The sequence below is a fragment of the Eleutherodactylus coqui genome, chromosome 5, assembly GCF_035609145.1.
Source record: "Eleutherodactylus coqui strain aEleCoq1 chromosome 5, aEleCoq1.hap1, whole genome shotgun sequence".
Lineage (NCBI taxonomy): Eukaryota > Metazoa > Chordata > Amphibia > Anura > Eleutherodactylidae > Eleutherodactylus > Eleutherodactylus coqui.
This window is the reverse complement of record NC_089841.1, coordinates 102621690-102693778: the sequence shown is the minus strand read 5'-3', so window position 1 is coordinate 102693778 and position 72089 is coordinate 102621690. Positions and strand designations below refer to the sequence as shown.

Genomic DNA, 72089 nt, shown 5'->3' with positions numbered 1-72089 from the left:
GTTCCTAGGATCAGCTAGGGCCCAGATTCGAAGACTGCTGGGCTGCCCTTATAAGCCAATGTTCCCAGCTTAGGTAGGGCCATGCCATTCTCCCGCATAGTACAGGGTCAGTTTGCTTGAAACCTGTGTGATATCCCGTGTAAGATCTGTATGTTCCGCCGCCTTTTGGGTACGATCGTGTGGGCTCGCATGCTTAGTCTGCCCACACGATGGTAACACTTGAGTTTTCTCGCTCATTCACACATCCAGGTACGGCATTTATATGCCACAGCCCGGAATTCCTTTAGCCGGCACAAGTACTTCAACTGACTCAATAGTGTGACAAATTTCTTTGCTGGCAGCTTCCATAGAAGCCTATGGGAGCTGCCGGCTGATCGCAGCCAAAAGATAGGGCAAGACCTATCTTTTCCGGCTGTGTCAAAGTATCAGCTGGCGTATTTGCATGCACAGTGTAGGGGTCTGCTACAGAGGATGGCCTGTAGGGGGCAACAGGCAATCAGTCTGGTGCCTGAAGTAAGAGGGAAAACACCCACAGGTGTGGTCAGTGATATAAAAAAGGTTGTTTCTACTGCAGTGGAGGAGTGTCTGGCTGAGAATGTCAGGAAGACAGCTCAGTGGAGCTGCAGGGCTGTTAGCTCAGAGTGTGTGGCTGAGAAGGCCAGAGGTGGACTGGGAGACGCCCCTCACCTTAACACCTAGGAGAGGTGTGTGTCTGGGAGGACCAGACTTCAACTAAGGCTATATTGCAACCAGACTGCTGTTGAAAGAAAACTCCTGTTGTATGCAGTAGAGAGACGTTATGGACCAGGAACTACGTGGTTCCAGCAGGACCCCCAGAGTACGCCTGCCCTTGGACTAAGGGTCTGAAGGCACTACAGACTAAGGACCAGCTGCGATCTGGACATCCACAGGTCTGTGCAAATCAAGTGGACTTGTTGCTGTTGCCTTCAACCCTGTGGAGGATTGCACTGAGGGGACTTTGAAAATGACTGTGAAGGGACGTTTGTAAGAGACTTTGTTGTTGCCAAATGTTTATTATTGCCCTGGAGACCCAGTCATCTATGTTTCGGTTAAAGATTGTATATGAATAAAGTGAACAAGAAGGAAAGTGACCGTTTGGCGTGATATGTAACCCCCATGGTGATATTTAACCCCCGTGTTGTCACAACAGATAAACATTCCCTTCTTTGGACAGAATCGTAAAGGTTATCTGTATATGCGCTGATTCTGCAGGCACAAGATTTCACAGCGAGGCATGGATGACACTTACATTGTCTTCCACTTCAGAAAAGGCTAGCTTTTCAGCTTTACATGCAGCTAGCGGAGATGGCCTGGTCTGCCCATCGAACTGCTCTTCCCGATTTACATACCACGTGGGACTTTTTTCAAATTTCAAATTCTCAGGTATGATTATAGCACTAACATTGTTGGAAATATAGATGTTACATTAATCTACCACAGTTATTGATAAAACTTGCTAACAGGTTCCCTTTAAAGCGACATATCGAGGAAACTTCTTATTATTTCCTCTGTGTAACTGCCATAAAGTACATTCTAAAGAATGTGTCAAAAGAAGACCTGTCCGCCAAAGGACAGAATGGCTGATACTGTCAAAGCTGATACTGGCATGGATATCACACAACTGAAAGGAGTGCGAAACCAAAAAACATGTAGGGAGCTCGCCTTTAGGCTCACTGAGGGTCGTAAACGACTAAATGGCTAATGACAACAATATTCTAATGCTGATGATTTACATTCTGATGGCTTTACTTTGGGCCCCCACTGCCCCATATGGCCGCCTACTCTAACTGGCTGAATCCTATAGCAGCTATAGTGTCCAATGTGGATGAGGAAAGTTAAGAAATTGTAGGAAGATTAGGTCTATTTCTGACTGAGATCAGAGAAGGGACATGGGATTTTCCTACTACTTGCTGATTGAGGAAGATCTGAGTACTGGAACCACTATGGTCACTAAAATGAAGAAGAGTTCTGCAACACCTTTGGATTTTTTACACTTTAACAAGTGCTCCCTAAGCACACACTATGCAGAAAAAAATACTACAGGGGTTTCTTTTGCCACTCTTACTTGGATACAGTAGTAACAGCGGTTGTAGCTTGGTCACAAGCATGGTGCAGTGTCTGGAAGCCACACAGTCAATGGCTCCAACAGTGGAGCATAGTAGAAAGTTAGACAGCACACACGTGGGCTGCATTCCCACGAATGTATATTGGCTCGGTTTTCACGCCGAGCCGATATACGTCGTCCTCATCTGCAGGGGAAGGGGGGGGGGATGGAAGAGCCAGGAGCAGGAACTGAGCTCCCGCCCCCTCTCTGCCTCCTCTCCGCCACTCTGCACTATTTGCAATGGGGAGAGGCGGAACTGGGGCAGGGCTCATTCTCGGCACTTAGCCCCACCCCCATCCCACCTGCATTCCTTGGGAATGCAGCCTAAAGTAGAGTTGCAATAATCTTGAAGGATTTATTAAGACCCTTCTAAATATATTCCAGAGATACACAGCACAGGAGAGAAATGTTTCAGCCTGTGATTGTTCTCAGTGAGAGAAATCACGTAATCATGTAGATATGATACCTTTTAATGGACAACAAAAATACACTATGCTATAGTGAGCTTTCTGACCTCTCAGGATCCTTCCTCTGGCATAATGGAACAAATCTAAAGACGTATTTAACAAATACACATGATCACGTGGGGGAGCACAAACATGGTGAACTTAATTTGCACTAGATAAATACCAGATACAGAGGGTAAGAGGGCACAGACATATTAGAATTAATAGCATTTAGATAAATACCAGGGAGGGATGACCATAACAGTAAATAATTAGTCTAGTGACAAGGAATGTGAAATCTCTCCTTCAGACCTGCAAACAAGGAAGATGTAACAATACCTCTGCAGGGCCACCTATTGAATGGCAGCATTCCTTTAAATCAATGTATGGCTTTTTAACAGTCTGTAAAACAATGATTGGGAATAGCACCCCTTCTGGCTGCTCTCCTTGGGGAGAGAGACGATGTCATCCCCCAACCCACTCACTCCCCCAGGTGTCTCCACACACCTCCTGGACCTTTCATATTCTCAGGATAACATGACCTATGGTCCCAAGTCTCCTGCGCTTTCTGTGTCATAAAGGGCACTAGCCCAAAATGTATATGCCCTGTGCTGTGTATATCTGGAATGGCCCTACTTGGATACCAGAAGGATTTACAACAGCCTGCGTTCTGTGTATAGACCACACCAAGAAGCTCTTCTTAAAGTTCCAATAATCAATAGAATACCGATAGTGAAGTGTAAATGTTCTGCTTATGATATCTATAGGAAAAGCCTGGATATGTGACTTCTCAAATGCTGTTGCACTACATCAAATTTCCTCCCAATAACTCTGCATTAGGTTATTCTTCATAATGAAGTTCCTGAATATAAAATATTAAAATCCACTCTAAACAAAAGCTTCACTTCTTGTCACTGACATTCTGGTATTAATGATGTTGCCGCTTGCTAAATCCAAGAATTAGATTTTGCATTAACAAGAACTGATTTAATGAATAAGCAAACTGTCTTTCATGCAAATATCATCTGACTTGAACAGCAAACGTGCCATGGTAAATGACTCGACACAGTCTTACTGACTCTACTTCGCTTTCTTCTCCAAAAATCAACCACAGTGGTTATCAACAAATTAAACTCGTCTTCAAGTTGCGATAAAGTGTAAGAAAACCTATCATGAAAATTGTAAGACTAATTTATTAGCCACTTTTCTAACAAATGGAGAATGCAGAAGAACATAGAACTGAGAAAAATGAGCTTAATACACACTCGTAATTCAATATAAAAGTAATTACATTATATACAATATATTGAAAAAACATTTGAGTATATTTATTCTGCTTCACTGAGTTGTGGGAAAATGGCAATTTACTTAAAATGAGGCTATAAATAGTGCATTAGTAAATGCAGCCATTAATCTAGCTTTACTAGGAGATACTGTGATCATAAACCTGAAACATGCCCAGAGCCAGCAATTTAAAAGTATTTTCTGTTTAGTATGTTAAGTGTGTGCAGTGGACCAATCTCTGGAGTTTAGTAGCTGCATCATACTTTCACCATGACAGAGGTTAATGGTTCATATCAATAGTCACAGAGATAGTAATCTTTATGCAAAAAGTAGTTGTAATGCTCCCGAATCTGATATCAGGATAGATGAGAGAACACTCTATTTGCAATTTAAAGCAGTGGCATCTGCATTTATTACCAGGCAAAACTGAGTATGTGGTATGCTGTTTCATCTATCCTAATATACAATGAGGAATTGATCAGTGTTTCTGGGTGAGCTTAATCATGCATAGTGGAAACGACTTATTTAGTGCAAGTAGCTGGGTCATAATCCAACTTAATTTTAGATCTTAGATGACACTTAAAGGAGACCGGCAAGAAGAAATTGGAAATAGGCTCTTAGTATATGTTAATGTGAAAAACAGAAATGATGTATAGTGCTGTAGAATAAGAAAGCGCTATACAATGAACGATTACTGCATTAGGAACACCTACTCAAATAAGGAAGATGGAACAATACCTCTGTTGGATGGCAGCATTCCTGCAAATCAATGTCAGACCTTTATAACGGTCTTTATAACAAGGATTGGGAATTGATCAAAAGCCAGAAAACCATACAATTACAGCTGTCTTGGGGGTTTTGCCCCTCAACAGTGTGCCAGTGAGAGATGATACCCTTCCTACACCACGTCATTGGCCTCTCACTATCTAAGTCAGAAACCTACTGCACACCGATGAGAGGCAAAAAAACCCAAAACAAATTCCAAATCATTGTTATAAAGACCTATATAAAGGGTCTGAGAGTGATTTGCAAGAATGCTGTCACCCAATAAGTGGCGCTTCAGGGGTATTGTTCCATCTTGCTTATTTGCATATATTTCCCTGAGGAGCTTGCATGGCCTTATAAGTCTCCTTGCTCCCTTCCTAGGTGTCTCCTCACACACCTTCCAGGTGCTCTCCTTAAGGAGAGATGATACCCATGCCGAACACTTACTCAATAATCCATTTTGGGTGATCAAACCTCTCAGACGTCGGGGAATAGATTTCACAAGGTGGTGAACTTCCTCCATACTGAATTCAACCCATACACGCTAGAGTTCCCATCAGTTGGTGTACATTTTGTGGATAAAGTGGAAGCAGATCTCACAGCACTTTTCAGCATATATCAAACATGTTCAATGTGGTTACAGTCTGGTGCGTTTGGGGGGCAAGGCAGTGTAGAGAATTCATTGTCATATTCCTCCAAAGACTTTCTAGTGATCTGAGCTCGATGACATGGAGCATTGTGCTGTTGAAAGATGGCACTAGGTGTAGATGGTTAGCTAGATAGTCCCTGTAGCATTCATCATTCAAGCGGTTGTGTTATGGTGACCAACAATCCTGAGCCATGCCAGGAAAACACTTCCAAGACTATGACAGCACCACCACGGGTCTGTTGAACCCCAACGGTACACCTATGGCTTCATGTAGTTTACACCAGATGCAAACCTGGGCATGTACATGGATCAAGCAAGAAACTGAACTTGTCACTCCAGACAACCTTCTGTCATGTGTCACAGGTCCATTGACTTCGTTCCTGGGCCCATGCAAGGCATTGTTTGCAATGATGTGGGGTCATCAGGGGAACTCTTGTCAGTCTTCAACTAGGTATGCTGCATGGTCAGAAAGTTGTCTAATTTCCTCAGTGTTGTACTGCTGGGTCAATTAGTCCACTGTGGCACATTGCTGCTGAGATACCAGACATGTCACCCGATACTTGCCAATAGGATCAACCAGGTATGGCCTGCCACTGTGTGATCTTCTGTCTGCTGTCTGTCTATGGTTTAACCAGTCTGGGTACACTCTTAATAACGTGGTTTGGGAATAGCCACCTAGTGTGACTGTTTCAGAAATACTGGCACCACACCTACGGGCACCAACAATCTGTCCTCAGTCAAAGATACCATGTTTACCAATGACTGCCAAATGCTGCCTTCTGCTGTGAACAGGGGAGATCAGCAAATTATCTGAGTAAAGATCATGATGTGGCTATCACGTGGTATTGCATTCCTGCTCAAAAGATGTCACGTGACAGCTGTTACTAATGCAATCATTGTTCGGTGTATAAATGAGTAAAATCAATAAAATTTTGCTCCATTAAAGAAAATGAATGAATCTAAACAACCATAAGGTATGCTCATATGACCTCCTTCAGTCACTGAAGCACATACTGTATGCTGTTATTGGCATATGATGCAGGGGATGTCAGGTGAGGGTGCACTCACTGACTCCTCCGTAACAGCATGTCTAAAACAGAGAGTAATACCAAGCGACAGATACACTGGGTTAGGGCTCATGCACATAATCTTATTGTGGCTGCTCTATAGTTTGTATACAGTCTTAACATGGCTATCATAGAAGTCAATGGGGTTCTACTGTACCTCTGTATGCCTCTGATGTCATATGAGGTGTATGGGGATTTTCCTGCTATATTCTAATGTTCAGCCAGCAACAATGCTGGCTGAACATTAAATGGCCGAACTTGACTTCATCTTTAGCAGTTGTGTTTTTCGGAGTACTGACGGTGCCTCCCAGTGCTCAGATCCCACCAGGACTTACAATAGAGCCAAATTGTGTACCAATCGGATAGTTGCAAGTACAATTATACAAACTAGGGACTCCCCAATAGATCAGTAACAGAATGATAATGGAAATCAAATGATTACAAAGATGATGAAGTCAGATAACAGAGCAGATGGTTGATGAAAATGGAACTAACTTGATAATACTTAACCCTAACTCTCCTTAGTTTATCCCTGACAATGACTCTAACACCATTGTCCACCAGTAACTCTCATATATGCTTAACAGCAGCCGTATCTGAAACACTTTTCCTGCAAAATAATAAGGCGGCTCTTGGACCCAAAGACAATAAAGCCAAAAGAAAAGCAAAGCTGCACTATGAAGCAAGAGTAGGCAGATACAAAGAAGGATGGAGTAGATTAAAAAAAACACTAGCCTAGGAATCAAGAACTGCAGAAGACAATCATAACAGCAAGACTACACTAAAAAGACCAATCTAACCTAGAACAATTTACTAGCAATAAACAAATACTGGATATAAATGCATATAGTTTCCATTATAACTAGTACCAGAAAGGAAAAGAATATTTAACCAATTCTCACAGCAGCCAAATTTCATTTTTTTGTTTTTATTTTTCCATCCGCTGTCAAAAAAACATAACTTAAGTTTTCCGACAACATAGTTACATTAGGGCTTGTTTTTTGCTGAACGAGTTGTATTTTTCAATGGTATCATTTAACTTACCAAGTTACGATATGATTAGAGATGAGCGAGCACCAAAATGCTCGGGTGCTCGTTACTCGGGACGAAAATTTCGCGATGCTCGAGGGTTCTATTCGAATAACGAACCCCATTGAAGTCAATGGGCGACCCGAGCATTTTTGTATATCGCCAATGCTCGCTAAGGTTTTCATTTGTGAAAATCTGGGCAATTCAAGAAAGTGATGGGAACGACACAGCAACGGATAGGGCAGGCGAGGGGCTACATGTTGGGCTGCATCTCAAGTTCCCAGGTCCCACTATTAAGCCACAATAGCGGCAAGAGTGCCCCCCCCCTCCCAACAATTTATACTTCTGAAAAGCCCTCATTAGCAATGCATACCTTAGCTAAGCACCACACTACCTCCAACAAAGCACAATCACTTCCTGCATGACACTCCGCTGCCACTTCCCTGGGTTACATGCTGCCCAACCCCCCCCCCCCCCCCGCACGACCCAGTGTCCACAGCACACACCAAAGTGTCCCTGCGCAGCCTTCAGCTGCCCTCATGCCACGCCACCCTCATGTCTATTTATAAGTGCATCTGCCATGAGGAGGAACCGCAGGCACACACTGCAGAGGGTTGGCACGGCTAGGCAGCGACCCTCTTTAAAAGGGGCAGGACGATAGCCCACAATGCTGTACAGAAGCAATGAGAAATATAATCCTGTGCCACCACCATCAGGAGCTGCAGACGTGGGCATAGCAATGGGGAACCTATATGCCACACACTATTCATTCTGTCAAGGTGTCTGCATGCCCCAGTCAGACCGGGGTTTTTTATAAATAGTCACAGGTAGGTACAACTCCGCAATGGGAATTCCGTGTGCACCCACAGCATGGGTGGCTCCCTGGAACCCACCGGCTGTACATAAATGTATCCCACTGCAGTGCCCTGGACAGCAGAGCTAACGTCAGATTAAATGCAGGTGGGCTTCGGCCCACACTGCATGCCCCAGTCAGACTGGGGTTTTTTATAAGTAGGTATAGGCAGGTACAACTCCCTATTGTGAAGTCCCAGTGGACGAACAGCATGGGTGGCTCCCTGGAACCCACCGGCGGTACATGAATATATCCCATTGCATTGCCCATCACAGCTGAGGTAATGTCATGTTTAATGCAGGTGGGCTTGGGCCCACACTGCATGCCCCAGTCAGACTAGGGTTCTTTAGAAGTGGACACATGCAGTTACAACTCCGTGTGGACCGACAGCATGGGTGGCTCCCTGGAACCCACCGGCGGTACATAAATATATCCCATTGCAGTGCCCAGCACAGCTGATGTAACGTCAGCTTTACTGCAGGTGGGCAAAAAATTAATTGGATTACACTGTAGGCGAGGGCCAAAAAAAATTGGTGTACCAACAGTACTAATGTACCTCAGAAAAATTGCCCATGCCCAACCAAGAGGGCAGGTGAAACCCATTAATCGCTTTGGTTAATGTGGCTTAATTTTTAACTAGGCCTGGAGGCAGCCCAGTTAAAATAAAAATTGGTTTCAGGTGCAAGTTTCAACGCTTTAATGAGCATTGAAACGTATAAAAATTGTTTACAAAAATTATATGACTGAGCCTTGTGGGCCTAAGAAAAATTGCCCGTTCGGCGTGATTACGTCAGGTTTCAGGAGGAGGAGCAGGAGGAGGAGGATGAATGGAATACACAGATTGATGAACCAAAAAGGTCCCCGTTTTTGATGGGGATAGAGAACGATGCTTCCATCCGCGGGTGCAGCCTACGTATTGCTTAGGTATCGCTGCTGTCCGCTGGTGGAGAAGAGAAGTCTGGGGAAATCCAGGCTTTGTTCATCTTGATGAGTGTAAGCCTGTCGGCACTGTCGGTTGACAGGTGGGTATGCTTATCCGTGATGATCCTCTCTGACAAGACGCTAGCCGCAGGACAAGCAAGCATCTCCAGGGCATACAGCGCGAGTTCAGGCCACGTGTCCAGCTTCGACACCCAGTAGTTGAAGGGGCAGAGGCGTCACGGAGGACGGCCGTGCGATCAGCTACGTACTCCCTCACCATCCTTTTACAGTGCTCCTGCCGACTCAGCCTTGACTGGGGAGCGGTGACACAGTCTTGCTGGGGAGCCAGAAAGCTGTCAAAGACCTTAGAGAGTGTTCCCCTGCCTGTGCTGTACATGCTGCCTGATCTCCGCGCCTCCCCTGCTACCTGGCCCTCGGAACTGCGCCTTCTGCCACTAGCGCTGTCGGATGGGAATTTTACCATCAGCTTGTCCGCCAGGGTCCTGTGGTATAGCATCACTCTCGAACCCCTTTCCTCTTCGGGTATGAGAGTGCAAAGGTTCTCCTTATACCGTGGGTCGAGCAGTGTGTACACCCAGTAATCCGTAGTGGCCAGAATGCGTGTAACGCGAGGGTCATGAGAAAGGCATCCTAACATGAAGTCAGCCATGTGTGCCAGGGTACCTGTATGCAACACATGGCTGTCCTCACTAGGAAGATCACTTTCAGGATCCTCCTCCTCCTTCTCCTCCTCAGGCCATATACGCTGAAAGGATGACAGGCAAGCAGCATGGGTACCCTCAGCAGTGGGCCAAGCTGTCTCTTCCCCCTCCTCCTCATGCTCCTCCACCTTCTCCTCCTCCTCCTCAACACGCTGAGATATAGACAGGAGGGTGCTCTGACTATCCAGCGACATACTGTCTTCGCCCGCCTCCGTTTCCGAGCGCAAAGCGTCTGCCTTTATGCTTTGCAGGGAACTTCTCAAGAGGCATAGCAGAGGAATGGTGACGCTAATGATTGCAGCATCCCCGCTTACCATCTGGGTAGACTCCTCAAAGTTTACAAGGACCTGGCAGATGTCTGCCAACCAGGCACACTCTTCTGAAAAGAATTGAGGAGGCTGACTCCCACTGCGCCGCCCATGTTGGAGTTGGTATTCCACTGTAGCTCTACGCTGATCATAGAGCCTGGCCAACATGTGGAGCGTAGAGTTCCACCGTGTGGGCACGTCGCACAGCAGTCGGTGCACTGGCAGATTAAACCGATGTTGCAGGGTGCGCAGGGTGGCAGCGTCCGTGTGGGACTGGCGGAAATGTGCGCAGAGCCGGTGCACCTTTCCGAGCAGGTCTGACAAGCGTGCGTAGCTTTTCAGAAAGCACTGAACCACCAAATTAAAGACGTGGGCCAGGCATGGCACGTGCGTGAGGCTGCTGAGCTGCAGAGCCGCCACCAGGTTACGGCCGTTGTCACACACGACCATGCCCGGTTGGAGGCTCAGCGGCGCAAGCCAGCGGTCGGTCTGCTCTGTCAGACCCTGCAGCAGTTCGTGGGCCATGTGCCTCTTCTTTCCTAAGCTGAGTAGTTTCAGCACGGCCCGCTGACGCTTGCCCACCGCTGTGCTGCCATGCCGCGCGACACCGACTGCTGGCGACGTGCTGCTGCTGACACATCTTGATTGCGAGACAGAGGTTGTGGAGGAGGAGGAGGAGGAGGAGGGTGGTTTAGTGGAGGAAGCATACACCGCCGCAGATACCACCACCGAGCTGGGGCCCGCAATACTGGGGGTGGGTAGGACGTGAGTGGTCCCAGGCTCTGACTCTGTCCCAGCCTCCACTAAATTCACCCAATGTGCCGTCAGGGAGATATAGTGGTCCTGCCCGCCTGTGCTTGTCCACGTGTCCGTTGTTAAGTGGACCTTGGCAGTAACCGCGTTGGTGAGGGCGCGTACAATGTTGCGGGAGACGTGGTCGTGCAGGGCTGGGACGGCACATCGGGAAAAGTAGTGGCGACTGGGAACTGAGTAGCGCGGGGCCGCCGCCGCCATCATACCTTTGAAAGCCTCCGTTTCCACAACCCTATACGGCAGCATCTCCAGGCTGATAAATTTGGCTATGTGCACGTTTAACACTTGAGCGTGCGGGTGCGTGGCGGCGTACTTGCGCTTGCGCTCCGACACTTGCGCTAGCGACGGCTGGACGGTGCGCTGAGAGACATTGGTGGATGGGGCCGAGGACAGCGGAGTTGAGGGTGTGGGTGCAGGCCAGGAGACGGTAGTGCCTGTGTCCTGAGAGGGGGGTTGGATCTCAGTGGCAGGTTGGGGCACAGGGGGAGAGGCAGCGGTGCAAACCGGAGGCGGTGAACGGCCTTCGTCCCACCTTGTGGGGTGCTTGGCCATCATATGTCTGCGCATGCTGGTGGTGGTGAGGCTGGTGGTGGTGGCTCCCCAGCTGATCTTGGCGCGACAAAGGTTGCACACTACTGTTCGTCGGTCGTCTGCACTCTCAGTGAAAAACTGCCAGACCTTTGAGCACCTCGGCCTTTGCAGGGTGGCATGGCGCGAGGGGGCGCTTTGGGAAACAGTTGGTGGATAATTCGGTCTGGCCCTGCCTCTACCCCTGGCCACCGCACTGCCTCTTCCAACCTGCCCTGCTGCTGCACTTGCCTCCCCCTCTGAAGACCTGTCCTCAGTAGGCGTAGCAAACCAGGTGGGGTCAGTCACCTCATCATCCTGCTGCTCTTCCTCCGAATCCTCTGTGCGCTCCTCCCTCGGACTTACTCCAATTACTACTACCTGAGTGATAGACAACTGTGTGTCATCATCCTCCTCGCCCACTGAAAGGTCTTGAGACAGTTGCCGGAAGTCCCCAGCCTCATCCCCCGGACCCCGGGAACTTTGCAAAGGTTGGGCATCTGTCACGACAAACTCCTCCAGTGGGAGAGGATTCGGAACCATTGCTGCCCATTCTGGGCAGGGGCCCGAGAACAGTTCCTGGGAGTCTGCCTGCTCCTCAGAATGTGTCATTGTAATGGAGTGAGGAGGCTGGGAGGAAGGAGGAGCAGCAGCCAGAGGATTCAGAGTTGCAGCAGTGGACGGCGCAGAATTCTGGGTGGTCGATAGATTGCTGGATGCACTTTCTGCCATCCACGACAGGACCTGCTGACACTGCTCATTTTCTAATAAATGTCTACCGCGTGTACCCATTAATTGTGAGATGAATGTGAGGACTCCAGAAACGTGCCTCTCTCCTAATCCCGCAGCAGTCGGCTGCGATACACCTGGATCAGGAGCTCGGCCTGTGCCCACACCCTGACTTGGGCCTCCGCGTCCTCGTCCACGTCCACGTCCTCTAGGCCTACCCCTACCCCTCAGCATGGTGTATTACCAGTAGTGCAGAAACAGAACGCTGTAATTAAATGTGCCGCTTATTGGCCTGTGGTTGGAGGCTGACTTCGCTTACGGAACGCACAGCAGAGCCAGGAAAGAATTTTGCGCAAGCCTGCTGTAACACTTAGCTGGCTGCGTATTAATTAGAACTACTACCCCTAGCAGAGACGCAGTACACTCAGAACGGTCACAGGCAGCCCAAATAGAATGTTTTTTCCCACATTTTTTTGGAAAAGCCCACTGCCTATATACACAGTATATCTCTTTCACTGTCCCTGACTCACCACTACTGGCCCTGGACTATGTAAAATTACTGCAGACTGTTTCCCTCTGGACAGGATGACAGCGGTGATGTGTAACGCACAGCAGAGCCAGGAAAGAATTTTGCGCAAGCCTGCTGTAACACTTAGCTGGCTGCGTATTAATTAGGACTACTACCCCCAGCAGAGACGCAGTACACTCAGGACGGTCACAGGCAGCCCAAATAGAATGTTTTTTCCCAAATTTTTTGGGAAAAGCCCACTGCCTATATACACAGTATATCTCTTTCACTGTCCCTGCCTCACCACTACTGGCCCTGGACTATGTAAAATTACTGCAGACTGGGGGCGCAATGCTCTGCACGGCCGATATACAAAAAAAAAAAAAAAAGTGCAACACTGCAAAAAGCAGCCTCAACAGTACTGCACACAGTCAGATGTGGCCCTAAGAAGGACTGTTGGGTTCTTGAAGCCTAAAATCACTCCTAACACTCTCCCTATAGCAGCTCCACCATCAGCAGCACTTTCCCTGAGCTATGTCAGAATGCATCTGTGGCGAGCCGCGGGAGGGGCCGATTTATATACTCGGGTGACACCTGATCTCGCCAGCCACTCACTGCAGGGGGGTGGTATAGGGCTTGAACGTCGCAGGGGGAAGTTGTAATGCCTTCCCTGTCTTTCTATTGGCCAGAAAAGCGCGCTAACGTCTCAGAGATGAAAGTGAAAGTAACTCGAACATCGCGTGGTGCTCGCCTCTAGTAACGAGCATCTCGAACACGCTAATACTCGAACGAGTATCAAGCTCGGACGAGTACGTTCGCTTATCTCTAGATATGATATATTGGAAAGCCTAAAAAAAATTCTAAGTGGGGTGAAATAAAAAAAAATCCGTTTTATGGCAATACCAAACTTTTTTTTATATTGTAACAGTTAAAAAAGACAATATTTCTTCAAATTGCTTTCTGTTGCCATCTTCTGACTTACATAACTTTTTATTTTTCCATCGATGCATTGCTGTGAGGGCTTGTTTGTCACAGAGCAAATTGTAGTTTTTATTGGCAACCTTTTTAGTTACATACAAAGTTTGGCTTACTTTTTGTTCTATTTTTTTTTTCTCGGAGTCGGGTTGACAAAAAGAAGAGCAATTTTGGCATTGCGTTTTTTTTTCTGAAAGTTTAAAATCACTGAGGTGTGAGAAAAAACACAAAGACATTACTCACTGAAAAATGAGCCAATAATGCACCACCTGGTAGATTGCAGGGCAGGCTCAATTGCCATAAACCCTAGTAGAATGCAGGGAGCCAGACTTCAACATGGAGGAGCCACTTGTTTTGTGCAGTCATTCAACTCTACCCAACCCAGATTGGGGGAGAAGTGACTGCAAACAAATACAGGCTGCACATGTGAACTGATACCAAGGATGCCAGCCACACATAGGTGCACCACACCCTACAGGGTTGCAACCCTACTGGCAAAGCAGTGGATCACTATGTATCAACACAGTGGGTCACACAGGCTGACATCATGGGCTCCCCCAAAATCTATAGCAAATTGCATGCAAAAAATATTGATAAAAGCCTGCATAGGAGTGCATTACAATACGCACTCCTATGCAGACGGCCGCGGTTTGGCCGCGCGAAATCTAGCGCGGCAAACAAACTGCGGCATGTCCTATTTCTGTGCGGGGCTCGCAGAGCCCCACACAGAAATGTCACTCACCCGGCCGCTGGCTCCGATCTGCGCATGCGCCGGCTGCCCGGCAGCCGGCATATGAAAGAGCCGGGGCCGCCGGGCGCGGGTAAGTACGCGCTCCTCCCTGCAGGCGCTGGGGTCGGGTCCCGCGGCGAGAATCCTCGCCGCCGGATCCGACCCGCTCGTCTGCAGGCGGCCTTATACCTCTGTATTGTAATGGATTTTATTTTTGCAGGCATTCTATTAAGTTCTGCCACAGAAAGGGCTAAATAGGCAAAAATCCTTGGCAGCCCTGGGGACATTCAGACGGCCGAAATTCTGCCATGGCAAATGAACAGCACCTCATAATCTCATTGCTGAGGGGCTTTTTGGGAGAGAGAATGTGCCCCTCCCTCTGTAAGAGGACTTAAATGGCACAGTCAGTATTGACAGTGGCATCTAAAGAGTAAACAGCTGGGGTTGGAGTTATCATTCATCCTGACTGCTGTGGCCAGTTGTCAGCTCTTGAAGACAGCCAATACCCACCGAATATGCAGCAGGTTCACCTACTGAGCATGCGACATATACGGATTCCTGGCAAGTGGTTAAAAAGAGATTAGCTGATGAGGAATCCCTCTCCAAATAATGCAAGGCTGACAAGTGTGGTCAACGGATGCACTCTAATTGATCAACTGCGGGTCAGATACATAGCAATTGCCCCTAGTAGCAGCTGGAAGACAAGAGATGACGATACAGCAAGAGCATTCAAGCGGTTTGTAATAGCCGTAATTGGTATTCTAAAAGCCATGCTTCTAGGGAGGAATACTTCCATAATATAGTATTGTCCAGAAGCACCATATAACAGCACATGGACAGCCTATAGATACCTAGTATGAGAGTCTGGTGCATTATAGAGAGACTTTGAAGACATCTTGTCCCTCTCTTTATTTCTGATCAGTCCAGTGCTGTCAGATTTTTGTGTGGTTTAGAAATTTTAATGACATCACTGCTCCAGATAGAAATTAGAAGGCCATATGTTGCCATAAAATTCTCTCAGTAATGCAGCAATATATGTTACAAGGTGTCTTTGACTTGATTTAGTGTTAACTAAAAGGTTCTTTCTCTAATATTTTCAGTACTCCGTGAAAATTCTACGAATTGCAACAGTTTTATTAAAACACAAGCTCTCATTACATGATAAATTTTGTGCACCATGCTAAATATATTAGACATGTTTTTCTTCTTTTTGCACTTTCATGGCTTGTCTACATAAACACTGATACTTTGTACCAAAAGACATATCTAATAAATTTAGGAAATTTTATGATATTTTCTTAGTCATGCTTTTTTCTAGCTGCTTTTTAGAGGTATGTTGGCATAACTTGCAACAGAATTCTAGTTCATGTTGTTTAGTAGAAGTTTAATAGCAAACTGTGATAAATCATGCCCTGCCATTTGTTTTTGCTTTAAAAAAAAAAGGTTTTTAGGCCATTGCTGGAGTTAAAGGGGTTGTCCCGCGAAAGCAAGTGGGGTTAAGCACTTCTGTATGGCCATATTAATGCACTTTGTAATATACATCATGTATTTAATATTGGCCATGCAGAAGTTATACACTTACCCCCTCCGGTGTTGGCGTCCCCGTCTCCATGGCTCCGACCAAAGCCTTCTTCTCCCTGGATTAGACGCGCTTGCGCTGAAGGAGCCGCTCCGGCGTGCTCGCGCCGCACAGGTCTTCTGCGCATGCGCAGAAGACCTCTGCGGCGCGAGCACACCGGAGCCGGACAGAAGAGGGCAGACTGCGCAAGCGCGTCTAATCGAGGGAGAAGATGGCTTCGGTTGAAGCCATGGAGACGGGGACGCCAACACCGGAGGGGGTAAGTGTATAACTACTGTATGGCCAATATTTAATGCACGATGTATATTACAAAGTGCATTAATATGGCCATACAGAAGTGCTTAACCCCACTTGCTTTCACGGGACAACCCCTAAGGTCAAAAGTGGAGTCAAAAGATATGGGAAATATAAAACAAAAAAACTTATATTTCACCTTCGTGCTGGATCCACGTTGGTTAAAAAAAATACTGCATTAAAAAATTCCACTAAGTAACCTAAATACTCCAAAAGTGGAGCTGTACTTCAACAGAAATCTCTAGGTGTGTACTGAAGTTTTTCTTTTTTTTTTACACTTATTTTTATTTTAATTTTGCATTTTACAATAAAAGTAGTAAATAGTCAGTGAAGTACAACATAAAAACTTTGATCATCAAGGACAATATATGACGTAACAAAACAGCGAACAAGTGACCCATGGATAAAGGTACAGGAAAAATCTGAAGTAACTGAATTGTACCACTGATCTAAGTAATGTACTCGTTAAAACATAACACAACCTTTTGCACTAGCATAATGAGCTTATACTCACCAACCTCAAAGGCCGCTCTCACACAGCCCGCTTTTTATGGCGACTGAACTGCTGCGCTAATTGCAGTACAATGCCTAAATTGATTTCAATAGCACTCGAAAGCTGCTTTTCTAATGCCTTCACAATGATGGGTGCATTAAAAAATGCTGTCAAATGCTGTAGCATGTGCTTGAAAATGCGATGTTTTGTCAACGCATGTGAGAGCAACCTAAGTGAACCAAATAATCATGCTGCTCTCCATTTCTCTGCAGGAGAAATCAAATTTGTTCATCCAAATATTCTAAGGCTCTTTTCACACCTACATAAAGCAGCATTGTCTGGCACTATTGGGGTTTCTGTCACTTTTTATGGCAAGAATAATGTAGCATACATTGCTTTTATTGCTATAAAACAAGAGAAAACTCAACAAACTTCTAATGGAACCCAATATACATTAGTGGACTCTATTGAGCACTATTTGTATCAATTGTATGACAAATTCAGTACACAGTTATTCAGTTCCATTCTGTACAGAAAGCATAGAACGTATGTGAGCAGGGCCTTATGGTGGCAGAAACAAAAAATTGATGGCCGGAAAAGAGCACATGGTTCATCTAGTCTGCCTAAAAGATCTATCCTAAGGAAAGTTTCACACAGCCAAGAAACTTGCGCGATAAAAAATTGTGACGTGTCTTATCTTTTTGCGTTCCTTGAAATTGTTTTCATTCGGTCAGTAAAACACATCGTACGTCATGCCATGTGCCCCATTGAGCGCGTATATAGAACACAAAGAATCGCAGAACACAGTTCTGCGAATCACTGTGTCCTATAATTTATCGCACATCCGCATAAAAATACCATTGCAAAGAATTGGGTGTATATATGAGCGGATCGCATGCGCATGTGCAAATCACGCGAAAAAACGCCCGTCTGACCGAAGCCTTAAGTTGTATTTTGCAGATGTGAAAAATGGATAAGCTATTAAGGTAAACAAATGGACACATGGACTGCATATGGATGTCTTAAGGAACTGCACTCAGATGAAAAAACTGCCATTTTTTGTCATGAGTGGGTGTACTGCCCACCAACAAGAGTTTTAGGTCATCTTAAAAGATGCAATCACTGATAATAATCAGGCAAATTATCACAGATCATTTGCGAGGTGGTCATGTTGATGCAGATCAATGATGGGCAATAATTGTTCAGATGATTATGAGCCCATGTAAAATTACCTTAAACCCAGCCACAAGACAAAAGTGCATAATTGCATGCAAGGGCCAAGAACCAACCTAGAAGTCATCTCTGTAACAAAGGCATATTAAACAGTAAGATAGAGTTTAGCCGTTGTGCCATAATGCATATATGGACTATTGTTCTGTAACAAGACAGGCAAGTTCTGAGAATAATTTCAATTATTTTAGTATGCAGAAAGACAAGATAGCAGCACTAATTGCAGACATCGCTATTCTTGGTAACAATTCACAGGGGAAATGCAGATTTTTATATAATTGACCTTAAAATTCCCTAGGCATCTATTGGTTAGCAGTGCGGAATATTCCTGATAAACTCGAAAGTATGTTATCTGATATTGCTTTTCCTCTGTAAGAGTGTATCAATTTTTTCCTTTTCCAACAGAAACAAGTCACCAAAACTAGATATTCATTGTCAGTTTGTAGCAGTTTTATAATAATCTATAATCCTGTACTAAGCCACTTTAATGCGGTTTGATCATAAGCTTCACCTTACAACTTTTCTATCATCTCTGCAAAAGCTGAAGGGAACCTTATGGCTACTCTTTGAAGCAATAACAAGGTTAATCATGCAGTCAAGATAATTTAAATGCACATTTCTAAAAGATGAAACCGCATAAGGATTATGTAGGGGGATATTCAGTCAGAAGTATAATATTTCTGGATAAATGCATATTTCAATCTGTTTTGCATCCAGTACTTTTTGGAGTGCGAAAAAAACAAAATATGCTAAAAGATCAAATCAAAACCCACACAAACATGTTAAGTAAATTGGGAAATTTAGCTCAACTCGACAAGTATAAAAACAACAGTGCTTTTAGGTATACTATACATGTAAAAAGTGTTGTCTAGGGGAAGGAAATACTGATCGGGTCCAGCGGTGTCAGAACTGGGTCGTAAGTAAAAGTTCTGACACCAGTTCAGGTGGCATGGCCCTTCCATTGGCTGTGACGTCATCTCAGGCGGCCTGACTTATTTTACTAACTAGGCCAGCTGCCTTTTTTGTCACAGTTGATATAAAGACGGAGTAAGTGGTCTGGCTTAGTTACATCACAGGCAGCAGAAGCGCCATACCATGTAACCTGTTGTTGGAACTGGGTTGGAAGTGGACATTTCAACACCACTGAATCAGGTATCTTTCCTCCATGGACAACCCCTTTAAGACTATCTGTTTCACCCCCACTGTATAAAAGTAGATTCAATTGGACGTTTTTTAGGCCTCATAGACTTTACCATACTATGTGTTCTGAATTGTACAGAGACATAACATGGCAACCACAGAAATCTTTGTATTTACATTTGCCTCCGATTTTAGACGGACACATAGTTACACAGTTTTTTTTAACTACTTCTAGCTGGGAACACTTTCATAAAACTGCCATATAAAAGCATAATACAATACCTACATCTCCATAATACAGAACCTTGGGGGACCCCAGTAAATGGTTGTAAAGAAGGCTTTACCATGTGAGTGGGTCCTTACAGTAATGATACACAATTGGCGGCTTGTGATATGCCACCATCAGCTTTTATGGGCCTGATGCATGGCCCCTATGGGGAGGCAAATTTATATGATGTAGTGGTCTTCATCAAGATAATGATCAGGCATGAGAATTCCTCTAAGCTTAGCGCTTAAATGGGTTGTCTCGCGGCAGCAAGTGGGGTTATATAGTTCTGTATGGCCATATTAATGCACTTTGTAATGTACATCGTGCATTAAATATGAGCCATACAGAAGTTATTCACTTACCTGCTCCGTTGCTGGCGTCCCCGTCTCCATGGATCCGTCTAATTCTGATGTCTTCTTGCTTTTTTAGACGCGCTTGCGCTGTGCGGTCTTCTCCCCTTCTCCTAGGTCCAGGCACGAGCGGCGTTCTGGCTCCGCCCCCTTCTACGTGTCATCGCGTAGCTCCGCCCCATCACGTGTGCCGATTCCAGCCAATCAGGAGGCTGGAATCGGCAATGGACCGCACAGAGCCCACGGTGCACCATGGGAAAGGACCCGTGGTGCATCGTGGGTGAAGATCCTGGCGGCCATCTTGGTGAAGGAAGAAGAAGGAAGAAGGAAGACGTCGCAGAGCGGGGATTCGGGTAAGTAATATGTTTTTTTTTTTTTAACACATCCCTTGTGGTTGTCCTGCGCCGAACGGGGGGCCTATGGAAAAAAAAAACCCGTTTCGGCACGAGACAACCCCTTTAAGAACAGGTGAGCTACTTCATATTCTCCCATTATAGAGGCAATGCGTGTGTCTTCTCCCTTTCATTTTCATGTCATTGCTTCTAGTTAGAGTTGAGCAAACGTACTCTGCTGAGCTTGATGCTCGTTCGAGTATTAGCGTACTCGATGGTGCTCGTTAATCTCGAACGAGCATCACGCCGTGTTCGACCCCGCCCCGCCGCAGCGTGTGCGTCAATGAGAAAGAGAGAGAAAGAACACGAGCTAAGAAAGAAAAAAAAAAAAAGCTCGGGACCCAGCGTCCCACATACAAAAATGCTCGAGTCTCCCATTGTAGTCAATGGGGTTTGTTACGCGAGTAGAGCTCTCGAATTTTACGAAAAGCTCGACTCGAATAATGTGGACCTGAGCATTTGAGTGCTCGCTCATCTCTACTTCTAGTCTTTCCTTGTGCAAATGAGAATAGGGCTGATCCCTCTGCACTGTGACAGCCCTTCAGATATTTGTAGACAGCTATTAAGTCTCCTCTCAGCCTTCTTTTTTGCAAGCTAAACATTCCCAGATCCTTTAACTGTTCCTCATAGGACATGAATTGCAGACCACTCCAGTTTGTCGGTCTTCTTTAAATTCAGCGTGTATTCCAGTGACCGGATGTGGAACTGTCAGAAATGTGTGTAACGTACCAATTTAAAAAGTAGTTAAAATCTAGAAATATGTGATCATGCCAGAATATCAAAACTGAAAATGAATATAAAGGAAATTACACATGCGCATATAAAATTGAAGATTATGCATAAAAATAGGAATAAAGGATCATAGCAATAGAGAGAAGGGATGATTTGTGGTTCTGTATTAAAATTAGGGAAGTAATTTGATAACAATATGAAAAATAGCAATAAAAAGGAAGCAATAATAATAAAAATAAGATGCCATCATAGATAAAAATGAGAATGGTAGCTGTTATTAACTGTTAGAACATAATCTGGCATGTATCTCTTAAGGTGCAAATTTCTCAATCTGCATCGGAGACCCTTCTGTAAAGAGAGTTTGTTTCCTTTTTTATATGGCTGTAACCTTTGGAGTAGCTGGTTCTATTTATCTATTTCAATCCTAGTATCACAATATAAAGCACAATTAAGGCATATTTCTGCCCGATATCAAACATGTTTCCTCTTTTAATAGATGGGCCTAGAGTATGTACTGTGTTTCCCCGAATATAAGACACGGTCATATTAATTTTTGTCCCAAAAAAGGCTCAGTGTCTTATTTTTGGGGGATGTCTTAATACTCACCTCGCAGGCGGCGTCCCCCTCCCTCTCAGTGCTCTCCAGGTGCGCCGGCAGTCTTCAGTGTCGTCTTCATGGCTGAAAGAGCATTCTCCTCCTGGTAACGTGGGCTCAATACCCCGCCTCCAGCAAGAGAATGCTGTGATTGGCTATCAATCACAGATGGTGCTTGATGAGCCAATCACAGCCATTCAATGATGTCATTTATTAAATGGCTGTAATTGGCTCATCAAGCCTGCCGCCTGTGATTGGCTCAGGCTACGGTCCTGAGCCAATCACAGCATTCTCTTGCTGGAGGCGGGGTATTTAACCCACGTTACCAGGAAGAGAATGCTCTTTCAGCCGTGAGGACGACATTGAAGACTGCCGGCATGCCTGGGAGGCACCAAGAAGGACCGGAATGCCGTCTGCGAATAATTTTTTTTTATGTAGTGCAGCTAAAGCTTATTTTCAGGGGAGGGCTTATATTTCCAGCCCCTCCATCCCCCTGAAAATCAGGGTAGGTCTTATTATCAGGGAAACACGATATGTTACAGGGAACTATTGAAGGACAGAGTCACTTTTAAACCAAATGGTGCTGCGGATTTGATTTGAAATATCAATTCAGCCTTTTTGCAGAGTATGTGTCTATTCCAATCTCTTTGTGGAGATTTCCTAATCACTTCTAAAATGGTGAATTTCATGATGCCTGGAACATCTCCATGTTTAGCCAGCACGTGTTGCAATTGGAGTGTCTCTCCTATGGCGGATATCCTCCGAATCATCACCAATCCTCCACCTAAATAGCCTACAGGTTTTTAACTGCACGATCCAGGGAGCAGGGACGTCTGAAATGATAAACGACACCCCCTGTCTCACAATTACAAAAATCTCATATATAGTAAACCTGATTGGTGGAGTAATTGACAATTTACTTTGTAAAATAAAGGGACATGCAATACACCTACCACACTTAAACATGCCAAAGGGTTTTCAATCCAACTACCTACTTGCTGGCCGGCGTCTTTGACTATGGTCGTGACTATGCACCAATCGGTTCCCTAGCGACCTCCCTTTACGGAAGGTGCACTTGTCTTCTTTTGTAGATAATTTCCCTAAGATCTTGATCCAGTCAGAATCTTCCAGTATCTATTAATGGTAGCCAGGGCTTGTTTAGTTCTGTCATGATAGGTTGCAATTAGTCTCAAAGTTTTTCAACTTTACTTATCTTTGTGGGTCAGAAGAGTAGAATAATCCAATATTAATGCATTATCAAAGGCAGAATGAAGAAATCTGTTATGGGCAGTACCTACAGAGAAAATGACTTCTCAAGTCATGGGCCTGCTCTCTAAATATATTAATTGCAGAGCAGTTTCGCCAGATATGCAAATACTGTACCTTTAGAATACTCTTTCGACCATGAATGATGACTATTCCATCTGAGAAGTGTATTAGAGGAGGTGAGTTTCTGTAAGGTTCTAGTAATCAAACCCCCATGACCATCTTTCTGAATACCCAGATCTAAAACGTCAATCTAGCAGGGTGATCTCACTAGCCTATATCATAATGATTAAAATATGACAGGAGCGCTTCAAAGGACTCCACTGTCCTAGCCGAAAGGAAAAATCATCAATAACATGTCCCCAATAGATGATATGTTGTATCCACTCGACATTATCCCCTAAAACTCAAGTATCCTCCTACCAGCCCAGGAACAAACTAGCATACGTGGGTGTACATTGGCTCCCCATTGCAATGCCGCTGAGCTGGTGGAAGAGGGTGATGCCAAACAGACATTATTTTCCGCTCACAGAGGAGAAATCGCAACAGGTTTCTGCGATGACATTGCGGAAAGGTTGTGGAGATTTCTAAAAAAAAATAAAAATCTGTACTGCGCATGTCCGACAGCTGGCCATGCAGACCATTTGCAGTACAGATTCAGAGTATGTGTGGATGCCGGCTGGGCACAGGGCCCGTGTGCAGCCGGCCTTAAGGAGTACATTGGGTTATCACATAATTAGAAGGGCAAAGCCTGGACAAAATTACAGAGGATCTTGTCATCATAAATACTGATATTCTGGGTGATTGAGTTCACATCTGACAGTAATGGTTTCCTTTTGTGCACTTTAGGCAATGCATAGAAGGTGGGCAGCTGCGAGCAATTGGATAGCAAAAAATCTAATTCTTTCTTGTTGATCAAGTGTGACTCCAATGCTGTCAAAAGTATATTTCTCAAAACTACGATATGTTCCTCAATGAGATTTTTTCCGGAGAATCTTACAGCAATATTATCCTTAAAGGGGTCTTGTCATTAAAAAAAAAAAATTCTATACTTCCCTATTCCTCCCCAGGCAGACTCCTTACCGCATCTCCTCCTCGCTGATCTCCTCCAGTTAGAGCAATATTAGAGCAATACCCACTGGCGTTTTTTTTTCCCTGCGAAATTCGCAGCATTTTTTTTCTGCAGGGGTCTATGGGACTTGTAATGTTAAAATCGCGATCGCGCAAAATCGCAATTTACCGCGAATTGCGCGATCGCGATTTTAACATTACAAGTCCCATAGACCCCAGGAGAAAAAAAATGCTGCGAATTTCGCAGGGAAAAAAAACGCCAGTGGGTGGGCGCCCTTAGGGTGCGTTCACACGAACGTATATCGGCTCGGTTTTCATGCCGAGCCGATATACGTTGTCCTCATGTGCAGCGGGGGGAGGCTGGAAGAGCCCAGGAGCAGGAACTGAGCTCCCGCCCCCTCTCTGCCTCCTCTCCACCCCTCTGCACTATTTGCAGAGGGGAGAGGCGGAACGGGGGCGGGGCTAATTCCCGGAACTTAGCCCCGCCCCCGTTCCGCTTCCTCTCATTGCAAATAGTGCAGAGGGGCGGAGAGGAGGCAGAGAGGGGGCGGGAGCTCAGTTCCTGCTCCTGGGCTCTTCCAGCCTCCCCCCCCTGCACATGAGGACAACGTATATCGGCTCGGCATGAAAACCGAGCCGATATACGTTCGTGTGAACGCACCCTTAGTCAAATTATTTCTAAATGTACAAATCCATTGTCCCACGGTCTTCAAATCAGTACTAACAATCTGAAGAAATATAGCAATCTCTAGGGCATCCCCACTTTTTCTACATAAAAGCATTGAAAGGACCACATCCCTCTATTTTATCATCCTCCTTCAGAAGCTCCATGACATCTCTACAACCACTCAAATCATTAACTTCAATACCCAATCGCGTTGCATTCCTGTTCATTAGGTTTCTTAGGATCTTTTAGACGAGCCTATTCTGGCTTGAACAAGTGAGTGATGTCACGGCTACCTCGTTTACACTAGTCCAGCCTGTTTAAACAAATGTATTGTCTCCTTCAAACGAGAATCATTCAGTCCCTGTATAAAAGAGAATACTGAACTATTGCTGTTTTAACTGAATGATAAGCAAATGAGCCAACAATTTTTTATGCCTGCATAAAATGAACGACGGACAAAAAGGGAACGATTCTCGTTCGTCATTCGCTCAAGTTTAGACTGAATGATTACCTTTCACCCAAACAATTTTTTTGAATGATAAACTTTAGGTCTAAAAATACCTTTAAAAAACTTCCATTTAAGACGTTTAACAAATAAAATGAGATCTTAAACCGTGAAAAAGCACTAAATCTCATTTTTGGAACAATTGTCAATCCCTTCGATAATATCTCCAATTCAATTTCTGAGAGTACTCGCTGAGATAGATTTATAATCTGAAGACAATCATTGCTATTCATTCATTCTTGGGTTGGCGGGTTCAGAGATATGGCGCCGCTCCTCCTGACTGTAAAAAAAAAAAAATCATACTTTAGGCTTGTCTATTAGAAGAGGAAGTATTTTGGATATTGGGCAGAAATATGCCTTAACTGTGCTTTATCAAAATACTAATGAACACTTGTTCGTCCGTGCAAGTTACATGCTCCGCCCCTGATCACATGACGGTGATGTCATCACGTCTTTCATTCCTATGCAGATTATGGCCGCCTGCAGACGAGCGGAAATCCCGCCGCGGGATTTCCCGCGGGATTTCCGCCGCTGAAAGTCTGCATAGGAGTGCATTACAATACGCACTCCTATGCAGTCGGCCGCGGTTTGGCCGCGCGAAATCTCACGCGGCAAACAAACCGCGGCATGTTCTAATTATCTGCGGGGCACGCACTCACCCGGCCGCCGGCTCCGGTCTGCGCATGCACCGGCTGCGCGGCAGCCGGCACATCAAAGAGCCGGGGCCGCCAGGCGCGGGTGAGTACGCGCTCGCCCCTGCAGGCTCTGGGGTCGGATCGCGCGGCGAGATTTCTCGCTGCCGGATCCGACCTGCTCATCTGCAGGCGGCCTATAGCCGGACTACATCCCCTACAAACCACTGCAGCCTCAGTTGCTATGGAACACTAACGACCACCCAGCAGGACAGCAGCTGTGTGCTTACAGGACCTGTGATGTCACTGTCATGCGATCAGTCACCTGTGCGGGAGGAGTCTGAGATCACATGACCAGGGAGTGCTGAGTGTGCGGGAGTGGGCTGCTGGTGATTCCTGTTGTATGGGGGTGAAGAATGTATGTAGCAGAGCTGTATGTGATGTACACGTAGCAGAGCTGTGTGTGTGTGCCCCCAGAAACACTGGTATTATAATTTCCTACTAATCACCAGTCAAAATACTAACGGCCACCTGTCCATGCGTGAGTTACAAGTAGGGGACATCATCAAAGGTCATAAAATATGCAGATCCTGACAGCACCCATGTGCTTACAGGATGTGTGATGATTAGAGATGAGCGAACACCAAAATGTTCGGGTGTTCGTTATTCGGAACGAACTTCCCGCGATGTTCGAGGGTTCGTTTCGAACAACGAACCCCATTGAAGTCAATGGGCGACCAGAGCATTTTTGTATTTCGCCGATGCTCGCTAAGGTTTTCATGTGTGAAAATCTGGGCAATTCAAGAAAGTGATGGGAATGACACAGAAACGGATAGGGCAGGCGAGGGGCTACATGTTGGGCTGCATCTCAAGTTCACAGGTCCCACTATTAAGCCACAATACCGGCAAGAGTGGGCCCCCCCCCTCCCAACAACTTTTACTTCTGAAAAGCCCTCATTAGCATGGCATACCTTTGCTAAGCACCACACTAGCTACAACAAAGCACAATCACTGCCTGGATGACACTCCGCTGCCACTTCTCCTGGGTTATATGCTGACCAACCGGCCCCCCTCCCCCCCCACAGCGCACACCAAAGTGTCCCTGCGCAGCCTTCAGCTGCCCTCATGCCACGCCACACTCATGTCTATTTAGAAGTGCGTCTGCCATGAGGAGGAACCGCAGGCACACACTGCAGAGGGTTGGCATGGCTAGGCAGCGACCCTCTTTAAAAGGCGCGGGGCGATAGCCCACAATGCTGTACAGAAGCAATGAGAAATAGAATCCTGTGCCACCGCCATCAGGAGCTGCACACGTAGGCATAGCAATGGGGAACCTATGTGCCACACACTATTCATTCTGTCAAGGTGTCTGCATGCCCCAGTCAGACTGGTAATATGCACCTTAACAGTAACCACGTTGGTGGTAATGTGGTGGTGACTGCGGACCTAGTAGCACTGTTGTATTTTGTTGGTTTTCGGAATGCGGCCAGGATTAAGTGGGCCGTGGCGGGGGGATGGTGTGGGGGCTCTCTTGTTGTGTCGGTAAAGGTGAAATTCTTGGACTGCCACCAGACGAACCAATGCAAAGGCATTTGCCAAGAATGTTTTCCCTGTTGGAGGAGGAGGGGGATGTTTTTGAGGCACTACGTGTCCTCTCCACGTGTCCGTGGTTATATGCACCTTTACAGTAACCGCGTTGGTGGGAAATGGCCTCGTCGCCATCATGTCTTTGGGAAGCCTCTGTTTCCACACCCCAGAGACATACCATTAGCAGCGGTATAGGCAGAGCCCAGAATTCGTAACATTTCAGCCGTAGCATTAGGACAGGCCCCACTAACATATCACTAGCAGCATTATAGGAGGAGCGCAGTCTTCGTTCCATGTCAGCAATAGTAGCACTCAAGACAGGCCCCAGTAACAATTCCGAAGCAGCAGTATAGCGGGAGCGCAGTCTTCGTTCCATGTCAGCAATAGTAGCACTCAAGACAGGCCCCAGTAACAATTCCGAAGCAGCAGTATAGCGGGAGCGCAGTCTTCGTTCCATTTCAGTAGCCTTAGTATAGCCAAGGCCCAAGTTACATTTATGTAGCTAAAGTGTACGCCAACCCCACACACCTTTCTGTACCATGAGTGCAGGCGAAGAACATACAAATTGCTATGATTACACTGTAGGTGAGGGCCCCAAAAATTTGGTGTACCAACAGTACTAATGTACCTCAGTAAAAATTGGCCATGCCCAACCAAGATGGCAGGTGAATCGCTTTGGTTAATGTGGCTTAAGTGGTAACTAGGCCTGGAGGCAGCCCAGTGTAACGAAAAATTGGTTCAAGTTAAAGTTCCAACGCTTTTAAGCGCATTGAAACTTATAAAAATTGTTCAGAAAAATTATTTGAGTGAGCCTTGTGGCCCTAAGAAAAATTGCCCGTTCAGCGTGATTACGTGAGGTTTCAGGAGGAGGAGCAGGAGGAGAAGGAGGAATATTAGACACAGATTGATGAAGCAGAAATGTCCCCGTTTTGGATGGTGAGAGAGAACGTAGCTTCCATCCGCGGGTGCAGCCTACGTATTGCTTACGTATCGCTGCTGTCCGCTGGTGGAGAACAGAAGTCTGGGGAAATCCAGCCTTTGTTCATCTTGATGAGTGTTAGCCTGTCGGCACTGTCGGTTGACAAGCGGCTACGCTTATCTGTGATTATTCCCCCAGCCGCACTAAACACCCTCTCCGACAAGACGCTAGCCGCAGGACAAGCAAGCACCTCCAGGGCATACAGCGCGAGTTCAGGCCACGTGTCCAGCTTCGACACCCAGTAGTTGTAGGGGGCAGAGGCGTCACCAAGGATGGTCGTGCGATCGGCTACGTACTCCCTCACCATCCTTTTACAGTGCTCCCGCCGACTCAGCCGTGACTGGGGAGCCGTGACACAGTCTTGGTGGGGAGCCATAAAGCTGGCCAGGCCCTTAAAGACTGTTGCACTGCCTGGGATGTACATGCTGCTCGATCTACGCACGTCCCCTGCTACCTTGCCCTCGGTACTGCGCCTTCTGCCACTAGCGCTGTCGGCTGGGAATTTTACCATCAGCTTGTCCGCCAGGGTCCTGTGGTATAGCAACACTCTCGAACCCCTTTCCTCTTCGGGAATGAGACTGGGAAGGTTCTCCTTATAGCGTGGGTCGAGCAGTGTGTACACCCAGTAATCCGTAGTGGCCAGAATGCGTGCAACGCGAGGGTCACGAGAAAGGCATCCTAACATGAAGTCAGCCATGTGTGCCAGGGTACCCGTACGCAACACATGGCTGTCTTCACTAGGAAGATCACTTTCAGGATCCTCCTCCTCCTCCTCCTCCTCAGGCCATACACGCTGAAAGGATGACAGGCAATCAGCCGGTGTACCGTCAGCAGCGGGCCAAGCTGTCTCTTCCCCCTCCTCCTCATCCTCCTCATGCTCCTCCTCCTCCTCCTGTATGCGCTGAGAAATAGACAGGAGGGTGCCCTGACTATCCAGCGGCATACTGTCTTCCCCCGCCCCCGTTTCCGAGCGCAAAGCAGCTGCCTTTATGGTTTGCAGGGAATTTCTCAAGATGCATAGCAGAGGAATGGTGACGCTAATGATTGTAGCATCACCGCTCACCACCTGGGTAGACTCCTCAAAATTACCAAGCACATGGCAGATGTCTGCCAACCAGGCCCACTCTTCTGAAAGGAATTGAGGAGGCTGACTCCCACTGCGCCGCCCATGTTGGAGTTGGTATTCGACTATAGCTCTACGGTGTTCATAGAGCCTGGCCAACATGTGGAGCGTAGAGTTCCACCGTGTGGGCACGTCGCACAGCAGTCGGTGCACTGGCAGCTTAAAGTGATGTTGCAGGGTGCGCAGGGTGGCAGCGTCCGTGTGGGACTTGCGGAAATGTGCGCAGAGCCGGCGCGCCTTTACGAGCAGGTCTGACAAGCGTGGGTAGCTTTTCAGAAAGCGCTGAACCACCAAATTAAAGACGTGGGCCAGGCATGGCACGTGCATGAGGCTGCCGAGCTGCAGAGCCGCCACCAGGTTACGGCCGTTGTCACACACGACCATGCCCGGTTGGAGGCTCAGCGGCGCAAGCCAGCGGTCGGTCTGCTGTGTCAGACCCTGCAGCAGTTCGTGGGCCGTGTGCCTCTTATCGCCTAAGCTGAGTAGTTTCAGCACGGCCTGCTGACGCTTGCCCACCGCTGTGCTGCCACACCGCGCGACACCGACTGCTGGCGACATGCTGCTGCTAACACATCTTGATTGCGAGACAGAGGAGGAGGAGGAGGAGGGTGCTTTAGTGGAGGAAGCATACACCTCCGCAGATACCACCACCGAGCTGGGGCCCGCAATTCTGGGGGTGGGTAGGACGTGAGCGGTCCCGGGCTCTGACTCTGTCCCAGCCTCCACTAAATTCACCCAATGTGCCGTCAGGGAGATGTAGTGGCCCTGCCCGCCTGTGCTTGTCCACGTGTCCGTAGTTAAGTGGACCGTGGCAGTAACCGCGTTGGTGAGGGCGCGTACAATGTTGCGGGAGACGTGGTCGTGCAGGGCTGGGACGGCACATCGGGAAAAGTAGTGGCGACTGGGAACTGAGTAGCGCGGGGCCGCCGCCTCCATGATACTTTTGAAGGACTCCGTTTCCACAACCCTATACGGCAGCATCTCAAGGCTGATGAATTTTGCTATGCGGACGGTTAACGTTTGAGCGTGCGGGTGCGTGGCGGCGTACTTGCGCTTGCGCTCCAACAGTTGCGCAAGCGACGGCTGGACGGTGCGCTGAACTACACTGCTGGATGGGGCCGAGGACAGCGGAGGTGAGGGTGTGGGTGCAGGCCAGGAGACGGTAGTGCCTGTGTCCTGAGAGGGGGGTTGCATCTCAGTGGCAGGTTGGGGCACAGGGGGAGAGGCAGGGGTGCAAACCGGAGGCGCTGAACGGCCTTCGTTCCACCTTGTGGGGTGCTTGGCCATCATATGTCTGCGCATGGTGGTGGTGGTGAGGCTGTTGGTGTTGGCTCCCCGGCTGAGCTTTGCGCGACAAAGGTTGCACACCACTGTTCGTCGGTCGTCAGGCGTCTCTGTGAAAAACTGCCAGACCTTAGAGCACCTCGGCCTCTGCAGGGTGGCATGGCGCGAGGGGGCGCTTTGGGAAACACTTGGTGGATTATTCGGTCTGGCCCTGCCTCTACCCCTGGCCACCGCACTGCCTCTTGCAACCTGCCCTGCTGATGCCCTTGACTCCCCCTCTGAAGACCTGTCTTCCTGAGTAAGCGTTGCACACCAGGTGGGGTCAGTCACCTCATCGTCCTGCTGCTCTTCCTCCGAATCCTCTGTGCGCTGCTCCCTCGGACTTACTGCCCTTACTACTACCTCACTGCAAGACAACTGTGTCTGATCGTCATCGTCCTCCTCACCCACAGAAAGTTGTTGAGTTGTTGAGTTGTTGGCGGAAGTCCCCAGCCTCTTCCCCCGGACCCCGGGAACTTTCGAATGGTTGGGCATCAGTGACGATAAACTCCTCTGGTGGGAGAGGAACCGCTGCTGCCCAATCTAAGCAGGGGCCCGAGAACAGTTCCTGGAAGTGTTCCCGCTCCTGAGCAGGTGTCATTGTAGTGGAGTGAGGAGGCTGGGAGGAAGGAGGAGCAGCAGACAGAGGATTCGGATTTGCAGCAGTGGACGGCGCAGAACTGCGGGTTGACGATAGGTTGCTCGAAGCACTTTCTGCCATCCAGGACAGGACCTGCTCACACTGCTCATTTTCTAATAACCGTCTCCCGCGTGGACCCATTAATTGGGCGATGAATGTGGGGACGCCAGAAACGTGCCTCTCTCCTAATCGCGCAGCAGTCGGCTGCGACACACCTGGATCAGGAGCTTGGCCTGTGCCCACACCCTGACTTGGCCCTCCGCGTCCTCGGCCGCGTCCACGTCCTCTAGGCCTACCCCTACCCCTCAGCATGCTGTATTACCAGTGATTTGATTTCACAGGCAGCTAATAAATTGGCGCAAGACTGCAGGCCAAATATAATTTTTTCCCTTTTGAAAACGAAAGGCCCCACTGCCTCTAGTGAATGTATAATCTAAGTTTAATAACTGTGCTGTTTTCCTGCTAATGTGTCACAGAACGTGAGGGTAGCAGAGTTATTAACTGTGGCAGAGCAGGTATTTTTTTTCCCAATTAAGGAAAGCAAATGGCGAAGCCAGGAGTAAACCGTAGCTGGGTGCGTCTGATTTTTAAACGTTGCAGACGCAGCCGACACGTGTCCACCGCCCTTAGGACGGACAGAGGCAGGACAAATAGAATTATTTTCCGTTTTTTTGCACCAAAAGGCAGCACTGCGTATATTCTATGAACATGAGAAGTTTAATAACTGTGCTGTTTTCCTGCTAATGTGTCACAGAACGTGAGGGTAGCAGAGTTATTAACTGTGGCAGAGCAGGTATTTTTTTCCCAATTAAGAAAAGCAAATGGCGAAGCCAGGAGTAAAACGTAGCTGGGTGCGTCTGATTTTTAAAGGTTGCAGACGCAGCCGACACGTGTCCACCGCCCTTAGGACGGACAGAGGCAGGACAAATAGAATTATTTTCCGTTTTTTTGCACCAAAAGGCAGCACTGCGTATATTCTATGAACATGAGAAGTTTAATAACTGTGCTGTGTCCCTGCTAATGTGTTACAGAACGTGAGGGTAGCAGAGTTATTAACTGTGGCAGAGCAGGTATTTTTTTTCCCAATTAAGGAAAGCAAATGGCGAAGCCAGGAGTAAACCGTAGCTGGGTGCGTCTGATTTTTAAAGGTTGCACACACAGCCGACACGTGTCCACCGCCCTTAGGACGGACAGAGGCAGGACAAATAGAAATATTTGCCGTTTTTTTGTACCAAAAGGCAGCACTGCGTATATTCAATGAATAATAACTGTGTTGTGGCCCTGCCTATACAATTCTTTCCCTGCAGTATCAATGGAGGGTGCAATGCTCTGCAGAGGCGATTTTGAGAAGTAAAAAAAAATGCAGCACAGCTAACAGCAGCCTGGACAGTACTGCACACGGATAAATATGGCCCTAGAAAGGACCGTTGAGGTTCTTGAAGGCTACACTCACTCCTAACACTCTCCCTGCCTATGCAGCACTTCTGTCCCTAATGCCAGGTGCAACGCTCTGCAGAGCCGATTTTGAGAAAAAAAAAAATGCCACTGCTAACAGCAGCCAACACACAGCTATCAGTGGCCCTTATAAGGACCTTTGGGGGGTCTTGAAGCCTACACTAACTACCAATTCTTTCCCTACAGCAGCTCCGGTACAAACAGCACTGTCCCTCATCTAACTCACACGGCATCTGAGGCGAGCCGCGGGAGGGGCCGACTTTTATATTAGGCGGACACCTGATCTTCCCAGCCACTCACTGCAGGGGGGTGGTATAGGGCTTGAACGACGCAGGGGGAAGTTGTAATGCCTTCCCTGTCTTTCAATTGGCCAGAAAAGCGCGCTAACGTCTCAGGGAAGGAAGTGAAAGTAACCCGAACACCGCATGGTGTTTGTTACGAATAACGAACATCACGAACACGCTAATTTTCGCACGAATATCAAGCTCGGAAGAACACGTTCGCTCATCTCTAGTGATGATGTTAGCATTATGTGATCAGTCACCTGGCTTCTGTGTCTGTGAGTTACATGCTCTACCCCTGATCAAATGTGGTGACATCATCACAGGTCCTTTATCCCTGTGCAGATTATGGGCGAACTACATCCCCTACAAACCTCCGTTGCTAAAGAATACTGACCACCTGTCTGTAAGTGAGTGACTGTGTGAATTACACATGAAGATGCAACCATCTTGGAATCAGTCACCGGGCTCAGAGCTCTGCCCCTGATCACATAACGGTGAGGTCATCACAGGACCTTACTTTATTAAAAACCTGCAAAGTCGGACAGCAGCCATGTTCTTACAAGACCTATGATGATGTCACCGTCATGTGATCAGTCACCTGTGTGGGAAGAGTCTGGGATCACATGGCGAGGGGGTGAACAGTGTGTGCAGGACTCTGCTCTGCTGGTTGTGATCCCTGTTGTATAGGATGAAAAATGTATGTAGCAGAGCTCTGTGTGTGCATGGCAGGCATGTAGCAGAGCTGTGTGGTGCATTACACCACCAGAAACACTGGTGCTATAATTTCCTAATAATTGCTAGTCTTTTGACATAGGATATATACGCTTATGGTTAGTGCCTTTTGACTACCCCTTAATTTTAAGACATTTGCTAGCCTGTCATAGCATTTATTTTTAGATTCAAAATTAAATTTAGCACTGGAACATTATCTTCCCTTATACATCCCCACTAAATATCTGGAACTGGAACTGAATCTAAATTACTAGGTTTCCCTTTAATCTGTTGAGTTTTATGTTGTAGGTGCTATCTGGGGCCATGTTGCCGTGATATGGCTGTTGTTTACATTGCTTTGGTTTTGTTGCCATGGTAAATGTTATCAGGAGGCATGCCAAACATGACCTCATAACGCCCATGTTTGTATTCTATGCTCATGCATGGGTTCTTGCGCATGTGCCAATTCATGCATTAAGGTGAGCAATATGACGTGTATAATCTGCATTGATGTTAGTACTTTCTTAGTGCATGCACAGTGATGTGACGTTAAGTTGGTGAAATGTGGTGAGCATTCCACAGGCATCTTGTGAGGCTTTAATTGCATTAGAAAAGGTATTGAATAAACATGTGCTTGTTGTTTAACATCTGTGATTGGTTTATCTATGTGATGGGTGTAGCTAAGTGCTATAGATTTCCTTGTGCTTCCACATGACAGGTTAGCATCCATTAACATAATATCCATATCAGCTGGGGTTACTGGCTATGTTCTTCATGACCCTCCATAGCACAGACTACCTACATGGGAGAAATGCATTGAGTTTAGGTGTATTGCGCTTTAGGGTTACAGCAGGGTTCACTTCCATGGAGTGCTCTTGTCAGAGAGATGACCGCCCAGGAAGGTACAGCCACCTATACCTTCGCCTATCGCCTAAATCTGCTGCTAGTCGCCCCTGGAAAGTCATCTATATATGCGGTACCATGACTATCAGAGTTTGAATCTTCAAATCATAAGTACTGCAGAAATACCTGCTGTATGAACACAAAGACTACACACATTTTTGTGCATATTATTATGTTTTTAAATATCGCTAAATATCTTTTTTTTGGCTGAGAGTCCTAACAATGTCTGGATAGGTAAAATCTCCCATGATCACTTTGTCATACTTTTGAGAATTTAGCCATGTGATTTAGAAGTTCAGCCATATCCTCTGCTAACCACGCAAGTTACAGATCAGAACGATAGCAAAACAGTTACAGCCATATTGCCTTTGAATAGGGCATCATTTCCATCTACGGTGTTGATTCCACTTTCTTGCTACGTTACGAGAGCAGGAAAATGGAATTCACTGACTGAGCTCAATCGTCTTATGATGGAACCAAACAGCACCAAATGGACCCTATTGACTAAAATGGAGTCTGGTTGGTTTCCATCCAGCAGTCTGACATTGTACAAGATGAAATACTGCAGAATGCAGCGCAATTCCGCCCAGTATTTTAAAGGAATTCTGCAACAGAGGCTCTGAATTGCACCTCTGACACTAATGTGAACAAGCCCAAAACTGTTCAGAAACGGATGGCAAAAGCAATAGGGCTGTACAGTATTATTGTACCTTGACTCCACTGGAAGCTAGGGGTTTGACAGGAGGAACGCCCCTCTCACACCCCCTCCCCCCCTAGCTTGCGATAGGGCCAAGGCCCGAAGATCCTACCAGTTTAAATGAGTAGCTGTAAAGTCAATGAAGCAAAGTAACCTTCACCCTAAGGCTTCTGGGGCTGCAAAAAGCTAAGCAATGCAGGCCTCACTGTGACCACAGCAGCCGTCCCACGTTGCATCTGCAGGTTTGTTCCCGGGCACTGCCCTAGTGCTCAGTGGCGCCCGCCGGCTAGGAGACCGCCGCATCTGGAGCCTCGCCTCAGTTTGAGCGCAGCAGCCGTCCCCCAGTACCATCTTGAGCTTCTGTCCCGGGTGGTGGCTGTGTGGTCCCCCGCTGCCGTAGCATCTGGAGATGCCGTCTCGGACGTGCTCTCAGGTGGTAGCGGTCCACCGTCTTAGTGCTTCCTGACCAACACCCCCCTTCCCCCGCTCACAGCTCCGGCACTCTACAGCACCCAACTTCAGCCATTAAGGAGGAAGGGTGCTTTTATGTCCCTGCTGCCAAGGCAGCCTGGCGCTTCATCAGTCAGTAGGGTTCCTCCTTCAGGGCCACAAGCGGAGAACACCCTTACAGCTGCGGCCACCGCTATATTCCTTCCAAACAAATGTTTTGTGGGCTTCCAGGACCTGCTGGCAGACCCTCTTTGCAGCCAATCAGCTACAGGGGACATCACATCCCTGTCAATCTGGACTGCACCAGGTCTTCCTGGTAACATCAAGATACAATAATACCGGGTTGTACTTATTTTTGCAAAATAGAAGCTGATATTTTATCCACATTTTCTGTACAGTTCAGTGAAATATTTTGCTCGTTTTGTAAAAGACCTTTAATGATCGATAGTAGGATTACTGACAAACAGTGCAAGCTGCAGAAAATGGAAATATAAAATTAGGACATATATTAATGGGAGCAGCTTGTAACAGCATGGTGGGAAATCAACAGTGCTGTGGACATTAAATACGATGTCACAGATATTTCAGACTAGAACAACTTAAATATCATCCACATAACATCCGGCCAGAGACAGTTCTACCATAAAACTGACCTCAATAACAAATGCGGTGATAAAGCTGCAGATGGCTACAATGTAGGGGTGATATAGATATAGATAGCTGGCCGTGTCCCAAAACAACAAGTCTATATTCAACTGTCCCAGTTCCCACAGCTCCAGCAACCCCTTATTCTTCATGTCAGCAATCTACAAGTTTTGCCTTTTAACCCTTTTCCTCCACATGACGTAAGGGTACATCACGGCAGCTGAGTATTTCCTGCAACTGGACGTACCCTTACATCATGTGGATAGCACGAGATCACAAGAGATCTTGCACTATCCGGCAGCAGGCTATCACTAATAGTCAGCCTCCCGCTGCAACAGGAGAGATGCGGACCCCAGCCCCCCCATTAACGCCTTCCCTTCCACAATCAATGTAGATCCCGGCATGGGAAGGGTTCACAGAGGGAGCGCGCTCCCTTTGTGATGGCATCGGGCTCTCGCGTTATCCATGATAACAGGACCCCACCTATAGGGGTCCTATATTACCTTTGCCCATGATCACTGTAATAAGTGATAAAGCATTGCAGGAAAGAAGTCCTGCAATGCCTTATCATAGCGATCATTAGTGCTATGTAAATGTACAAAGATAAATGTAAAAAAAAAAAAGTAAAAACCTTTTTTTGGGCTTTTTCTCATTAGCATAAGGAAAATCCCACATATTTGGTATTGTCATATCCGTAACGACACAGACAATAAGTTGAACGTGCTTTTTATCCTGCACGGCCAAACGCTATTAAAAAACACTAAAAAAACTGAGGCAAAATGCTAATTTTTAGCAATTTGCCTCCCAAAAAACACAATAAAGTGATCAAAAAAGCCATATGCACCCCAAAAAGGTACCAATAAAAACTAAATAAGCCCTCAGAGAGCTCTGTCCATGGAAAAATAAAGTTATAAGACTTTGAATGCAGCGATTTAGAAGAAAAAAATTAAAGTCCAAAAAAAGGTGGGTTTTTTTGGCAGAAAAGTGGTTTTTGACAAATGGGGATTAAAAGCCAACAAAATTCGTTGCATCCTTAAGCCCAAACTAGGCCATGCCCCTAAAGGGTTAATATATGCATTGACCTTTTATTAGGAAACACCATTTGTTTTGCAAGTTTTTCATGGTTAACACTCTGTGATAGCAGATTAATATATATTGAGATTTCCTTAGGAATTGCCATTTTTTGTGGTCCTGGTTGTTATCTGCAGGCCCAGAGTGTTATGCATTGAGCTTTCATTGGGAATTACCATTTTCTTGTATTCCTTGCATGCTTAGCACTCTGGGATAGCAGACTAATAGCAGGTGTTTGTTGCTACGAGTGAACATCTCTCCTCAGCGAGCAGCTGAAGTTCATAAATCACGCGGCTCCTGGCTATACTGCTCTAAAGTTAGTGTGAAGTGTGCTTTTCAGTTCCCATAGGAGTGTATGGAAAGAACGAAACAAAAAGAGAAGAGGTCAGGTCCTATCTTTGTGCGCACCACAGAGCTGCCATGCGAGTTTGCACGCGCCTGTCCTATCTTTGTTAGATGCTATCTCAGCACATCTAACAGACATTCATGTGCCTGGTTCTAATGGAAGCCATTGGTTCCTATAGAAGTGCATCCTGTGAGTTCTTCTGATGTGCACAGATAGCACTCTTCTGAACGAGGCCTCATGTATAGTAACAGTCTGTTTACAAGCTCCAGTCAGCCCCTTGACAGGCTGCTACAGCCAATCACAGATAGCAGCTGTCTACCACTGAGATCGTCATTTTAAAAGTCAGCTATAAGAAGGACGCCCCCCCTTGTTACAGTCACAGTCCTAGATATAAATACTGTGGGAGAAAGCTCAGTATTGTCCCGATATATTTATACATGGTTATTAGGTCGCCCCAAGCCATCTCTTTACTAAAGTAAATAACACCCATTCTCTGGGTAGTGTAGTCCACCCATTCCATTTATTACTTTAGTTGCCAGTTTTCAAAACACAGATCAGATATGCCCCTCTTGAGTGCCGGTGCCTAAAACTATACCCAATATTCCATGTGTGGTCTAACTAGTGATTTGTTCTCAAGTGTCCCTATAACTATTTTGATGCATTCCATTTTCCCCTTTACATTGGTAGCAGGTGCCTGACACTGGTTGTTCCAGTTAACCAACATTCCCCAAATCCTTTTTCTTGTCCGTTTTTACCAAAGCTTTTACCTCTTCAATAAAGATAAAATCCACACCAAAATGTGCCCATTACATGCCGATTTTGACCCAGATGTGCATCAAAATCTAGTGGATCTTCCATTATGGAAAGTCTGGTACATGTGGATGTAGCCTTAGGTATGTGTCACACAGGTGTATTTGTGTGAGAACAGATTTGATTTCAATGGGCTCATTCATATGTGTATTTTGCATGCACATTTCATTCTTGCAAGATGATACAGCATGTTCCGTTTTCCTGCGCCTTTTTGCACAAAAATAAGACATTGAAATTAATTTCATTAAAATATGCACAAAAATGCAATGCACATCGTGCAAAAAGGGCCTTAAAGTGGTTTCACACATTATTTCCACTTATCTTTGAGGCAAGTAGATGTTACCTGTAAGGCAATGGGGAAACAAGAATAGAATTACAGTGCATTGCTCCTGGCATTTTAGGCTTTTTTGCTGTCCTTGCACAAAATGATAAAGTTAAAGAAAGAAAAAAGCGCATGAATTAAGATAATTCAATCCACAGAATGCCTCTAAAAACACCTGTACCAGTAGAATTACAGCTTTTCTACGGCTTACAATTTAAAAAAAAAAAATAACACCCATCAACAAACTGTGAAGCAAGACCTGCACAGCTGTTATGGGTCATTTCCAGGCTCTGTGTAGTCACTGTAAAACCAATCTTCAGCATTATAGGTGGATTCACACCAAGCTCTTTTAGTAATATGTAAAGCTACTCATTGCTGCCAACACCAATTACATGGAGAAGGGCAGTACAATTCATACTGCTCCATGTATAAGAAAAGCACAGGGTTATGTCCTAAATACAAGAGAGCAAACATTTAGTATGTGTTACTAGGGCAGATATACTGCAAGTTTTGTGCCACAGACTTAAGTGGAGAATTAGCATTTACAATAGTAACATAGATTTTACAAAACCCAACCCACACGCTGCATTAAAAAAAAATTAAAAAAAATCTAAAATTAAGGCCTTTGTCACATTAGTTTTAGTCTAGGTCAGTGGTGGTGAATCTATCTGTGTGACGCTGGGAGCCGCTAGTGGTGTTACGCTGGGGTGGGGGAGTCGCTGTTACCTCTGGGCTGTTTACATGTGGCAGAAATGGGCAGGGCCACTCCAAAATAGACAGGGTGCAGATTGACTGCTTTTTAGATGCAGAAATGCTGCAGAATTTTCCGCTGAGGACATTCTGCAGTATTTCCGCACCCAAAAAAACAGTCAAAATCTGCCTGCTATTTTAGAACGACAGGGGTATCCAGCTGTTACTCAAGACGCCTCTGCACTTTGCCATTCGCTGCATTGTCTGCCCAGCCACTGCAGAACTAAATTTAAACTTCTCAACCTCCCCCCACAAAGTTCTACATGGCACCGTGCCCCCATACATCACCTCCCTCCTGTCCGTACACCACCCAGCACGCTCACTCAGACTAAACACCCCTCTCAAACAAAACGTCACATGCCCGCCTCCAGGACTTCACCAGAGCAGCACCCATCCTCTGGAACCCTCTACCCCAAGACATCCAGACAATTCCCAATGCATGAAATTTCAGATGTGCCTTAAAACCGCACCTGCAGGGAGACATACCAAATCCCTTGACCTAGTCCCCTGCCCCTCCCACCCTGCCTATCACATACAATCTCTGCCCCTCCCTACAGCCTCACCTCGCCTTTCTAATAACAGATTTCCACATGAAATCCCATACTGCCTGTATTCCCCCATGCCTTGCTTCCCCTTGTATCTTTTGTACCAGCCCCCACCGCATTTGTTTCAAACTAACTGTACCTCACATTGTAATTGTTGTATTGTTTGCACTTATAGTTGGCGCTATACAAATAAAAGATATATTAAACAGACTACACACAGACCCATATTACTCAATGTGGCAACACTAGCAATTTTTTTTTCATGCAGTCCTAGAGTGCATGAAAAAAAAAAACTTCCTCACTGCATGTACTATTCAGATCTGTTTTACGGACGAGACTTACCCATTCCAAGATGCAGGAAAAAAATTCTAACTTTAGTTATGAAAAATGCATGCCATACAGGAAGGGAAATAAAAAACCTGAGACACGGACCAAATGGAGGCCACATGAAGCTGCACAGCATGCCGTACTATCTTAACTGGGATTTTGTGTAGAAGGTTCAGGTAGATTCTCTAGTACAGATGTGAAATAGTCCTAAAGCAAATATAATAAAAGCAGAAGACGACCCCTACGGAGAATATTTGGGAATCCCATGAGACATGAAACCTTTACGTGCATAGCTAAAATATAATGAGGTATCTACATTGGTCACCGCAGTTTGTTTCAATGGTCAAAAGATAGACATGCTAAGTTTTAAAGTGTCGCCCAATTACCGCACATACCTATAATAGCAAGCACTGAGGTAAAACAAACTGAGCAGTACCCACCCCTTCTATGCTTGCAGGATCCAGTGCTGCAGTCCCGCCATGGCCCTGGTGTCTTGTAACAGCTGACATCACAAGAATGCAGATGACCACTGTAGTGTCACAATTCTGTTCTCCAAACATCATGCTGCCAAGGATGTGAGCATCAATGCCAAAACGAGCGGTGATGCTGCAGCGGTCACCTGACTTCTGGTGACATTAGCTGTGACAGACCAGAACCACAGCATGGCTGCAGCACTGGATCCTAGTGACAGCAGCAGGCAAGCACTGCTCAGGTTATTTTAGTAGAGCGAGCGTTACGGAAGGGTTAATGTTAGAGATGAGCGAACGTACTCGTTTCGAGTAATTACTCGATCGAGCACCACGATTTTCGAGTACTTCCGTACTCGGGTGAAAAGATTGGGGGGGGCCGTGTGGCGGAGCGGGAGTAGCAGCGGGGAACAGGGGGAGCCCTCTCTCCCCACTCACCCACGGGGCCCCCCCTCCCCCAGTACAGAAGTACTCGAAAATCACCGCGCTCGGGCGAAGGGGCGTGGCCAAGTATGCTTTCTCATCTCTAGTTAATGTCCATTAACTGACCAACCCCTTTAACAGGAGTTGAAGCTTTGTGATTAACCCCTCAACTAACCTAGAAGACCAAGAAAGAAGGCGCTACCCTAGACTACCAACGTTAGTAATGTCAAGACCTCTACTTCCTCCTTACATCACTAGGGAATTTTATTCAAATGTTTTCCCATCACCACCAAGTGTGGGTTGTAGAATTCAATGCATTTCATAGCCCAAAATAATTAAAAAGTGAATATAGCAGATTTCATGCATTTACAGTTTTAGGAGCACAAAACCTCAGATACTGGTATGTGGGCATTTAATAAGACATTTTATTTAACAAGTGTGCCTGCAATACTTTACATAACTTTACAATAAAAAAGTTAGCAATTGATGTCAAGCATTTAAAATACTGACAGTGTGATCATTCTGCATAGGCACAGACACTCAACTGTTGGGATTCAAGTGATTCTTTAGCGAAGTAACAAAGGTGAACTTTTTTGGTTGCTTTTCTTAATGATTACGGTGATATGACTTTCGAGCACACCACAGCTAATAGCATGTGCTTCACATGAGCTACATTCTGCAGATACAAGACATTTGGATCACTGTCAAAGTATACACAAGAGGTTAAGCCCGCCATCCTAACTTCATTCAACCACGTAAGTTGATAAATGAAATGAGAGCCAGAGAACGGTGTAATCACTTTTAATTACAAGCCATGGCTGGCATGGTGGGAATATTTAGACTTGCTTCTCATACGGTCCACTGCACCTGGAAAGAAAAAGATTTGGAATGAGCACAAAAAAAAGTTCAGATTTCTATCTAAATAAGTTATATGTGCATCAGAAAGCGTTTACAGTATCATGAATTGTCATACTGTTACTTGTCATCACCTGCACAAGTATTTCCAAGACAACTTCTCATCTTTACATCTGCATTGTAGATTCCATTTTTAACAGAAACCATGACAGATCCCCTACATGAAGCACTGCCATGCAGCTATAGTCTTCCAATAGATATATAAGAGAGGAACCTAGCAGATTTAGAGAGAACCTTATGTTCTGCATGTTTGTTGCAGAGGCAGTTTAATCATTGTAAATTACCAGTTTATGATCCTATTGGAGATGCAAATTGTGGCCTCATGGGGGTTGGTGACAATGCAGAGTCTACAGATGGGATTTTGTCCTTCATGTGAAATTAGTGCCATTATGGTATAATTTACAGCATCAGAAAAACTGTAAGAACTAGGCCAGGCTTAAAGGGAATGTGTCATCAAAAATGCCCTATTATATAAATCACATTGTGTGTTTAAAAAAAAAAATCTGCGAGTGTTTACATTCAGGCACAATAAAAGCAGCCCTAAAACCTTGCAGTACTCACTGACCAGGAAGCCTAATAGTTTGAAAAAGTACAGCTTTCTGTGATAAGTTTTCGACCTCAGGGTACATTCACAAAGAGCGAACCTGCTGTGGGCTTTCTGTAGTGGAAAACCCACAGCAAATACGCACCTAAACAGTGTGGATGTGGTCGCATTTTTAACTGCAGAAATGCTGTACATTTTAACCCTTGTATTTTAAGGGTTGTAATCCAGAGCAGGTTTTAAAGATCTCCTCCATATGACTTGTACTATAAATGCTGTGACATTTCAGCTGCAACTCCAGCAGTGGAAACTCAACAGCATTTCTGCCATGTGTGAAGACGGCCTTTGGGTGGTTCCACACAGAATTTTTCAAATTGCTGATTTTTTTTTTTTTACAAAAACACTGCAACGTGTTTACTGGTAGGCAGCAAGAGACATTAATGTTTTTTTATTTTATATTTTCTGTCCCCCGTCCCTTGTGTGGTTTTTGGGTTAGCAATCACAGCAAACTGTAGGATTGTCTTTTGCTGGCATTTATGCCTAGGCTTCTCCATGTAACATGAAAACACACATTACATCAGTTAAAAGATGCACATGTACTAATACTTAAGTATGTGTGATGGAAGAGTTAGCATCCATTCCTGAAATGCAAACCGCTTGTGTATGTGTAAGGAAGCCTCATGGTGCTTACATCTTGCCTTTACTGTGGAGCCTCACAGTGCCCCTTGCTGGTGTGATGGTCTGGGGGCAATCACATATGACAGTTGGTCAACCCTAGTAGTGGTACAAGGGACAATGACAGCTCAGCAATATGTTCAGGACTTCCGGCAGCCACATGTTCCTCTCATGGCAGCTCCCAAGAAGCATTTTTCAGTAGGAGAATACTCAGCCGGACACAGAAAGGGTGTCACGGTAATGTCCCCACAATATTGTCACACTTCTGTGGCTGCCCAGTCACCAGATTTATCACCAATCAGCTGGGACGTCAGCTTTGGCAGCCTATGAGTGTACAAGAGCTAGAGGTCCAGTTGCAATATCTGTGGGTAAATGTGCTGCAGGATAACATATGGAGCCTGTAAGCTTCCATGTCTGGCTGTATCTCATCACGTATGCAGGCTAGAAGTGGCCCAACAGGGTGCTAGAGCCTTTTTTGAATTGTGCAGTTTGCCCCAATAAACTTATCTTCCCACTTTAAGTGTAATGATATATGCAAGGGATTATAATTTATTCGATTCCAACTCTTCGGTGCATTATTTTTTGTCAGTGAGTATATGTGGCTATTTTCCTAAGCAAGGAAATACATACATAACCAATAGATTCTATTGTGGAATCCATGCCTCACAGCACCCCCCCCCCCCCTAAAAACAAAGGAGATGAAGTTTTACCCCTTCAGGACATCTTAAGCATATCCTTGTGTAAAGTTTCTAGATGCTTTAAAGTATCACTTTAATAAAACAGAAGTTAAATATGGACACTGCAAGATGACCATGTAGCCAGGAATGCTGACAAGGCAAAAGTTTAAGGGAGAACTTGCCACTTCATCAGTCCCTATGATTAGGATGTGTGGGCTGCACTTGAGAACAGTATGCCAGCCTTCACACTTGGCCTACTCACTGCAGGCAGTCTGCAGCAAAAGATCTGCAGATCTGCAGTGGCTAAACCTGCACTAAAGTAGTGCAGATTTTGTTATGGGTTTCAACCCTTCCATTTCAAGGGCTGAAAATCACAGCAGAAATCTACAGCACAAATAAGCATCCTGCGGATTAAGGCTAGTTTCACATGGGCGAGAAAAATGTGCGAGAATTGTGCGTTGCAAACCCTATTCTTTTAAATGGGTTCATACAAGAGCGATTTCTGCATGCATGGCACAACACTATGCAAAGAAGAAAAAATAAAAATCATTGCAGCATATTTTATATTTTGGCAACATCACTCCCTGCATTGAATGGGGTTGGCACCAGTCCCATTGAAAACAATGAGAGAACTCCGCAATCCTCTGCCGTGGGATTCCTTTATTCCCCAGTGTTGCAAGGCTCTTTCAAAGTGAAAACTCCTCACATCCATGGTACTTTCATATGGACAGCGAGGGTCACATCAGGCCGATATTGCCCATGTGAAACGAGCCTTAGTCTGCAGCATTTTTTTTTTTTAAAGTCTGCAGATTCGTTAAGGCCCGGGAGACTTTCGAAATTTCCACTTGGCTTGTACTGTAAATGCTGTGGAAATTCGGCAGCATTCACGTCATGTGTGAAGGCGACCTATCAGTGCTAGAACCATAAGGACATCAACACGGCTGTTTGTCAAGCCCTTCCCTCATGTGCTCACCACAGTGGAGCCTGAAACAGGTTTACGTAGTTTCAGATTTTGGTATCAAACTTGTCGAATGTTTAGATACCCACAGCAAAGTCTGCAGCTTGTCAAGTTCTATGGTAGCCAGTAGTCAGATTGCGATGCCCGCTGTATGCACCGAGTGATATGGCTCTTTAGTTCTGTGACCGGCTTGAACAGACTTGTAACATTTTCATTAAACCAAACCACACAGTTGTCCTGTATAGCATGGGGGAAGACACTTACCTTTACATTACTTCTTCAGCAGCTGATGTCTGATAATTAAAAAGGGCAAAGTGAACCCGCTGCCACAGAAGATAGCCATGCCTACTAGAAGTTTCCACTTGTTCTCAATAGAGAAGGGAAGGGTCTGGAGGGAAAAAGACAAACAGGTACAATCATGAAAATGCTGCATGTATAAGTCAGTACCAGGTGGCTAACAGATTTGGGAATAAGGTCGGTGGAGACTAGTAAGATATGTCTAGATCCAATAAAACATAGGATTTATGTATGCAATTCTAACCCATGCTGCTATGGCTTACTTCCTTACAGGTAAGTTTACAGGCCCAAATCTGCAGGCCAGTAGTCGCAGTCTGCACCTTTCTCCAGTTCTCATGTGGACATGGGAAGTTGTATACTTCATGTCTGTAATGTCTAAGACTGAAAAGCAGGAAGCCATTAAGACCCTTTAATGAGCAAAAACTTGACCCATTCAGAGCATGTACCGCAGAACCAAGACCGTACTGAAGCAGGGTTTGTGGTGCTGACAAGTGAGATGTAACGCTGCGCCCCAGGTGTCCCTGTAAGATTATTCCACCAGAAACAGGCATCACACAGTTACAGGATGGGTGATGAATGTAAGATTGCTGGAGGTCTGACCGCCGGGACCTATAGAGAATGGCGCACCCCAGGGGAATGCTGCAGAACTGCTCCGGACCTTTTCTTATGTCTAAAGCCCATTTACATGGAGCGAGCGCTCAAAAGATAGTTTGAGTGACAGTTTTGAATGATCATCTTTGCATAAGTAGCTAATTAGCTACTAAAAAGCTATTGCAGGCAGAGCAGGATACCATGATCCCTACAAGAACAATGCAGCTGTTTTGAATATGCAAACAGCTGCATTGTCCACTGAGAACTGCCAGCGGGATACCAGCTGAAAGAATACCATCAGCGCCGCCTGCTTGTGTGTGGCGCTGATGAGGCCAGCTAGAAATGAGCGATGAGCAAACAGTGCATGATCGCTGTACGTGTAGACGCAACGATTACCACTCAAGAGATAATCGTGTCTAAATGGGCCTTAAACCTTCAGAAAACAAAAATATTATATATACACATATCTATATCTATCACATGACCTGCAGGACTTTTTTCCACTCAAAACCACCACCAAGGTGGTATTCTGCTTGTACCACTTATGCTTCAGTTTAAAACTGCGCAGCTGTATTAACTACAGAGATTTATCAAACAATACAGATAAAATAGGATCCCAGCGGGCGCCGGGCTGATGCATCCATGGTCCCAGCGGGCGCCGGGCTGATGCATCCATGGTCCCAGCGGGCGCCGGGCTGATGCATCCATGGTCCCAGCGGGCGCCGGGCTGATGCATCCATGGTCCCAGCGGGCGCCGGGCTGATGCATCCATGGTCCCAGCGGGCGCCGGGCTGATGCATCCATGGTCCCAGCGGGCGCCGGGCTGATGCATCCATGGTCCCAGCGGGCGCCGGGCTGATGCATCCATGGTCCCAGCGGGCGCCGGGCTGATGCATCCATGGTCCCAGCGGGCGCCGGGCTGATGCATCCATGCGGAGGATCCACAGAAAAACAGGCATTGAAAAGCATGGTTAAACAAGAAAAAATTTTAAAAAAAAATAAAAAAAAACTTTCCGCTCACATTCACAGATACAAGTTATGTATCCTGTGAGCAGAGGAGGAAAAAAACCCTGCAGCATGCTCTATTTTTCGGCAGATTCCATGCAGACGGCCTCCTTGGAGATACATGTAGGCCGTCCCACCTGCAGCACATACGCGACTAACATTACATATAGGCCACAGGTATCCGTGTCCCATATGAACGTGCTTACAGGTTATACAGCGGAGGTAGCAGTCACAGAGCGGCCGGTTGGCGCCGGACACACGGGCGGCCGCAGGCAGTACATCAGAAAGCGTTTACAGGATCACAGGACCCTCAGAGAGTAATGCTATCATCACTTGTACCACACCGGCTGCGGCGAGAGGAGGCCGCCACACACACCGCCCTCACACAGCACATAGGAACCCCAACCAGCCCGCTCCCCTCACGTACACTGCCTGGGCCTTCCGGATAGTGGCCGCTGCGGCGGACGACGGAGGTGGAGAGCCTGCGAACAGCCTGACCGAACATGATGGCGGACAAGAGAAAACTAGAGCGTGACCTCCAGCTCTTCTCTACTTCCGCCAGAGCAGAGGGGAGGAGCCGGAACCACGGCATGTCTGCGGGACAAGTGCATTCTGGGAGTTGTGGTTTCTAAGTCCCCCTTCTCACTCAGCACATGTTTGAAGTACTTGAGCGTCAGAAAACTACAACTCCCGAAGATCCAAGCGCGCACTAGTGTTCTTTCCCGCCCTTTTACTACCGGCAGAGACGAGTGTGAATAGGTAGTGAGATAGTCAAGGTCAGGAAGAGGGAGGTTGTGGGACCTCTCATACCATTTTCTTGTTGCGTTTTTTTTTTGCGCTCCTATTTAGTGCTTATGCACTGTGTCCCTCGTAAATATGCAGCAAAATAGGATGCACGGTATATTTGTTCTCATGCAACTGAAATCTGTATAAATAGGCACACGTGAATAGACGCATTCAAATGAATGTGTTTTTTGCGTATTGCGCACGTGTGAATACGTCCCAATTGAGACATTAAAATTAAGGCTATGATGGCTGTGGGAAGCCAAGTTAGGCCGTATTTACACGAGTGAGGCTGCATTCACAAGGCCGAGAAAAGCGCGTGACATTTGTGCGTTGCGAGACAGAAATCTCGCACAAATATGAATCGCATTCCTTTGAATAAGGTCATATACATGAACGATTGTTAAAAATTGTTTTTTAACCCCCGCAGCGCAGTACAGAAGAAACCTATCTCTCCTATCTCTCCGCCTTCCTCGGAGCACATTGCCCATTGAATACAATAGCAGCTGGCGTGTAAAAAAAATCGCAGCTTGTTTCTATAGTTGAAATGGTAAAACATACATTGCGTTTGTATGTAAATCCCGTGCGTGCGATGCAGTTTTTTACCACTCCCATAGGAAATAACGGGCAGTTCTCGCAGCAGAATTGTTTCAAAAATAGGAAATAGTGCAAGATCAAAAGTTTGCAGTATCGGTGAAAATGAAAAATTGTTCATGTAGATCAACCCATTGAAAATACTCGGTTCTTACACAAGTTCTGAGCGTCTCGCAAAACTCGTTCATACCATCTGCAGAAATACAACCTTAGGGCTTATTCAGACGACCGTATATCGGCCAGGTTCTCATGCCCGGCCGATATACGGTGTCCCTCTCTTCAAGGGGAGGAAATTATAAGAGTCGGGAGCAGTGCACTGAGCTCCCGCCCTTCTCTCCGCCCCCTCACCACTATTTGCAATGGGACGGGGGCAGAGCTAAGTTTTGGGACTCTCTCCCATTGCAAATAGTAGAGAGGGGGTGGGAGCTTAGTGCACTGCTCCCGACTCTTTCAGCCTCCTCCCCCTGCAGAGAGGGACACTGTATATCGGCCAGGCAATCAAAACTTTAGACAAGTTCCTATGACATCAAAACTTTAAAAAAAGTACAGTTACATTTAAAATTTTCAATGTCACTATATATATTTAAAAACAAAGCTTTAAAATGCTGCATTTTTCACACTGACCACTAAGGCTGCTCTCACACATGCATTCACACAACACTGGATTCGAAACCACTGCGTTTTACCGTTATTTTGTGCAGCATTTTTAAATGCATATTACAGCATTTGCAGGTGTTTTTTTTAACGCACCCCATCATTGTAATGAGTGGTGAGGTGTGTTTAAAAGTGTTAAAACGCAACACTTGGCCAAGCTCTCAATAAAGCATGACATAGTGATTATGGGAGAGTTTAACTATCCAGACATTTGTTGGGAATCTCTCTCAGGTAAAAGTAATGGATCCAACAAATTCTTAAACGCTCTTGCTGACAACTTTTTCTTCAAAAGGTCGAAGAGAAAACAAGCGGATCTGCTATCTTGGACCTAATTCTTACCAACAGGGAGGAAATAGTTGAGGAAGTAAGGGTGGCTGGGTCCTTAGGAGGCAGTGATTATGCTATCCTTGAATTTTGGATAAAAAGGGGAGGAAGACCTGAGAAGACTCAGACCTCAAGGTTGGATTTCAGAGAGGCAGATTTTAATGGACTCAGAAAGAGGGTAGCAAGAATCCAATGGCTGGATGTTCTTTAGGACAGAAATGCCCAAGAAGGTTAGGAAATATTGTGAAATGAGATTCTCAAAGCGCAATCGTTAACAATCCCTAAGGCCGCCTGCACACGGGCGGAAATCCCGCGGCGGGATTTCCGCCGCTCAAAGCCTGCATAGGAGTGCATTACAATACGCAATCCTATGCAGACGGCCGCGGTTTGGCCGCGCGAAATCTCGCATGGCAAACAAACCGCGGCGTGTCCTATTTTTGTGCGGGGCTCGCAGAGCCTCGCACAGAAACGTCACTCACCCGGCCGCCGGCTCCAGTCTGCGCATGCGCCGACTGCCCGGCAGCCAGCACACGAAAGAGCCGGGGCCGCCGGGAGCGGGTGAGTATGCGCTCGTCTCTGCAAGCGCTCGGGTCGGGTCTCACGGTGAGAATTCTCGCCGCCGGATCCGACCCGCTCGTCTGCAGGCGGCCTAAAACAAAGAAGAATGGGAAACATTTAAAGAAACCAGGATGAATGAACGCAGAATATGCACACGTGTTAAAAACAAAGAAAAATATGTTTATCAAATGGAAAGAGGGGGGAATATCTAAAGAAGAATATAATGGGGTCTGCAGAAACTGTAGGGCAAGTGTCAGAAAAGCTAAAGCTAATAACGAATTGAGGCTTGCAACAGAGGCCAAAAGCAATAAAAAAGAATTTTGGTGGTATGTCAAAAGCAAAAGAAAAGTCAAAGATGCTATTGGATGCTTACAAAATGAAAATGGTGAATTAGTTAAGAATGATGTTGAGAAGGCCGAACTTTTAAATTCCTATTTTGTATCTGTTTTCTCTCAGAAAGTGGATGAAACATCAACTGATCTTTCCTGTGCTATTGGGGGAATAAAATAATGCAGGCTATCTATAAACAGAGAGATGGTGAGAGAACACTTAGCTAACGTAAATGAATTCAAGTATCAAGGTCCAGAGGAATTACATCCTAGGATACTAAAGGAAGCAGTGGAGGTAGTTGCTGAACAACTCACCATAATCTTTGAAAATTCCTGAAGAACAGGAGCAGTCCCAGAAGATTGGAAAAGGGCAAATGTTGTCCCTATCTTCAAAAAAGGGAAAAAGGTGGATCCAGGAAGCTACACGCCTGTGTGCCTCACTTCTATACCGGGAAAGATATTTGAACAAATTATTAAACAGCACGTATGCAAGTACTTGGATGAAAATGGAGTAATTAACCAGAGCCAGCATGGTTTTGTAACAAACAAGTCATGCCAGACTAATCTTATTTCCTTGTATGATATCACTGACTGGGTTGATCAGGGAAATGCGGTGGATATAGTATATCTTGACCTTAGTAAAACATTTGACAAAGTATCTCATACCATATATGGGATTGACAAGGCAACTGTTAGGTGGATTCAGAACTGGCTGAGTAATCGTACTCATAGAGTGGTCATAAATAACTGCACATCCAAGTGGAAGAATGTATCAAGTGGGGTACCACAAGTCTCTGTCCTAGGCCCAGTGTTGTTCAACCTTTTTATAAATGATCTAGCGATGGGAATTGATGGGAAACAAATTTGCTGATGACACAAAGCTAGGAGGGATAGCTAACACTAGGGAAGAGAGTATTCAAAAAGATCTAGAAAAGCTTGCACAGTGAGCAGCGACTAACAGAATGGTATTTAACAAGGAGAAATGCAAAGTCCTACATCTGGGCAAGAAAAATGAAAAAAAGCACATACAGAATGGGGTGAATTGGGCTAAGCAGCACATGTGAAAAAGACTTGGGTATACTAATAAATCATAGACTGAACATGAGTCAACAATGTGATGCAGCAGCCAAAAAGGCAAACACAATTCTGGGATGTATTAAGAGAGGCAGAGTCTAGATCACGTGAGGTCATTATCCCCCTATTCTCTTCCTTAAGCAGACCTCATCTGGAATACTGTGTCCAGTTCTGGGCACCCCACTTTAAAAAAGACATAGACAAACAGGAGCAAGATCAGAGAAGAGTTACCTAGATGGTGAGTGGTCTGCAAATCGTCCTATGAAGAATGGTTAAAGGATCTGGGAATGTTTAGCTTGCAAAAAAGAAGGCTGAGAGGAGACTTAAAGGGGTTGTCTCGCCATAAACATTACATTTCATTACTTATGTTTGCCCATTTCCATGCACTTTGTAATATACATTGTGCATGGAAAATGATGCAAACAGAAGTTATTGACTTACCTGTAGGGGTGCCCCCCCCTCCCCGTGTTGCTCCTCCGTCGTCCATGGTTACGACAAGTCTTCTGTTCTTCTTGTCGGGCTGGCTCCAGGTCTTGACGGGACGTTGGGGACGCGCTTCTTGCTTCCTGCTTCTTCTGGACATGCGCAGTAGAGAGTAGAGCTTCAGATGCTGGGAAGCTCTGGTCTGCCTGCAGGGGAGGCGCGGCTGCTGGATCTTCATCTTCATCTGTCAGGTAAGCATCTTAGTAGAGGGCTTGGATGGGGGGCCGGGGGGGGGGGGATCTGCAGGTGGCTGGACTGTCAGATGGGGAGGGGGGGGTGCTGGAGGTGGCCGTACTGTCAGATGCTGCGGGGGGTGGGTGCTGGAGGTGGCTACACTGTCAGATGCCGCGGGGTGGGAGTCGGCGGGCCAGCTGTCACTTTGCGGGGGGGGGGGGGGGGGAGTCAGCGGGCCGGCTGTCACTTTGCGCGCGCAGGGGGGACTGGCGTGAGTCGGGCCAGCTGTCGCTTTGCGTTGGGGGGGGTTAGTTGGCGGGCGGGCTGTCGCTTTGCTCGGGGGGGGGTGCGGGCTGTCTTGTGGGGTGGGTGTGTGGTCACATAGACTTCTGGCGGAGGTGGGTGTGCGGACACATAGACTTCTAATGGGGTGGGTGTGCGGACACATAGACTTCTGGCGGAGGTGGGTGTGCGGTCACATAGACTTCTGGCGGAGGTGGGTGTGCGGACACATAGACTTCTAATGGGGTGGGTGTGCGGTCACATAGACTTCTGGCGGAGGTGGGTGTGCGGACACATAGACTTCTGGCGGATGTGGGTGTGCGGACACATAGACTTCTAATGGGGTGGGTGTGCAGTCACATAGACCTCTGGCGGAGGTGGGTGTGCTGTCACATAGACTTCTGGCGGAGGTGGGTGTGCAGTCACAGACTTCTGGCGGAGGTGGGTGTGCGGTCACATAGACTTCTGGTGGAGGTGGGTGTGCGGTCACATGGACTTCTGGCGGAGGTGGGTGTGCGGTCACATAGACTTCTAATGGGGTGGGTGTGCGGTCACATAGACTTGTGGCGGAGGTGGGTGTGCGGACACACAGACTTCTGGTGGAGGTGGGTGTGCGGACACATAGACTTCTAATGGGGTCGGTGTGCGGACACATAGACTTCTGGCGGAGGTGGGTGTGCGGTCACATAGACTTCTGGCGGAGGTGGGTATGCGGACACAGACTACTAATGGGGTGGGTGTGCGGTCACATAGACTTCTGGCGGAGGTGGGTGTGCGGACACATAGACTTCTGGCGGAGGTGGGTGTGCGGACACATAGACTTCTGGCGGAGGTGGGTGTGCGGACACATAGACTTCTAATGGGGTGGGTGTGCGGTCACATAGACTTCTGGCGGAGGTGGGTGTGCGGTCACATAGACTTCTGGCGGAGGTGGGTGTGCGGTCACATAGACTTCTGGCGGAGGTGGGTGTGCGGACACATAGACTTCTAATGGGGTGGGTGTGCAGTCACATAGATTTCTTGCGGGGTGGGTGTGCGGTCACATAGACTTCTGGCGGAGGTGGGTGTGCGGACACATAGACTTCTAATGGGGTGGGTGTGCGGTCACATAGACTTCTGGCGGAGGTGGGTGTGCGGACACAGACTACTAATGGGGTGGGTGTGCGGTCACATAGACTTCTGGCGGAGGTGGGTGTGCGGACACAGACTTCTGGCGGAGGTGGGTGTGCGGACACATAGACTTCTGGCGGAGGTGGGTGTGCGGACACAGACTTCTGGCGGAGGTGGGTGTGCGGTCACAGACTTCTGGCGGAGGTGGGTGTGCGGTCACATAGACTTCTGGCGGAGGTGGGTGTGCGGACACATAGACTTCTAATGGGGTGGGTGTGCAGTCACATAGATTTCTTGCGGGGTGTGTGTGCGTTCACATAGACTTCTGGCGGAGGTGGGTGTGCGGACACACAGACTTCTGGCAGAGGTGGATGCAAGAGTGCACTTTGGGGGGGGGGGACTGTGGGAGGGCATTGTGGCGGGTGACACTGGAGGGGGGAACTGTGGTGGGGGCATTGTGGGGGTGCACTGTGGAGGGGCATGTGTGTGGTGGGGGCACTGAGGGGGTGTACTGTGGAGGGCACTGTGGGGAGGTCATTGTGGGGGGTGCACTGTGTGTGGGCACTTTGGGGGTGCATTGTGTGTGGACACTGAAGGGGGGACTGTGGGGGGGGCGCACTGGAGGGGGGGACTGTGGGGGGCAGAGTGGAGGGGGCACTGTGAGGGGGGCATGTGTGTGGGCACTGGAGGGGGCACTGTGAGGGGGGGCATGTGTGTGTGTCATGCTTGGTGCTACTTTCACTTTCAATAAGCAGAGGATCGCGATCCTATGCTTATTGAAAGTGCTGCTACAGATCAGGATCTCTTGCTACTGCTCTGACAGCTGTTAGCAGGAGATTCCTTCATCTCCCCGGCATGTCCCCTCATCACTGGAGGCTGTGACACTGTTGTCACAGTGTCCAGTGATGAGGGGACATGCCAGGGAGATGAAGGAATCTCCTGCTAACAGCTGTTAGAGCAGTAGCAGGAGATCGCACTGCTCTCCCTGCCCTCTCATCGCTTTGAATGGAGCCAGCCAGCTGTCGGCTCCATCCAAAGCAGTGAAGCGTGCGTCTCCATGACGCTGGTCCTCCAGTCATGTGACCGGCATCGGGAGCACGCAGGCTGAGGAGAGAGAGAGGCAGCAGTGCACGATGGGAACTACCCAGCGCCGCCATCTTTAAAAAGTTCAGGCAAGCTTTTTATAAGGGGAAGAAAGGGAATAAAAAGGTGAGGAAAATATCATTTTTTATGGGAAAGCCTGTTGTGTGTGATGCTTCTCCTCTACAGGGCATTCATGGGGAAAAAAAAATAGTTTTGGGGGCCGGACAACCCCTTTAATACCGGTCTACAAATATCTGAGGGGCAGTCACAGTGCAGAGGGATCAACCCTATTCTCATTTGCACAAGAAAAGACTAGAAGCAATGAAATGAATCTGAAAAGGAGGAGACTAGAGATGAGCGAACGTGATCGGCTCCGCCCCTTTTCGCCCGAACACCGAACTTTGCGAGCAATTCCGTGCTCGGGCGAAAAAAGTTCGGGGGTCGCCGTGGCAGCGCGGGGGGGTGCGGCGGGGAGTGGGGGGGAGAGGGAGAGAGAGAGGGCTCCCCCCTGTTCCCCGCTGCTGCCGCCCGCGCCGCCGCGCCTCTCCCCGCCCCCCGGCGCCCCCCGAAGCTTTACACGCGGACACTGAAGTCCTCGGCAAAGCCGGTGTCCGGGAGCGTAAGTGTTCGTTAAGAACACGTTCGCTCATCTCTAGAGGAGACACAGATTAGATATTAGAAAAAACTTTCTGACAGTGCGGGTGATCAATGAGTGGAACAGGTTACGATGGGAGGGGGTGAGTTCTCCTTCAATGGAAGTGTTCAAACAAAGGCTGGACAAATATCTGTCTGGGATGATTTAGTGAATCCTGCACTGAGCAGGGGGTTGGACCCGATGACCCTGAAGGTCCCTTCCAACTCTACCATTCTATGAAATGTGAAGTATGTACCCCAAATGGTACCAATAAAACTACAGGTCATCATGCAAAAAACAAGCCCTCCCAGAGCTCCGTCCATGGAAAAATTCTAGGACTTTGAATGCTGTGAAACTTGATTTGATATCACGCTCGGAAATGTGTGATGCACCTGTGGATGCTAGGCATTTTTTTTTAGCAAAAACACCTCCATCACTTCTGGGAAGTAGCAATCTTCATTGATATGGGTCAGTTTTTCTCTGACCAAAATCACACTCACCATTTGAATAAGGACTTAACTGAGTTTGTAAAGCGCACTGACTTGGGGCTCTGAACGGATCACGGCCACACGGTGGCTGCTAAGTGAGAGCCTATCTTTAGACATTTATGGCATATCCACAGCAGAAAGATTACCATTACTGAAATTGTAACTATCACAGGGGCTCTGTATTGTAATAAACCAAATAATCCTTACATGCAGGGACAGTTAAGTACAAGGTCTTTCTAAGAGCTGAACATACAGTGTATCACAATGACAAAAAGCTTGTCGGATGCTTTGTACCTAGAATGTCATGTCTTCCAATAAGTATTATTTACAGTCCAGTAGCTTTAAAAGTCATGAACATAAACCCTTTGTGCTAAAACTATCCATAATTGCCTAATGTATCAAACTTCAAACCTATCCACAAATTCCTCCATAACTTTTGTGTTTCAAGACTGAGCTTTTGTATTAAGTCGGAATAAAGCTGAAAATTGCTCTAACCCTCCTGGGAACAACAGTATATGGATATTGTGCATTTCTTATACAGTTTAATGCATTGTAGTACAGGTTTGTTCTTCACAGTTGTTAAGAAAGCATAGACCTTTTCACTGTCAGCCCCTTGACGTCTTCCATATATCCATATCTTACGTGCATATGCCCTGAAAGCCACTTAAAGGGAACTTGTCACATTGAAATTGCAGTCCAATCAGCAGGCAGCATGTTATGCAGTGGGTGGAGTTGAGCCAATTTATATATAGTTTTGTAAAAGGTTCAGCGTACAGTACCTTGTCATTTATTCATTGAAACCTCTGCTAACTCTGGGCTTCAGTACCCAGTGGGCGGCCCGTATTGCTAATTAATAGCTCTCTCTCTATGAATGTGTTCACAGATAGCTGTCAATCACTGATAGGATGGGATACTGGACTCCTAAACATAAGCAGGGGTTTCAATGAATAAATGACAAGTTATACTGAATTTTTTCCTACAAAATTATATTTCAATTGTCTCACCTAATTTTGTTTGCAGATTCAACTGCATTTTCAAAATAATAGGTTCCCTTTAATGACAAGTCATACTATGTAACACTGCTGTTAAAGGGATATTAGGGTGATGATGTATTTTTTAAGTTTTCACCCATCCACTGGATAGGTAAAGACTAATAGATTGGTGGGGTTACGACTAGAGATGAGTGAGTATACTCGCTAAGGCACATTACTCGAGCGAGTAGTGCCTTAGCCGAGTATCTCCCCGCTCGTCTCTAATGATTCGGGGGCCGGCGCGGGTGACAGGTGAGTTGCAGCGGAGGGGGGGGGGGGGGAGAGGGGGAGAGAGAGATCTCCCCTCCGCTCCTCCCCGCTCTCCCCTGCCCCCCGCCGGCCCCGAATCTTTAGAGACGAGCGGGGAGATACTCGGCTAAGGCACTACTCGCTCGAGTAATGTGCCTTAGCGAGTATACTCGCTCATCTCTAGTTACGACTGCTCAGACTCCCACCGATCCTGAGAACTTTGGGTCCTGTTTGCCCCACAGCAGTATTGTTGCTTTGACTGGAGTAAATGGTGTGCTAGGCATGTGTGCACGGTGCTGTTCCATTCATAGCCGCACTATGCTTGGCTATTTTCATCAGTCCCATTGAAATGAATACAGCAGCACCACGCATGCACAGCCAGCTCTTCATTCATGGTGACGTCACTTCGGTAGGTGGTTGAATCTACATTGCAGAAGCAACTGGAAGCCCCTGTTCTCAGGATTGGTGTTGGTCTCAGCAGGAATTTGCATGGGACTGTTGGAGATAACCGTGGTCAAGCGTCCGATTCAAATGAATGAAAAGAAGATCTGCTGGGGCGAGCCGGGACTGCATTCTCAGGATCGGTGGGAATCCTAGCAGTTGAACCCCACTAATCAGCAAGTTATTCTCTATCATTGGGATAGAGGATAACTTGCTGTTGTGAAACAACCACTTTAACATTTCACAATATGCTAAGTAACGTTTTCTGTGTCCACAATTCAGGTCTGAAATTGGCCCAGTACATGTTAGTATGTGCTCATTCATTGCTGTTTACACATTGCACGCTATATAGTTTTTGTTTTCTTGCTTAAAAGGGTATTCCGTCCTTTTTTCAACTGATTTTGATTGATGGGGATCTCTTGCTCGGGATCCCCATGCATCAGCTGATCGTTTGATCTGTTCTCAGTGCAGCAGGGCCAAATGTTGTCATCACAGGATATGGGTAGAAGTGGGAATGCTGACTTCACTCCCAGTAGGAGCACTGTGCTCCTATTACAGTTCCTACTCCTGTTAAGGACAGGACTGGATGATCAACTGATGGACAGGGATCCTGAGCGGCAGATCCCCATCGATCAACTAATCAGGACCCATCCTGAGAGTAAGTCATGAGTTGAAAAAAGGCCAGAATACCTCTTTTACCCTATATGTACATACCTTTACATTTACAGTATGATTTACACTACAAAGGCTCAAAACAGTTAAGAACACTAGGAGTATTTATCCTGAACAATTTACTGCTTTTAATCAGTGCTTTCTGGAACAGCGCATGCTCTAGTAGTTTTAGTTAACGATATTAAAATCATATTTTCTGCTGTATTTCATATGCAACAACCGCAAACCAACCAAGTCACAAAGAACTGTGTGTGGTTACCTCACACAGCAAGACTTGCTGGAATGGAGTGATAGAGAATGTCAAAAATGATAAGTATTTATAACCCGTACCTTCTTTAGAGGTTTGAGGTGGTAGTGTTAGTGAAGTTGTGTAGGTGAGGTCTTTGAGGTGTGAGGGTAAGGACCCGTTCACACCACATTCTTTTCTATACAGTTGAAAGTTATTGTATTTTTACTGCATACTTAAAAAAAAATGTATATACAACCAGATGCTGATATATTTAGATCCTATTGAAGAAAAAACAGTATAGAGTACTGGATATACTGTATACTGCTTATTAACAGGACAAAAAGTAATTGCAGGCTGCAATTTTATATTCTGTTAAAAGAAAGGCAACTACCGGTAGTATGTCCAGACAGTTTTTTTTTCTTTCTTTTAACATTGGCAACAGGATACAACTATATAGACTTGCAATTGTTTCTAACAGTATATATTTTATTGCAGTTTTATGCAGTAAAAATGTATGCCTCGACTGTTTGGCCAAAATGTAGTGTGCACTTAGCCTTTAAGGTATGACAGTAGGTCTCAGTGAGTTTGGTGTTTGAATGGTAATTAGTAAAGTTGCACAGGGAGCGAAAAGGGGAGACTTTGATATTACTTTTTTATTTTACATCAAACTTTGCATAGTGCTAGTGAGTGTTCCAACAGCACTTTGGGCTTTCTTCTGGGTGGTATGTCATAGGTGCAGAAAACAGTATTGTGACAGGCCCGTGAATGGCAAGGAACAACGAAAATAATTTGGTACCGTGTAAGCCAGTAGAGCAGAATGTGATTGTTCTAAGGAACAGAAACCAAGTAATCTTGTAGATGTGATACCTTTTAATGGCTAACAAAAATACATGATGTTATAGCAAGCTTTTCAATCTACGCAGGATTCTTCCGTAGGCTGAACCCCTTAGTCACCGCCGATATGCCTTTTGATGGCCTGTATCAGCAGGTTATGCATGAAGAGAGATCGTGCGGCGATCTCTCTCCATACACCAAGTCTGTTTCTTACAGCTAACACCCGGCGGCAATAGCTCTGATCAGCCGCGAGCTGTTAACCCTTTAAATGCCACTGTCAATTCTGATGAGATCGCAGAGAGCTGTGCAAGTGTCATGCAGCCGGGGGCCTACTGAAAGGCCCCAGGGCTGTCATGGCAGAATGGCTATCAAGCCATCCCAGTGGGGTGGCTTGATAGACTGCCTGCCCGATCGCAGTATGATGTAATGCAGGAGCAAACAAAGCATCGCAAGTTGTTCCCTCTCGGGACTAAAAAAAAAGTAATTATAAGAACAATAAAGTTTTACTAATTAAAAAAAAGTAATAAAAGTAAAAATAAAAAAGCCTTTTTGCCATATTTATAATAAAAGAATCTAAATAATAAAACAAAAATACATATTTGGTATCGCTGCTTCCGTAAAAGTCCGATCTATCAAAGCAATGCATGATTTACCTCGCACAATGAATGTTGTCAGAAAAAAAAATTAACGCCAGAAATGCGCTTTTTTCAGTCACTCTGTTTTAAAAAAAAATGCAATAAAAAGTGATCAAAAGGTGGGATGTATTCCAAAATGGTACCAACGGAAACTATAGGATGTCCCGCAAAAAATGAGCTCTCGCACAACTATGTCGCCAGAAAAATAAAAAAGCTATTGTGCGCAGAAAATGGCGGCAGAATATAATTTTGAAAAATTAAATATCTTTGAAAAAAATAGAAGTAGTACAGCAAAAAAAAAAACCTATATAAATTGGTATAGTGGTAATCGTACTGACCCATAGAATAAAGTTAGCATGTCATTTTTGTTGCAGCAAGAATTTTTTAAAAGTTTTTTATATTTAAGTTTTTTCATTATATGGTACATTAAATAGTATCATTGAAAAATACAACTCGTTCCGCAAAAAACAAGCCCTTATACAGCTACATCGATGGATAAATAAAGGAGTTACGATTTTTTAAAAGGTGGGAGGAAAAAGTGAAAATAGAAAAACGAAAAAAAAAGCCTGGTCACTAAGGGGTTAAATGGAATAGATTAGAAGAGGCATCTATATATGCACACACACATACACTTATAAAAAAGCACAGACATGGTGTGATTAATTTGCACTTAAAACAATACCAGAACAGAATGGGTAAAAGGGTAGATACTTAATTAAGTCAATGATAAAGGATGTGAAAGTTTAATGGTCTTTAAATTTGTGTTAGGGGGTCACCAGGCCTGTGAGTTATCTGTGCTACAGATTTCGCATATTCTCCACTGATACAAGAAGCCCCCTCCGAGGTTCATTCCGGTCTTAACAGTGTCAAAGGTTGTTATAAATTTGTACTCCCATATTCTTCTGTGACATTGGGATTTGAAATTGCCTTTTAATATGGTAACTTTCATATGTTTTATGCTGTATCCATGACTAGAAAAGTGCTCTGCCACAGGTAATTCTGTCTTCCTTGTTTAATTGTATGGCGATGAGATCTCATCCTCACTTTCGGTTTTTGTCCCACTTCTCCAACATAAAGACCCCCAACAGGACATTTACTGCAGAGGATCAGGTACACAACATTGGATGTGGAACATGTGAATGTCCCCAGGATCTTATAGTCCTGCTGTGTGTTGGGAATTTGTATCCTGTCCGCGGTCAGTATATGTGAGCAGGTCTTACAGCTCATTACATTACAGGAATAAGTTCCTTTTTGTGTGTTGGAGGGTAATCCACTCCTGATTATAAAGTTCCTCAAACATAGGAGGAGAGGGTTGGGAATATGGTTTTCAGACGGTCATCCTTGTGTAGGGTATGATGGAGTTTCTTTGCAGTTTTCCTTAGTACCTCTAGCTGTGGATTGTAGGTCACTACTACAAGCACACATCCGTTTTCTTCCTTTTTTGTGTAAAAACATCTGAAAACTGTCTGAAAATGGTTTGGGGATTCAATTAAAGTACTGTTTTCAGCACGTCTGATGTACTCCTCAGTCGGAATCTCACACTGTAATGACAAATGCTGTGGGAACGGGCCCTTAGATGGAAACATCACTGTAAGCAATGCAAACTTTAAGTTGAAATGTTAGTTTATAAATACTTTTAGGACTGAGCATGCTTGGAGCACACTAAGTAATGCCTTCTGCTTAACACAGAAGACTCAATAGTTTCTGGTCACGAATAGTTTAATTTATCCGATTACTTAAATATTATTGTTCCTTATTATAGGTTTTCATTATTTTGGCATGAAAAAGCTGCAGAAATTTTAGTCAACATTTTGCAGTTCCATATTCTACATTTCCAAGGTTTACATTTGATGCGTGTTGGCAGAATATTGTGTGAGCATAATGATGCCAGCCTTCGAGGGAGTATCACAAAAGCATATTTTGGCAGAGATTCTACAGTAAGAAAAGTTCTTGGACATTAAAATAACACCTGGAAATTGCATTTTTTGTAAGGCTTTTTTAATTGCATCCAAGTAAATATTCCATTTCTGTCTATAATCTTTGGGACTAATTGGAGCAGATAGTTGGCACATTGCCTATGTGAGGGAAAATATAAATCTGTATAATTCATTGTTTCATTTCTCTGAAACAAAGTTTGATGTTCCATTATTTTTGAATACGCAATTTATAATATCTGTAATTTTTTTTAACCATCACTGAATAATTATCATGAGTTTGAATAAATAACAATGAAAAACTGAGGAGGAAACAAAAACTCTTGACTTGAAAGGACATTAATAGATACAAAACAGTCGGCCATAATTTGCATTAAAATGAAGTTAATTCATGTTATTGTGTTGCCTCCTTCATGGATATGTGATTCCTTTATGATAGCCATTGAAAAAAGTAATACTTATGCAGCTTTTTTAAACAGTGCTATGGGCAGTGTAATTATCAGCAATATTACTATGCTACAAAGGAAAGAAGTAAACTGCTCTCTCCTCCAATCTTCCAAAACCCCATTACTCTGTTATAGATTTTCCTGAGCTGTGACTAATCATCTGTCATCAGTCACAGTTTGAAAACACCTTGGGCAATGACAAAAAGACCAACATGTAATTTTAACTGCTATTTGCTTTTAGATCATTCTTTTTTTCTCAATTAACCTTTGAGGCAATCACATATATTTTCTTTTTAAGAACATATAATTCACTTTAAGGAAACTAGCCAAATTTTGTAAAATTAAACTTTTCATGTTCTATCATTTAATTTTGTCCTTGTTTATCATGAATAAAGATAAGCATACATGAATGAAACTTAATGCTCTTCCACATATCTTCAACTTTAGACATAAGCACAATACGGTCAACAGACAGATTGCACCCCTTTCTGCTTATCTGAACTTACATCAACACTCAGGGTCCTAAAGTGATCTAAGGTCAGGTCTGTAGAACCACACAGATGTAGAGGGCATAAAATGCTGTTGTGTTTGCTTTCATGTAACAGGCCTTAATGTGAAAACTTCAGATGAAATTTAATACTATGCTAAGCAATTTTCAATCAATCATGGCTACTTGTATTTCAATATGCTCTCTTACTGTTGAGTGACTTTATATCTTTACACTTGGGCCGCCTGCACACAAACAGATTTGCATTGTGGAATCCGTGGCGGACATCCGCACCGCAGATCCACAGCAAATACAGTTCATAACATGCTATGGAAAAGTGCTTCTTTCTGCACATGAGTGGAAATCAATTGTGATTTCTGCTCGTGGAGAAAAAATCGCGGCATGTTCTATTTTAGTGTGGATTCCGCACAGACGGCTTCTATTCAAATCAGTGGAAGCCATCTGACCCGCAGCCCTTCCACAATTGACAGTGCAAATAGGTCGCAGGTACCCAAGTCCTTGCCTAGTGACTGCGTGGGAAAAATATACATTTGAAAAAAAAATTGTACTGTGCATATCCGACAGCTCGTCATCTGGACCATCCGCAGCACAGATAATGAAGAAAAAAGACCAGTACACAGGGTCGCCGCCAGGCTCAGAGCCAGATTCCACTGCGGGCTTCTGCATGTGAATCCGGCTCTGGTATGTGCAGGCGGTCTTAAAGGGAATATGTCACCATGTTCATGCTGCTTGAACCGTGGGCAGTATGAACCTTGGACAGTTATGCACTGTCCCTGTGTAAGTTTCATTGTAAAATGATTTTCAGGAGTTTCAGAATAAATACACTTTGAAGTTTGACTCAGAACTCCACTCTGACTCATGGAAGCAGGCCATGCCAGCCTTTTTCGTACCTATATCATGCCAGAAGGACCTCTCTTCCTATACACAAGCAGGTAGAGGAGCTATCAATCTAGATGATCGGGGCAATCCTCACTTGCTTCATAATGTTCTGTAAACTGATTTAGAAATTAATAAAATTACATTCTGAAAGTCTCGATAACCCACATTGATGGTTGATATCCAGACTCAAAAAGATGATACTAATAGGGAAGCAAGGTGACCGCATTAAAGAGTCCCTAAGCTGTCCCTTGTACTGACCCCCAGCTATCTGCAGGGTGATTGCACTGAAAAGATCACCCTTACTCAACTGATGACTGTTCCCTATTAACAGACCTAATGCACCCTAACAAATACACATGCCAACGCGCTTTACTTATAACTGTCACTGCTAGATCTTCAGGGGATAAAAATGATAAGTAACTAATACCCAAGACTGGGTAAGTAGATAATCTCTTTAAAATAATTACATCCTGAAAGAAGGAGGATATAACTCCCACATAGACCTGATCTCAACATCATCAAGTCTGTCTGGGATTATATGAAGAGACAGAGTGATTTTGAGATCTGTGGTTAGTTTTCCAAGATGTTTGGAACAACCTCCCCACCGAGCACATTCAGAAACTGTGTGCAATTGTACCTAGAAGAATTGATTTTGTTTGAAGGCAAAGGGTGGCCGCATCAAATATTGATTTCATTTAGATTTCTCTTTTCTTCATTGACTTTGCTGATTGACAAAAATTAACTATTTACTATTTTCGAAAGCATTCTTACTTTGCAGCATTTTTTTCACATCTGCCTTAAACGTTTGCACAGTACTGTATGTTAGTATGTGGAGTATGTATTATAGACATGTGCACTGTAATACATTGTCTGTGTGTATAAACTTATAGATTTATATTCCCATCTAGATTACTGTAACATCCTTATTTGTAACCTCATTTTGAACAGTCGTGCACCACTCCAAGCCATCCTCAACTTTGCTGCCTGGCTACTCCACCTCTCCTTCTGTTACTCCCCTGCCTCTCCCCTTTGCCAATCCCTTCACTGCCTAACCATTGTGCAGCTATCTTAGTTCACAACATTATCAATGACATACAAGGCTGTCAACAACCTGTCTCCTCCATACATTTCTAACCTAATCTCGATACCTTCCCACACATAATCTCTGATTCTCACAAGATGTTCTTCTCTGCTCTACTGTTGTCTGCACCACACACAACAGAGTCCAAGACTTTTCACCACCATGTAATCCCAAACTATGGAACTTAAACAAATCAAACTCTCCTATCATCAAAAGCTTTACAAATAACCTGAAAACCTACCTCTTCAGAAAAGTTTACAATTTACAATAATCCCTACTACCATATGAGCAGCTTCTACCATCATCTCTTGTGCCCCTTCCCTTGTAGATTGCAAGTTCTCATGGGTAGGGTTCTCTCTTTTTTGGTATCAGTTTAACTCATTTAGTCCATGTTTATTGTACTTGTTTTTATCTTGTGTATTGTATGTGAACCACAATTTTCATGTGCACAGCACCCTGCATTTAATGGTGCTCTAAAATAATAGAGATTGCCAACCTTATCATTGCATATGATATTCTTTGGGTTCTCTTCAGAACGTATCATTGCATATGATATATGTTGCTACATATAGTGATTATTGCTTATGAAATAAGCACAACACATACAGTGCTGATAGAATGCCTATGGGTCCATAATACAGAACTGTAGGCACACTTGGTTAGTGTGTGTGACAATGTTATGTTTATAAATCCCTAAAGAGAAGCAAGTAATTTTCACTTTCCTTTGTATTAATTTTTGCTAAATCTTTCAGTTTAGGTTGAATTCACTGCAGCTTCCTTAATTTCTAACAGAGGCATGACTGAGGTGATGGATCAATGTTCAAATCCTAATAGAGCTCATCGACTTATAATAAAGTCAGGTCCATCTGGGTTCTGCCATGTTTCATAGCAAGAATAGCTCCAAAGACTATACTGTTTTTATCATGAAAAACACCAGAACCTTGACAGTTTGGCGAAAAAAGTCAATGTGAGAAGACTGGTACAGGCATTTTTGGACATATATATCACCTGTTTTCAAATATGACTTAATTCATTCTTGTTTGGAGTATATTAAAGAGTTAAGTCATGTGAGACATGCAGCACAACTAACACAATAAATACTGAACCTGCTCTGCATGCTTATGTTAGCCTGTGGATTAAATACAGAATAATAATTTATGTTTAGAAGTGCCAAGGTCGATAAGGCACTTTAATTTTGCATTCAGCTAAAATTAAATGTGCCAGATACTTCATTTTACAGTCCTGCTAAATCTTTTTCTACCTTCCCCCAACACTCCAGAAATACGTAAGCGAGTGTTTTCTAGCTCTTGAGATTAGTAATTGGTGTAAATCTTGTAAATTAGCCTGGGCATTGCCATTGAGTCAGTCTATTAAAATTCATGCGCTTTACAGTTAGAATATTTAACAAGTAGTGAAATATTTAAACTAATTCCACTAACTCTTCCGATTAAAATTACATATTTGATGCCTGTAGTATTTTTTGTGGCCATTATTGATTTTCTTAAAACAACACCTTGGTACAGAGAATTATAGGCCTATTTCAAAAGATTTAAGCATCACATACTTAATGAATTTGATGACAAAACAACTGTTCTTTTTATTTGCATGAGCTCGTTTATAATTAGCAAATCTCAGAAGTGTTGCTAAATTTTAAAAAAAATACAATTTACAGTTTAGTAAGTGTTAGCACAGTACTGAACCAAATAGTACATCATAGGAAGTGTAAATGCTAGAATAATGTATATTACACAGGTGAAGAACAAAAAAATGATACATTAAATAATAAAAGCTACATTTTCAAAGGCTGAAGCCAAAGTCTATTTAACCTGACCTTGCTAGAATATAATCCTTGAAATCAGTGCCAAGTGACTATATTACCGGTATTTTATTGTGCCCTAGTCACTTATGGATGAAAATGGCAATACACAAATGGATAAATTACATTTTATATTTTAATTGCATCTTTCTCTATTTTACAACAGAAATTACTGGGCTGAAACAGAACAGCAAAGAACGATGCCCCATGCTTCCCAAATTAATGTAATGACCGGTGTGTTAGGTTTATTTAGCATATGACAAATGTTTTACATCATTAAGTCAGAGTCCACAAACTGAAATTGAATGCACTATGTTTGGCAACTTGATTACAGAAAATATCAGTAACCATGATTTCTAAATGAAAGGCCACAATGTGGTGTTTTCATAAGACCAACGGCCTAGAATTAATTTTACAACTGCAGAATATCTACTTTTCTATCTGTATGGCCTTATGTGCATGAGTGTATGAAAGTACTCTCTCAACTGAACTTGTAGTAACATACAGTATACAAAAAAATACTTAGGTCATTATTACAAATATTACAATCTGGAACCAGAAGCTGTTCCATGTTGCACACATGTACTGTCCTACAAAATCTATACTAAAGTACTTCTGTATCATAGTATGTAATACTCTCCCAAAAAATTGTTAGCTGGTCATTTGGAGAAGTGGTATGAAAAAAGAATTATCAAAACAGGTAAAAGTGTACAACAGCAAACAATAGTAAAATTCTCAGAATGTTTACAAAGTTATACAAACAATAATGCATGTATGAGTGTATAGGCACAGCCTATTTCTCATATACATGCTTTGTAAAAAAAATAAAATAAAAAATCAAGCCCCTAGAAGGAGTTGTCATTTTGATGCAAAACTCGGTATGCAATTACATCTCAGGCAGATATGCAAATGATTAGATGAACGGTCTTGCCAGTTGAGGCCCTAAAAGTGATTCAATTATTGGCCTATAAAAAGGCTCTCAGAAGCTACTAGTGTAATAGACGTCCTTCCATTTGTGTAAGCTTGTTGACCAATAGACATGTCTTTACAATGCAATCAAAGAGATTTTGCCCAGGTCACAGAGTTTGAGAAGCGGCACATTATTGGAATCTGAAAAGCTGGATGTTATATCGATGAATTGCCTGCCACCTGGGCCATTCTGTAGAGATTGTTAGGAGGTGTAGGGGCCAGTGGATCCATAAGGGCATGCATACAAGGCCACCTAGTTCAGGACACCCCCAACAGACCACCAGTAGAGAGGATCATATGAACCACTGACACACGAGCAGCTCCAAGTGTTTTGTTGTCTGCCATCTAAAGACAGGTTGCATCATTACTACAGACCCCTCTGTCATTTCCAGGCGCTTGGCTGATGGACATTTGGTCTTATGACACCCATTATGTGTACTGCCTTTGTACCCACCATCGGCTGCATTTGCAGTGGTGTCGTGAACGACGAAACTGGACTGCTACGGAGTGGAACCTGGTTGTAGTGAGCGACAAGTCCAGGTTTAGTTTGGGCACTGACGACAGCCGTTTTCATGTCTGGAGATCTAGGGGTGAGCACCACAATCTTACCTTTGCTCTGGAGAGGCACACTGCCTCCCTCCATTGTGGGTGTGATGGTCTGGGGGGCCATTGCATATGACATTGGTCATCCCTAGTAGTGGTACAAGGGACAATGACAGCTCAGTAATATGTTCAGGGCATCCTGATTTATCGCCACCACTGACTTATCACCAATAGAACATGTATAGGACCATCTAGGACACCAATGTCGACAAACAACAAGTTTGCAGGATCTAGAGGCTCAGTTACAGCAAATGTGCTCTGATATGCTGCAGGATACCATATGGAACCTGTATACCTCCATACCCACCCATATCCCATCTTGCATCCAAGCTAGAGGCACCCCAAAATGGTACTAGAGCCTTCAATCAAGTGTTTAGTTTTATGCAATTAATTATCCTTTTGCATTGATATTGAAATCACTTACTTATATCAACATTGCATTCACACATATAAAATTTCATTCGATTACGATAACTGCTTCCAGGGGATTGATTTTTTTTTACAATGGGTGTAGAACTGCATAAGCTGACACTGTAAGAAGTACAGCCCTGTAAATAATTTCATTATCATTAGCATAAATATGGCAGATCCTAACTTATGTACACAATTAGCATGCAAAGTGAATGGACAAAGCAATCTAAATTAAATTAGTATTTAGTGTAACCACCCTTTGCCTTCAAAACAGCATCAATTCTTCTAGGTAAACATGCACAAAGTCAGAGATTTTATAGGATTATAATCAGGTATATGATTAGCCAATTATACCAAACAGGTGATACTGATCATCATTTTCATAGGTAGGTTGAAACAGTCATTAGCTGAAACAGCTGTGTAAGAGGCTTAAAACTTGGTGAGGAAGAGCAAAACTCTGCTATTAAATTGAGGTTGTGGTAGACCGTTTCTTGTCACATGTAATGCACCATGGCAAGACTGAGCACAAGATACAAGCTAGTTGCATCGTGTGTACAGTAGGTATGTGCTTTAACATAAGTAAATTTTCTTTTTTTATTTGACACAGTCAATTTGTTTTAAATTGTGTTATTATTACTTTCCTCAGTTGGTCATATATTGGGATACCAGATGGCAGTTTTATAAATTTCATGGAAAAGTTTTGTGACAGCTGTTTAAATACGTTGTACTGTTAACTTTGCCTGGCTTAAACAAGAAAGTGCAGTGTTATTCAAATTGACTAGATTGACCTGATGTTCGCTATGCGAATATAAAATGTTTGGAAAAAAGGGTTCTTGTGAATTTCTAAATCTGCTTGGTTAGGTGATTATTCAGAGTGTCACTTTGTATTTAGAGTAGAGATCTAATATAAAAAAGCCTACAGTTCTCTCTGACTCTTTCTCTCCATGTCAGTCTGTCTCTGTGACTGTCTCTCCCTGTCTGTGTCTCTCTGTCTGTCTCTCTCTGCCAAGCGTTCCGCTTCAAATGTTCTGTCTCTCTCTGTCTGCCAAGCCGAGCATTCTGCTTCAAATGTTATCTCTCTCTCTGCTTCTCCCTTCTTTATATATATATATATATATATATATATATATATATATATATATATTATAAGGTCTCATCTATTCTCCCCTACTTCATACCGATCATATACTGCTCAAAACCTTCCCCGCTCTCCCTCCCCACCATTCTTTTTGTCCATTTGGTCCCTTTTCTACCATCTACAGTTGAACACATATTTTAATGCTTTCACTAATCAGCACCATCCATCATCTTTCCTTCCTGTCCATATTCCCATTATTATTGCTCCCTTCCACTTTGTTCCCAGGCACCCCTAACACAGTTAATCACTGCACACACCTGCACAGGTTTGAATTTTCTGCCAGCCCAGGCTCTTATGCCTCCAGCCCAATCAGGCTTATTCCCTGCACCAACCAATTGTTCCACACGCCTACTTCTAGCGGGATATTTAAAATAACCTCTGCGCCCTTCACGGCTAACCTCCTGTCATGTACGGGTTTCCATTTATCACCCACCAGGATACAGTGGGGCCAGAGTGGAGGCCACTGTGCAAGCCCTTAAACAGCGGTCATAGCAGCGGCTTCCGTCCCAACCCCGGTACCTGCCACCTGCTGTATGAGGCACCGCTACTAGTCGCAGCCACTCTGCTGCTCACCATTACCTCTTCCTCCAGCTCTGCTCCATCCTCCTTACTCCCTCCCACACCTTTCTCACCCACCCACGGCTTACAGTCTTCTTCCCCACCTCTTGCCTGATCCCCTATGTATCCAGTTGTCATTATTCCACCCCATCTTGTTCTCTACCTCCTTTTTGTAATTATCTCTTTCTTCAGACACCCTATATTCTTCCCCAGCAGTTGGGACCTCAAGTTCTTGGTGTGGCTCACCGAGGATTCCGCTTCAACTGTTTGCAGTCCACAGCTTGCTATGAACGTTGCTTAGCAACACTTTACTCTCCCTTAGCACCGCATCACTTAGTATTGTCACTTTCAAGTCGCCTAACAGGTCACTGAATGTATTAAACTCACATTTTATGGTTTTACGGCGGTGGTGAGCATGTAACTAATCTGATGAAGTGAACAATCACTTGTCAGTTCATGTGTTGGAAGGCGGAAGAATGGGCAAGTGTAAAGATAAAGCTACTTTGACAAGGGCCAAATTTTCATGGCTAGATGAGTGGTTCAGAACATCTACAAAACAGACGCCTGTTGTGTGTTCCCAGTATACAATGATGAGTAGATTCCAAAAGTGACAACCGGTCAAACAGTAACAAGGTCATGGCCACCCAAGGCACATTAATGCACATGGGGAGTAAAAACTAGTCAGTTTGGTCTAATCACACAAAGCTATTGTAGCACAAATTAATGAGTACATTAATTCTGCTATGATATATTTCAGAACACAGAGTGCATTGCAGCATGCAGCATATGGCACTACAGACTGGTCAAAATACCCACTGCTGAAAGTGCCTGCAGTGGTCATGTGAGCATCAGAAGGAGACCGTGGAGCAATGGAAGAAGGAAGCCTGCTCAGATTAATCATATTTTCTTTTACACCATATTGGGAAACCTTGAGTTTTGGAATTCATAGGGATGTTACTTTAGAAAGGACTTAAAGAATCTGCTGCTAATGTCTTGGTGCCAGATACCTAAATATGTGAAGTCCATGCCTTGGGAAGGGAGATCCTACACAATATTAGACAGATTGCTTTAAAATTATGGCTAACTTGTGCATTAATTATTTGGCATCTATTGTTTATATGTTGCATAATGTCCAAGGGACACTTTTTTTTATTTATCAGTTTATCAATCTTCTGTCGAACAGTGCAGAAGGATAAAGTAATGTAATTGAACAAAAGACTATAATAAATTCACTTAAGATTCAATAGTTTACAAAACAAAAAATCAAGATTATTTGCTTTTCAGACAGAAAAGTCAATTCAGAATTCTTTCTGTACTCCTGTTACCAGAGACGTAAAATCAATAACACTAATTATTTGCAAATTTACCAAAGCTTTATGTCTTGCAATAGTTTATATTTTCGTGAAATTATTATTCCTAGTACTATGTATGATAGTCCAATGTTTCTTAAGCATTACTAAGTTTTCACATGTATAAACTTTCTTGGTGGTAAACATGTAGTTCTGCTTAGGAGTTGTTTTTTTTCAGTTTTTTTTTTTTACCACGGAGACACATAGATCTGCATGGGACTTGTAAACATAAAATGTAAGATGTTTTCATCAAAACTAGTTTTAACCCCTTCCCACTCCCATCCTGCAGCGTCGGGGTATGTATGAAGAGAGATCGCAGCACGACCTCTCTTCATACAGCGTGGGCATCAGCTGTTTATTACAGTTAACACGAGCAGCCAATAGCTGCAATCAACCGCGCGGCCAATCATGGCTATTAACCCTTTCCAATCCAATTTGTATCCTGGTTTTCTTAGGGGGGCTTACTCTTTTTCTGCCGCTATAAAATGGCACTATCTGCTGGCTAAAGCCAGTAC

General features: G+C 45.0%; 1 protein-coding gene and 1 non-coding gene across 2 annotated transcripts; both read right to left on the bottom strand.

Annotated features, from left to right (window-relative positions):
* Positions 1–42347: 42347 nt before the first annotated feature.
* Positions 42348–47804, bottom strand: COX7C (cytochrome c oxidase subunit 7C). Its single transcript, XM_066602964.1, has 3 exons — positions 47649–47804; positions 45593–45716; positions 42348–42429 (listed from the first exon to the last, which is right to left on the bottom strand). Exons 1-2 carry the CDS (start codon positions 47724–47726, stop codon positions 45600–45602), a joined length of 195 nt encoding a protein of 64 aa, XP_066459061.1. The 5' UTR covers positions 47727–47804; the 3' UTR covers positions 42348–42429; positions 45593–45599.
* LOC136630982 (small nucleolar RNA Z39) lies at positions 42497–42557 on the bottom strand. Its single transcript, XR_010792984.1, has one exon. It is a non-coding gene; the product is annotated as a small nucleolar RNA Z39 (small nucleolar RNA).
* Positions 47805–72089: the final 24285 nt, after the last annotated feature.

What these genes read in the sequence shown, in the direction of transcription:
- COX7C (XM_066602964.1), bottom strand. Translation starts at nt 47,726, where the DNA reads ATGTTCGGTCAGGCTGTTCGCAGGCTCTCCACCTCCGTCGTCCGCCGC. An exon ending in ATCCGGAAGGCCCAGGCAGT is followed by an intron (nt 45,717 to 47,648) that starts GTACGTGAGGGG and finishes TTTTCCCTCCAG; the next exon opens with ACCCTTCCCTTCTCTATTGA.